Here is a 58,471-nt window from a genome sequence, read left to right on the forward strand (position 1 = left end):
GAAAACTGCTGCTACTGCTGCTTCTTACTGCTCATGAAATAGCACCCTTACGCTTGGGGATTCTGATTAATTGACCAATTAGAGCATGCTACATCCAGCTTCTTGCTGCACGTGATAAAAGCAGCTTACGCTCACTCGGACTGCGTTCGGAAATCAGCTCCCAGTGCTGTTGGTAGTTTTTGATCTCTTTTGTCCAGCTGAGTTCGCGACTAACTCTGCTTCTGTCCTAGGGAGTTTTTAGTAGTACTAGCTATTTTTGGAACGCATGCTCGATTTTATAGTGATTTTTAACAGCTGCACATGTCGTCGGACGAGCGCCATCGGATAAAATCAGAAGATCGACACAAAAATCCAGCGCGAGGATGTAGTTAGACGCACAGGCAATAATTTCAGTCGCCAAGTACCAATTAGAATTTACGATATAATGGACGATTTGCATTCAATTGCATGTCTCAGATAATCCGGCAAAAGAGAAATAATTATAGAATTAAATATTCATGTTTTCTTATCTTAAATAGGTAGCTGGAACTCAGATAAAATGTTTCTCTGAAGAATCGTTGTCGAGCGTTTACGTTTTCGAACTTCTAGAATATGAAAAAAAGGTTCTTCGAAGAATTCTGATCTGCATGTCCCTCTGTTGGTCTATCAGACAAACTCTCGCTATGATCTCGAAAACGGCTCAATGAAAAAATTGGAAATTCTCTCACAGGATTTACAATGAAATGTTGGGTATGAAAAATTGGTATGTCCCAGTCACTTGAACTTCCTGTTTTACCGGAAGTAAATCGATTTTCAATCTAACTGACAAACAAAGAGGGTGAAGCATTTAAATTGGCAGATGCAAATAATTTGAAAATAATTGATTTCTGAGAAAAATGTTTCACACAAAAGTTTTATCATCCTGAAGCGGAATCTGGAGGCTATCATTTTTTTCACATTGGTGGAGGAATACCCTTATTCTTTTTACAGATTCGTCTTTAATGTGAAAAAAGTTGTCATTTTTGTTTTTAGCGGTTTTTTGTTCCGTCCAGTTGTTTACGAGTTATTGAACATTCTCAACATTTACGAATATGTCAATCGTCACAAATGAATATCTTTCGCATAAACCACTTGGAAAACGTAATAAATATAATGATTTCACAACACTCTGTTCAAGCAATAATCAGTGTCCCACATGTTCGGAATGATATCCTTCAAGATCGATACACGACTTCGTAGATCAACAATTACCACACTTCTTGAAGATTTACCATCAGAAAAAAAGATAAACATGTTGTTCCAGCATGATGGTTATCCACTGTACACTGGACTAGTACACTGGCCAGCTCCATTATCTTATTTGACCACACCAGAGTTTTTGTTGTGAGGATATCTCGAAAGAAAAGGTTATAAATAACCGTATCGAGAAGTGTACCGAACTCGAAGGACATCATTTCAAACATGTGTACACTAATTATTGCCTGGACAGAGTCGTGTGGAATCATTCTGTTTATCAATTTTTTCAAATAGTTTGTGCAAGATATTTATTTGAGCCATATTGGTAAATTTTGAGAATGCTCAATTACTCACAAACATTCGAGCAAAAAATTAAAATAAAAATGATTCCAACAAAATTGCGTATTTTCTCTAATAAAATACGAATCTGTGAAAAAAATAGAGGTACCTATTTCAAAAAACAAAGTTTACCTTCGTGTGATTATGAAGTCCTCTATTGACTTGGAAAAAATTATAGACATTAGATCCCATATCGAAGATCATCAAACTTTGGTTTGGAACATTTTTCTCGACAATACTTAATTTTCAAGATATTTGCGTTTACCTCCTTAAATGCCTCATCCTTATACATACTATATATTTATATATTAGTATATACGTTTTTCTCAATAAACGATGTTTTTCCTAGTTCACATATTTATTTTGTTACATCCACCAGACCTTAAGTTCTTCCACACTTTTACAGCTACCTTATACTCTGCATCCTCGTCTTGTCATTACCTTGCTGCCTTGGTTACCATTCCATATCAGCAGAATGCTCTCTCTACTCCTACACTGCAACTAGCCAGTTTCTTGCATCCTTCCACCCATACATTCACTCTCAAGTCAACTTCAGCGAGGATCTAAATTCTGCTCTGCTTTTTTCTGCTCCACATCTTTATGCACTCGTAATTTGTAAGTAGAGAAAATACAAATTCTAATTGCACTTGTAATTTGTAATTAAGGCAAAAACCGATAATTACATTTGTAATTTGTAATTAGAAAAAACACCGAGTCTAATGATTACATTTGTAATCAGAAGAAAAACTAATAACATAAAAGATACTAATATGACTCGGAATTTATAATGACAAGTAGTATCAATACTAATTATATTCGTAATTTGTAAGTAAAATGTTTCTTATTAGAAATTACAATTGTAATTAGTATTTTTTATTCTTCTAAATACAAATTGAAATTGTAATTAAGAATATTTTAATTGCAAATTACGAATTACATTTGTAATTTAAAGTACATTAGTAATTTACAATTAGAACGTAATTAATTCAAAAAACTCCCAAGACTGGGACGAAGTTGAAAACTAAGGAAACGTGAAAAATAAAAGGAATACAAATGGAAAACGGGTTGACATATAAAATTTATTTATAAAATATAAATTGATTTCATACAAACTTGTGTAACTCTGTAGGAGAGTCCGTTATTTCTAATGATCGTCAAAAATGGATAAAGTTGAAACAATGTTTTTGAATTATAATTATACAAAGATTTATCACATTAAAACTAAAACAAAATAGTTCGATTCATACGACATAAATAATACGCATCGGCAAACTACTTTTGTTGTAACGAACTAATAGAAGCTGAGTAAACGAATTTCTTTTCTGTTTGAATACGTCAATTGAGTGACAGTAATAAAATGTCAATATGAGTAAGCGTAACTATGAAATCAAAGAAAATGAAGAAGAAAATAATATGCATTTGACTATGAACATATTTAAGAATGAAAAATACCTGCGACAATAAAAATAACTGTCATCGTTTACGTAAAGCACCAAAACTTCGTTTCGTTTGCTCTAATATCAACTTAACTTATATCTATATGCTTAAATATCACGGATGTTTCGTCATTTGGTTAGATTCATTTACAGTGCCTTATAAAATGCTTATACATTGATGTATTTAATATTTAATTGCCGAACGTGCTACCGCGACCTAGATGAAATAATTTTTCTTATATGATTGAATGGTGACAACATAGTTTTAGTACAGCAAATTCAAATGCCAAAGCGTACTCACCACGGCCAATTGGCGGAAACTTTTCGGTAGAAGCCTTCCTCAAATTGATTCCTCTGCCACCTAAACCAAGAATGACAGTAAAATAAGACTACTTTATTAGAACCTCGAGAAATGGGATTTTCCCGAAATGTATTTGAGACAGTTGATGTGCAAAGTCAATAGACATTTACCAATCGCTGGGAAGTTCATTTGATCCATACTCGGTACTTTCTCGGTGTCACTTATGCTCATGGCGAAACCTATTGAGATAGAAAATATTCATGTATGAAATATGTGCAGAATTGATGAAGTGAGGATTTCACGTCAATGACACATCCAATATAAAGGGGGTAAAATACTTGATTTTATCCGTGAGTAAGGGCATGCAGGATCCATTTTTGACTTTCTCACTGGCAGGAAATTTAATTTATATCATTCAAGAGAAAAAAACCTACGAAATGGTTTCTATCCAGTAATAAATTGAACTCAAAAGATTTTCAATTAAAAGTTTCTTACTTGGTCCATATGGTAACCGAAGCGGTCTTTCCACCTTCTTCTGCTGAAAGAAATTACAATTTAACAAATTTAATAATAAAAACAGAAACATTGAAATAAGAATAATTTCGGCATTCATAACTCACCGCTAAAGTAGAAGTAGATTGAATACTAGTGCTTGGTGCATTCGGATCACATTTGTTATCTGGTACATTGGAATTTAGCAATTTGCTATGATCTATAATTTTTAATGGTTGAAAATTTTGTCGCCGTTCTTGGTCTTCCTTGTAAGTACGCGCAGAGGTTTTCACCCTATGTTCTTCAGTCACCTGAAGAAAAAAACACATTAATGTATTATTTACAATAACAAACCAGCAGCAAAAGACATCTGATTTGAAAAGGCTAGTCCTAGAATTTTGCGCTGTTTTCGTTACTCATCCTTTGATCGAGAGTTTCATTTTCGCAAATAACTCAGGGATGGCTTGACGAATTTTGATTGGAATTTAGTTAGCTCTATGTTGAGAAAACTGCATCAAATGAGAGCAAACTCGTTAAAAAACCGTTTATTTATTTTTAAGATATCATCGCATGAAAAATTAACACACCAACACACACACACACCCTGATAGGTCTTGAAAATGACTGGAGGTGATTCTCTAGACCATAGAACGTAACTCTAGTGAAAATTCAAATTTTCCAATTCAAAATGATCAAAATGTCTGCCCTTCTCTGGAGACAGTACTGTTGTGAATGTCTCATGACCTGTACGAAACACTCTAATCACAGAACTCAAATATAATCAATCCGCACATATAATACATGCTTTTTTCCCAACACCGCTGAAAGAAAGTTTGATTTCAGAAGCAACGATGGTGTCACTGACAGCACGTAAAATTAGTGTCAGGTAACTTATGCTCAATGACACGGTGTATAAAATTCAGTAATTCGTAAGTGAACATACCTAAGAAAGCCTTGGTAAATAAAATTTAGCATTTCAATTGTACGCATGCACCAAGGTTGTTTTGGTGCACTATACGTATGCGCCACAGGCTTCGAAAATTAAACTTCCCAAGCAAGTGTCGGAAACCTTAAATTTTGAAACATTTGTAGTATAAAAATAATTCACTGCTTTATTACAAGTAAATTTCCAATTACCCCTGTCATAGATCTGATTCGATTTACACTTTCAGCCATCAAATTATCCATGTCACTTTCCCGCTTTTCCTTCAAATCTCTTATACGATCCATGTCAGTATTCAGTGGACAATGGGCTCCGGGCTTCATTTCAATGCCCACATCCAAGCAACAAAAATCACATATGGTATATGCCCACCGAATCACAATAGATAAGCTACAGTGCATTGTTGCTCCATCTATATTTTGATGATACTGGAAACGAAGCGTTTCGCATTAGTATATAAGTGACCAATCGAGAAATTGAAATATGGTATGCTTTTTGCCCTTTATTGCCTGAATCAAAAGCATTATTAATTCTATCATAACTGTTTCTGGAGATCGTGATATAAGTTACTTTTCTGTAAAGTTAACAATGATGCTGTATTAGGGGAACCTCATACTTTCTAAACTTCAGAAGTATATTTCTTCTTAATAATTATAATAGCTTCAGTTTCGAAAAAGTACCCGCTTCCAACGACGTGAAACTAGTAGGTAGTACTAATCCTTGCTAGATATATGTTGTCACGTTAAGGCAAGGTCTTTAGATCAAGTCAATAACTAGAAGAAATTATTTTCACTTGGATAAAGATCTTCAAGTTATTCAATTTTTGCAAGTTATTTCCTTCAATAAATAAAAAAAAACAAAAAAAAACAATTGCACAGGTTGAAGATTGAAGATGTATGTTAATTGTACACTCATTTGTTTTGGGTATGTTTACTGCATACTGCACTTACATCACATGCGATACCTGACACATAGTCAAAAATATCCCTGTGTATTTGGTCCTCTGCTATTGTAAGCGCTGGAAAACCGACAGTATCAATCTTTGATGCAGCAGTGTTGCGAATGTGATAAAAAAGTGTTTCCAATGAATAAACTCGGAACATGTCGGCTGTTTGGCCTGCAATAAGATATCAATCGATAAAAAATCAAATCAGTACTCAATAAGAATTGTATTTACTGCCACCCCACCAGTAAATTAAATTGTGTACAATGGATTGTGAATAATAACATTTAACAGTCAAGTAATAACATTTCCTGTCAGCTTCATGTCTTGACCTCGGTTGTACTTCGAAATAATGAATGATGAAAAATTGAATACTTTAATATCTTTCAAGTATTACGTCAATGTCAAAGAATGCTGGCAACCATAAAAGTATCAGATCTAGTAATCAAAGAATATATTCACCGACAGTCTTAGCCATTCGGCTCAATAGTCCGGGCACAATTTCCATTACGCCTCTTGTAGTATACAGTGGTGGTAATTCATCACCAACTGTTTCAGGTTTCAGTAAGTTTCTCAATCGCTGATACATGATGCTAAAGTTTTTTTCACCACCAGGCGGGTTGGGACTAATCTTATGAGTAGCCTCTGAGTGTTGTAAGGCATCAGATGCGTATCCCATTGGAACGTCCAAGTCAATGATTTCGTGGTAAGGTTTGGCAACACCATCCTTAAGCGAGAACTCAGCGACAGCGAACTCAATGGGATAAAAATCACCCTCTCCATTTGGAAGGAGCTTTCGACAAAGCCAGTTCACATGAATGAAGTAAAACTTCTTGCTGATCAACTCTATGAAAAAGAAAAATTGGTCTCACTGACAAACTATTGGGAGTTTAAAGTTTTAGTGATTGTTATCCTTGTTAAATAGCAATACCCTATTTTTTTTTCATTTTTCCATATAAGCACGTGTACTCCAAGCGGCCATTTTAACGCCACACAAGTAGCGCCACTCTACCCGCAGTGATAGTTTTCATTGCCAATAATAATAAGATTTAATGAGGTTGAATTTTGTGGCGTTAACCGTTGAGTTCATTGTAATGTAAATTATCAATGTGGTCTGGAAATAGGTGTGCACTTGAGCGATTGATCTAACAAGGCATTTTTGACAAGATTGAAGTTAGTAACGTTATCGTAACGAAACATTGGGGAAAAAATCACTATTCTTTAAATTATACAATTATTTTTAAGGAACTGAGATTTCTAAATATGAGTGTGTCTTTTTTTATTACATTTTACTGAATTTCAGACAATTCCAAAATCGTGAAGTAACGGTTTTTCCTCAGCATGAATATTCCCTCATTATTACACAACTTTACAATTATCTGAAATTTTTTAAACCGCAGTAAGGCAAAACATACTCATATTTGCAAACTCAACTGCATCAAAATCAATCTAAAATTGCACAATTACGGTTTTTCAATTCAATTGAGGGCTAAACCACTGTCAAAATTGTTTACACCACGTCTCCATTTCTTCAGTCTCCATATTTTATCAAAATTTTCATATGTCTGCATTATTTATAAAAATCCCTAGAAATCTTCAAAAATATCTGAGAATCCGTCAAAATGATCTGCAATTTTGTCCCATTATCTCCGAATATCTGCTAATATTAACTGCTCATTGTACATTAAACTTCCATTACGATGCCGCCCTAGAATTCAATGTTTCGATACGTTACCATTCCCAACTTTGATTCCAAGACTATTTATCCTACACAGTGATTCTATATGCATGGTAAATTTTGGAGTTTCATTTTGCTATGGGACAAATTCCTTTTGACAGGAAAATATTGCAATGTCACACAAACATATTAAAATATTACACAATAGCAAACAAGATTTAATGATCTAACATAAAGTGATAATACAGTCCTATTGAATCGGACAGTGTGTAAATATTACATGTTAACAAAGTTCAATACTATATTATAATCCATACAAGGATGATGTGCCAACTTTGCATGGAGTAGCAAACAGCTGACTTATCAAGGCATATGTTCGAGTAGTCAGCCAGCATACCATAAATATGGAAGTACAAAATTCAGAAACTCTTTCAGAATACTAAGCAAGAAACACAGTAAGATAATTATAGATAGGCAGAGTTACGTATCGCAAGAGAAAGTCATAATGCGCATGCTCCAGTCTGATGTGATGGACATATAGACTGAGTCTGAAAGCAACTAGTGTCTTCGATTCCATAATAGACTCGGGAAGATTATTTCAAAATGAGTTTTGATAGGTAGTAATTCAAAAGAAAAGGATTTGCTGCTTTGGTGCGCCAGAAGCCAACCGAGTGATTGGCAATGAATCAGCTATTTTCGACTGAAAAAGTACAGTAACATAGGTATGAGAGTCTGTACATACATAACATGGAATAAAGCAGGAATTATACCGTGAGTTTTTCTAACAGCAAAAAAAGAAGGTCGTCCCAAACGTTATAAAAACAAATAATATTCGACGTCAAAACGAATAATATTTGATGTTTGGGATGACCATGGTAGGATATGATGCTCAACTTGAACATGAGCTGTAAACTCTGATTGCCCGAATCAGACACACGCATAGTTTTGCTGTTAGAAAAACTCATGGTATACAGCTATCTGTTTGACAAAGTGATCCAACTCAATTTGAGTTGATACGGCGCTAATATGTATCTAGCACATGCATTCTGTAGTCGCTGCAGTCACACATTACGAACACTAGGTATGTCATAAACCACAGCTCCATAGAAGTCAATGCTAGGAAGAACGAGTGCAGTGATTAGCCAATTTGGAAGGATAAGAGCAAAGTTTTATGAATTTTTCGACAAGGTGATATAACGTCCTATTAATTTTGTGATAGACGTTGATGATGTAGTTATTCCAAGAGATTAGAGGTCTGTAATAGACCAAAATTACAAGTGCTGTTCGAGTATGGGATGGCATTCCCATACACCGCAGTGTGCGAGTTGCTCATAAGGTTCACATGTAAAGCTACCTAGAGCTATCGGAAAATAGGGTTTCAGTTTTTCAAAAATTTATTTGTAACCAGTCGCTCTTGGCCCATTCACATATGATGTGGATATCCTTGGCAACAGATCTAAGCCCTTCTAGTTTATCATTCGGGGAAGGGGAAGAGGTATTATATCTATAGAATTAGATGGTATGCCTAAAGTAGATGCCTGCATTATTGAATCAAGTTTGGAAACTAGTTAATAAAAATGGAGAACAGCAGAAAACCTAGAACAGAATGCTCTGGAACCCTGGGTTTCACATACTGAGATGACGATAGCAACCCAACACATCCGGTCCCTTAAGTTGTGGAATAATTTAGCATGACAGACTATATCAAACACCTCACTCAAATCAAAAAGCATGACTAAAGAGATCTTATGATCATCCAGAGCATACTTCAGGTCCTCACACAATCTAAGCATGGTCATTTGCATTCTGTGGCTGAGACAAAACTTGGAATGAAAGGAGTCTAGCCAGCCCGAGAATACCATGTAATTAGTGAACTACCGATATGTGATTTACTCAATGTCCTTGGACAGCCTTCAGAGGTTAAAAATAAGTCAGAAAATGCTAAGAACTACAGCATGTAACCAAATAAGTGGTTGAAAACCTCTAGCATCGATACTGACAAAACTGGTATCACAACTTTGATGTAGCTGCTTGGCATCAGCTCTTCTAAGAGTTTTGTTTTATTTTTTTGAAAATTAGTAAATGCTTCTCAAAACTCGAAAATAATACATATAGTTGAAACAAACGTATTTTTTAGTAAAAACAGGATCAAGCGAACTATTCCACAATACAGAGACTGCAGTCCCTAAGTCAGGTGTGATGAAATAGCATGGTTAATTATTCAAACTTACCATCTATGTGACCCGTCATGTTGACTGTCATTTTAATGTAGTCATTCATATTGTCTTCGAACTCCTGTTTCCTTTTGGCTTCCTTTTCTATGAGTGTGATTGGCACCCCCTGCGAAGTGTATTTCATACCACTGATACCGCTTTTTACCTTAGCATTTTTGGCACGAGCCTCATAAGGCCCTTTTTGTTGATCCGTCATTTTCTGCAATACAAGCCACAATTTATTCAACTGTAATCTGTTATATGCTTTTATGATCGAGCATAAAAATTTATGAATTTCAGAAGCCGACATTTAGACGACTATGAAAAAGTTAAAGGTGGAAAATGTGAAAAAGATGTCTGTACCTGCCACTCCGGGCTGCAAACTGTGGCGATTTCTTGGAGGCCACCGGGAAATTTTTTCCCTTGAGCCTCTTGCGTCTTCCTGAAGTCTTGCATGAAGAAGTAAAACGCGTTATGTTGCTGTTTTTTCGGCATGGTTGATCGGGTCACAAGATTTATTATTTCTCTTCTTCTTGCGGAGATAGATTTTCTACTTGTATCAAATACGATACAAACGAAGTTAACTACTGATTTGTGTTGTATAGAGATCAGTGAAGTTAACGCAGAGCTCAAGGATTAACAGCAGTTAAGATTTCTGTCTTCGTATGACAAATTTGAATCTCTGCAAGTCTATGGTCGTTAGGATTTCTGTCTTCGTATCAGGGAGACTAGAGTAAAGGAGTGGACATAGCGTGCTTCAGAAATGTACACGAAATCCCGGCCTAAAACGGCGGCGCTGCGATCAAAAAGATCGTAATCATATATATATATATATTTAGATCAGACACACTGTTACTACTTATTTCCTAACCTCAATGTGGCAAATTCGTGCAGTGTTTATGTTTACATGTGTAAAGCTTTTTGTTATTAATGTGCAGTGTTAATTAATTTAGTATGTTTATTAAAATGGGTGTATCAAATTTCGTTGAATAAAAATAAGCTGAAACATTAGGATAAACATCGATGTAATGCTCCCAGACAAGAAACGAAAAGAACATACGAACACACAAAAATAGTCTCCTTAACCTCCAATATACTATCATTTAGGTATGTCACTTTTCATTCTACCGCGGATCGGTCACTTTCATCGTGTGGACTAATTTTATTACTATATTTACAATCTTTTCGACCCATGCGATGCTAGTGGCAGAGCGGAGAACTAATTAAAGGACGGGTTTTTGAGGACGCCGTTACTACTTATTTTCGTCCACTCCATAGACTTATAAAGATAGACTGAGCGCTCTTATGAGCCGCTTGAAGCAAACATTTAAAGGACAAAAATATGCCGGGAGTACTGCTTTCTCTCTCTGACGATATTTGTGGCGGGGATCGAGGCGGTAGAGGAGAATGAGGCGAAATTATGCGCCTATATCTATGGCTGTTCCACTTCTGCTCCGTTGTCTCCCATGACGCCGATTGAAAAGAGAGAGCAGACTGCCCTTATATCTCTGTCCTTTATATGTAATTGTCAATGCCTCTTATAGGAGCGCTCAGTCTATCTTTATAAGTCTATGGTCCACTTCTGTACTCTAGTCTCCCTGTTTAGTATGACAGATTCGAATCTGCAAGTCTATGGTCGAAGGTCGGCAAGCCTGGCCTGCGAAATATGGTCGCGTTTTGAATCCGTTAATACCGATTCTCTACAGATCCACATACGTTAGCCCCTCGTCACATCTGAATAAGTTGATTTTTGTAAATCGGTTTTTGGTCGTTTGTTGCGTTTGATAGTGAGTTTCCGACGTTTGATAGTTATCAGTAGTCATTATTGATAAAACAAAATCTGCAAAATCAAATGACGTTGAGGTGTGACGTCAGAGCGGCAATTGCCCAAATTTCTAGAAGTTAGTCACCGGAAATCGTTGGTGAAAATATAGTGAGACACACAATCGGTAGTTTCGGGTCGTTAAATACCGATTAAGCATTAAAATCCACTGGACAACTTGTTTCAATCGCCTACTTCAGGTAAACCGGGTTTTATTCCTAATAAGTGATTAATAATGATGTGTACTTACTACTAGAATGTAGAACTCCGTTGAGATATTGCTCTGTTTACTGAAGAGACTAATAAGAAAATGGTAACGGGAAATTTGATTTTAGATTAGGGATTACTTTTTCACGTATTATGAAATTATTACAAAAAGAAGGATAATTAAATAGATGATTCAGTTAGATTAGTATATATTTGATGTCTTATACATTATATGTTCATCGCTAATTTCGCCAAATCTTGGGTGTTGATCTCGATGTTTCTATATAAGAAATACATCTTTTTTCATTATTCGGAATTCTATGCCGCACAGATGTTACGTCGGAACAATTTAAAACACAGCACTTTGCTTCTCTAGGTATATTTGCTTACAAACACTTCAAATCAATTTTTATATCAGAACTATCAGAGCGAACGCCTTCAATCAATAGTGCCTGGTCTACACATACGCTTTAAGTGGGGGTCTTAAAGTGCGCTTCCATTAAAGCTAATGTGTAGCCGAGTTTATATGTGGTTTATATGAACTTTAAGCGCCTCCTACTTGAAGATTTTCTGAATCCCACTTTAAGCTCAATTTCCAGCGAGAAGTAGTGCCAACCGTACCGACATGACAGATATATTGAAATCTCGCGTGGTTTGAACCCGTTCTTTGTTCTTTGTGCTTTGTTCTTTTCTTCGGTCGGCATTTTGCCGTAACCAAGTTTGGTAAATATTTATTACTTGAACAATTATTGATATGAAAATATAATCTATGTTGAAGTATCACCAGGGTGTGTAACAAAAAAATGCTTTTCGAATTACAGATGAGAGATATGTTGATTATAAGCTGTTCGAAAAATGGAAAATAAAAGATAAATAGGTGATTATTAATTAATGAATAAAATTACGGAGAACATTGCATTATATTGTTTCATATATTGTATTACTGAGGTTATAAACACTAACTGACAGTTCTTAAATTCTTCTCGTTACTCCGTTTGATGGGTACAAGGCTTTCTGACCTTCAAGTGCCACACAGTTCTCATTTTAAACCCAACACAGTTGCAGGCTTACCAACTCGAAATAAATTTTTCTCATTAAAGTACTGTGTGCAGAGCTGTGTGTAGCTGAATACAAGGTCCCTGAAGGTCCCTAGATTAGACAGGTCAGGACACGCGTGCACAAAAAAATTAGTCAGAATGCGCCAAAAGTTTCGTATGACAATGGATGCTTTCCATTTAGAGCACAATATAACACGGTGTAAACATTTCTGGTCTATTCCTTTGTCTGGATTGGTCGCTTACAATAGAAATTTACACACTGTGTTACACTGTGCTCTAAATGGAAAGCACCCGGTGTGCTTCTGATTCCTGACCTGTCACAATGATTAACCTCAAAATATATACGTGCTTCTATTTATTTCGTGAACGTCAGGACACTAAGGGCGCAACTCGTTAATGCTTAACCTCAAAAAATTGAGCAAGATTGGTCAAAACTGGTTAATGCGGTAATGTAAGTTTGATATTTTTTGGGCGAACGCGCATAGAACATTTTTGCCCACGTTATAGTGAGAAAAACTGGAACACGCGTGTCTTGACCTGTCTAATCTACGGACCTTGTGTGTGCCAGCATAACTGTATAGTGTAAAAAATTAGCCGTCAATTCATTGTCTCCAAGTGTACATCCACGTGTGAAGTTTCAAGTGCGTTGCGATCACTGGTTGCGATATTCGCTCCGTACACTGAAAACGTTGAATATGCAACGAGAGTGCCTATATTCCAGACGGTGCTCAATACTGCGAATCGGGCCCTGGACTAAATTCTCACATTTTGTAGTGATTTTTAGTATAATAAAGCCAACCTTCTTTTGGATTTCAACTTGATTTACTAACACCCCCCGCACATAGCTTCTTTTCTTCGCCGATGCCGCCACGACTCTTTTTTTCCCCCACGAGCCTGCCGGTTCGGGCCTACCCGTGTATTCCGAAATATAGTTGCAGTACTGCAAGTACTAGCAACCGCGTTCCGAAATCGCGCGAAAGCTTACTGCCGTCGATGCTGCCACCAGTTAGTGACGTCATGAATTTACTGACTTAAGTCGACTCGTGTCGCTCTTTCTGGTGTATTCCCTTGCCCAGATTGGCTGGTTACACCAGAAATAGCGACACTAGTCGATTTGAGTCAGTAAATGGAAAGCACCCACTACGGTCTAGGACGTGAGGCAGTTGCAGTACCTGAGAGATGACCGCGTCCTCGGTGTAGCGTCCCGATTCTACTGCGACTGGCAACTCGTAGTAAAAGCGGAACGCAGTTCGCAGTTGACTGCGTGACGTCACGGTCGGCAGTACTGGAAGTATATTTCGGAATACACCCGAAGGAACTTCGCTGTTGCTATCTCTTTTTAATCAGTTCTTCAACTCGATACATACATCGACTGCGCACTTCATCCCTATGGGCATGATCAGTAATGGGCATACGATACGCCCCACTCACCCCACTCCAACCGTTTTAGGTTTAACTTCTCTCTCATTCTCTCTCGCTCGGCGTGTGTAATGGGAGCTTTCCAGCAAGGAGGTGTGACACTGTGTTACACGGTCGAACACTGTGTTACACGGTCGAACACTGTGCCTTGGTGCTTGTTGGAACGGTTTGAGGTTCTTAATTCAGTCATTAGAGTCCGCTCATGCATTATACGAAAAATCTAGGATCATTGAGCGCTCCAGGAAAAAAAAAACATTTGTGAAACGCGTGTAGATTATCATTACATTTAATAAATAAATATAAACAATACCATGCGTCGAACATAAAATCTCTAACTAAAAAATTGGCAGCAATGAATCCGACACAATGTCCAACCATGCTCCGCAACTGTGTCCGACTGTGGGTATGTTCCGATATACACTGCGAGCACTGTAAGGTGTGTCGTCAATTTAGTATACTGCGAAGCCGTTCCTTTATAGTTAGCTATACTGGTTACTGCTTAAAACGGAACGCAGTACAGTATACTGTGATCGACATTTTTTGGCGTTACTTTCATTTCATACATAATATTTGTTTCACATTGCAATAAACACAATTTATTCAAATTTTCCATTTTTGTTTTTAACGGCCGGTATTTTTAAATGACAATATTCAATAATAATAATTATCAATAGTGGAAGCTGTTAAATTTCTGAACGCTGTTGATCACGTGATCAAAGCACTGAGAGCACCTTACCTCGAAACCTCCAGTGTTCGCAGTAGAAATATGGTGGTTATTCATGACGTCATATATTTCCCTAGGGTACTGCGGCCGTATACTGCAGTCCATATCGGAACGAATTTTTCTACAGTGAGAGCACTGTGCAGTGCTCGCAGTGCATATCGGAACATACCCACAGGGTATGTGTCGTTCTGTGTCGTTGTTCGAAAGCACCATGTTCGACACAGTGCCGCTCTGTGTCGCTCTGTGTCGTTGCTGGAAAGCTCCCATAGTATTGAGCGAATATCTGACCCAGCGGGTTGCCACTTTCTGCCTCCTCCACTTTCTTATTTGAGCATCCGAAAGATAGCAATACCAAAATAATAACGAAAAATTTTTAATTTTAATCGAGTGGTAAGGCTGGTAACACTTCAAATAATAACAATAATAAACCAAAACACTAGTGATTTTTATATAACCTTAAAAAAATCATAACAAAAATCTAGTATAAAATTTAAAGTATCTACAAATACTTGAGGATTTTATTTCTAACGTCATTTGAGTTGGTATTAAAAGTTTTCGGAATGATCAAATAAGGTCCCCATACCCTAGCATTGAGTGGCAACCCGCTGATCTGACCGTTAGTTAACGTAGCTGAAAACGCCTCAGATCACCATCGGAACGTACCCCTATTCAGATTGATTTAATAATATAGATTCACGGGAAAATGGGTAAAAGTGGTCACAAAGGGCATGGTAGATACTGGTTATCCGTGAAACCACCGAGTCGAAAACGCAAATTCCGCGAACGCAGAAATAGATTGAAGGCACATGCAGTAGCACTATCAACGGTATGCCAAGACAATGTGCATCTTGTGAATAAGCAGGTCGCAAATGAGTGTAACATATCAGGTACGGCGCCTCAAAGTTCCGAGTCTGCCGATTTAAAATTTCAATTAGATTTATATGATCAAAATATCATGGATAATCAATTGAAGGATGTTGTCGCTGGAGAAATAGTCGTGAATCGCATAGATGACGCCTACATGGTAGTCATGGAAGAAGAACCTCAGGAACAGGCGACTCATCAACGTGAGAAAACTTCAAGGAAATGTACGCACGGTGCTGAAATGCAACAGGGAACGGATGAAACTGGAGACATTCGATCAAGACTATACGACAATAATATATGGCAGGTAGATAACAGTTGTGATGGGAGTTTCACAGATTTTATAGTTAAACCGGCACATGTAGACGAAGCTGATATCCAAGATCCAGGTACTCGACACACTATTGATTTAAAATACATGCTCTCTGAGTTGCACAGGGAATTTGACTATCATAATTCAATTTACAATTGCAACTTTGATTCTCTACACTATGTATTGACAAAGCATGTAGGTCTGACGACAAAGTTTCTTTTTGAATGTAGAATGTGTTCGACACGAGCATACATTTCAGCGGAGCCCGTCGAAGCAAAAAACCTTTCGATTAGTGAGAGTATAGTAGCTACAACAAATTCTACCGGGATAGAATATTCTCAACTAATAGAGATTCTTAATTCGACAAATGTTCAGTTCATGACCGAATGGCAGACTCAGGATACAGAAGCTTCAAATTTCGAAAAAGCTGCTGAAGCAGAAATGAAAGTAGCTGGCAAGGAAGAAAAAAGGCTCGCAATTCTGCGTGGTGATGTGACAAATGGAGTGCCGTACATCCCAGTTGTAGCAAATGGAACTTGGATAAAAAGGCCACATAGATCTGGAAAACATGATTCGCTGTCTGGTCTTAGTGTTATTGTCGGCTTCCATACTCAAAAAGTTCTATTTGCAGCAGTTCGAAACAAGTACTGCACAGTTTGTAATGTGGCTGAAAGAAAGAATGAGATTCCCAAAGAACACCAATGCTTCAAAAATGAAGAGAGTAATCAGAGCTTTTCCAATATAGAAAGCAGTGCAATCGCTGAAGGATTTATACGAAGTTTGGAAATGCACGGACTAGTATATTCTGCACTGATAGTGGATGACGACAGCAGCGTCTACAAAAAAATTCTGGAGTGCAACCCATATGATGACTATTACGTGAAGAAAATTGAGTGCACGACCCATCTGTTACAAAATCTTACCAACAAGATCAAAGAAATTGCTAAAACTAAATTGAAATCCGATTCAAAAACAAAAATGAAGGAATCGTCAGAAGCTAAGAAAGCTATCGGAGAATGGCGAAAAGTTATCCAAGGTAGTACACTAAGAATTTGCACGGCTGTGGTAAAGGCAAGCCAGTACCATATGACTCATGATATCTCGTTGTCTGACAAAGTAGAACGTCTGAGAAAAGATATGGTCAATATTCCAAATCATGTGTTTGGTGAACACACGCGATGCGCTGGATTAGGATACTTCTGTGATGGTATTCCGAAAGAAGGCGAAAAAAATAATGTGCCAGTTTTGACTGAAATAGGATTGTTCGATAGGATTTTTGAAGCGATTACACACCTGAATTGGCATGCCGAGAGTTTGCTATACAACGTCACCAGAAGCACTATGCAAAGCTAGAATGCTATCGTCAGCTGGTTTATTACAGAAAAGTGTATTAATTTAGGAAGAAGATATTCTCACAATGCTCAATGCACTGTACAATTCAACTCACAGAAATCGTACTAAAATTTGAAAAAACTGAACCATCTTGTTTCATTTACTGCAGCTAAAGCTCAAATGAAAAAATGTAAAACAGCTGGAAGAGAAAGACATGAGAAAAAAAAACCCAAACAGAAGTACATGTCAGCAGAGTCCTTTGGGCTAAAGTTTCGTTCGGGCCAAGACTATGGTCGAAATTCTAAGCCGCCCCTCGTGTTTCTGTTGCAGATTTCAAAGTGCAAATTAGGTTGCATTATAAAAAATTAACAGACCAGCAGGCAGAGCAAGACTTCATCAAAGTTTTGACAAGAGGCTAAATTAACAGTGGCAAATGAAAATCTTTGAGGAGAAAACTACTCATAGCATCGAATTCTGTAAAGGTGTGCTGCATGAAACCGACTACACTTTCCACGAACACAGTGAGTATTGTGTATCTGCAAGAAAGACTTTTTCCTGCTCGGCAGTATGCGAAACAGAGCGAGGTAAAAGTACAACAACAATTTGAAGAAACTCAAGAAGTTGCAGTCATCCCTTGCGTCCTCTTCATTGATTCGGAAAATGCATATTTGGGTGTGTCATCAGATGGCTTGCTGAACGATGATGGCATTGTTGAGATCAAATGCTCCTTCAGTTCCAAAGATGTTACTCCGGACTAGGTCATCGAACAAAAACATGGAACTGGTCACAGAATTTTTGACAAGAAAAATTCTGACAGGATAAATGAGACTCGTTCTTACATTTGCCAGATCCAAGATATAAAGTCAACATTGTGCTGTCCACTTGTCAACTCCGAAAGGTAAGATGGCTGTTAAAGTTCACAGAAACAGCCAATTTTGGCATAGCAAAATGTTACCTGACTAGTAAAATTTTATGAGTCTTGCATGCTCCCAGAATTGATAGATGGTAGATATCTTAAAAATACGGAACTTAGAAAACTTCAGTATATAACACCGGCACACAAAAAACAAAGTGGTCTGTACGTTTGACCAGACCCATCTAGGATTATGTATTTCGATGCGCTGAATAAGTAAGAGATGCTAGCCCCCCTTTTCAAAATTTTGAAATTTCGAGAGTTGCTCTGGTTTGCTCCGATGTTGCTCTACATTGCTCCAGAAATGTATTTCGGCAAACCCAAAATTGAACAAATAAACATAAAAAAACTATTTTTCACACCAGCCCCCCGTTTTTGAAAAAGTGATTTTTTCGCGGTTGCTTTAAGTTGCTCTAGTGGTTCCGAACATTGCTCCAGAACCACAATGCCGTCAAATGAATAGTGCTCAAACGAAAACCAAAAGTCGACGGGGAGCTTAGCCCCCAATTTTTTTACATAAAAATTTCTAAAAATAATTTTGGATAGGTGAAAACTTGCTCTGCATTGCTCCAAAGCCGTAGGATTCTGAATCGAAAATTCGTCCCGGAAATGAGGGAAAAACCTTTTATACTGGAAAATTTGTTTTTGAGAAAAATAATCTTGCGATCCGGGAATCGTTCCCGGGTCCACGGAAGCCTACCCGGGGACCAGAGTTGTGAATTACACATAACACTGCCTGATGTGAAATGGATGAGTGCTACATTACAAATACAAAACGCAATGTGTAATAGATGAATGCTCGATTACAAATAAAAAAGTAATGTTTAATGAATGCGTTATTCATTACAAATAAATAAAGTAATGCATAATGCATAATGGACGTGTGATCCAGTACAAATTTAAAAAAGTAATTTATAATCTATGAGTGATCCATTACAAGTTACAAATGAGAAAAAAGTAATTTGTAATTATGCCTGCCTACAGCAGTTAGGAAATGGATGTAGTAAATTTTTTTAATAAAACACCATTGCAGAAATTGATATCGAAAATATTACAGTATCAGCATTTATAAAAATGCACTAGCACTATAAAAATGTTATGCGCTATGTAACATTATACTATAGCATGTAATAGCCATGTTTTCTCGGACGTCTAATAAAGATTTGTTTTTAATTTTCCAGGTGAGGTACCTTGATTTTCAAAAGACTGCTGTGCTAGGTATAGACAGAACATGATTAAGATCTGCAAAAAGCACAAAATGAATCCAGCAAAATGCATAAAATTGTACGAAGTGAATACGGCAGCAACTTTGAGGCAGTCCAGAATGTGTACAGTGAGTTGAGATTCGTGACCAAGAGGTTTTAACGATAAAGCATTCGTCGGGGAAGGCCAAGAAAGAAAAAAAATGCCTGGTTTGCATTTACCGTGTTGGTCCGAATATAAGTCGACGCCCAATTTTTCACCTCTGATTCCGGATTGTTTTTGGATTCAAATATAAGTCGAACTTCAGAAACAAATTAGGTACATATTATCACAGATGGATATTTATTTATAATATTGCAGTTTTAAAAAAATATATTTCATACATTTAACTTGGAGCAAACAAAGTTGGACAATTAAATAATTCAGGTATATTTTAATCAGCAGAATCTCCATCGGTGCCCTCTCCAGCTATTGACTCTTCGGTAGAGCTCTCCTCAGTTGTTGACTCTTCGTTTTCTAGGATGGGATCATCTTCATTTTCTCATAGCACGTCATCTTCCATTCCATTTATTTCATTGCTTATGCAACATTTTTTGAAGCCTGCGACATTCGTTTGACTTTTAATGGATTGCCAGGTGGTTTTGATCCATTGTAACAAAAGAGAAACGAATGGTTTCTTTATTTTTCCACTCCAGCATCCAATTGGTATAACAACTCCTCAAGTTGTCTTTGAACGACTTGTTCACCACTATGTCCAGGACTTGCAACTGAGAGGTCATGCCTCTTCATCTACTTCGGGAAATATCCCTACTTCTTAGTCCTTTGAAAGCTTTGGCGTGTGGAACAAGCATTCTTTAGCTTCGGTTTCATTTTTCGCCAATTACGTACATTTTTTTCTAAGATCCTGAATTTTTCCGCGGCCATACAATTATTAGTATTTTCCGCTTCCCGGACTACCATCAATTGAAAATTGGCGTCAAAAGACTTTCGAATTCCTTTATTAACTTGATATTTGCGCATCCGTAAATTCCACTGTATCTGCACTTACGATATCCATTTCTAATTATTCAATGATTTTTACGTCTTCTAATTTGCAATAATTGTTTTCACCTAACCGATGCCAAGCCGAAAAAATTGAAGTTCAAATCTTCGATATCTCGCAAATAACACACGCGGCCGCAGCGTAAAATTTTATTGGTCGAATTTTACGATCAAACTGTCGATAAGGTAAGTTAGCCAATCGGTAATATAGATTCCTGTAAAAAAATTTTAAATGCGTATATAGGTCAAGGACGATTATGGCGGGTGATCTCAGCGACATAAAACCTCGGCTTACATTCGAAACAATATGGTAACTATGATAGGACAACGATCGTAAAATTTATTTCTAATCATGTCATGAAAAAGACGGTGATATCTATAAGAAATGTAGTGGAATAAAAAAATTGACAATTACCCTATTTCTGTTCTACTTCCAAATATTAATCGATCTATTAGCTAATCCTATTCTTTTTGCAGACCATCGTAAGACTGCGTTTTTATGTCGAATGGTAACATATCTCTATGTGAGCAAATATTACTATGAATGATCAACAAGTTTGTGTTGACTCATTCTTTTATACTAATCCTGCTGGTAGATATGAAGTAGTTTTCTGTTCCGGAATATACCACAGAAGTAAAAGCACAAAACAAGATCGGTATTTTCTACTAAAGTACTGATGTTCTGCACATGTTCTCGTGAAAACAAAATTTCAGAATTTTGGGACCCCACGGGCACCATAATGATTTGGCAGATGTGTACGCTCCTGGTGGAGGAAGTTTCTATGCTGACCACCAGTCAACTCTGCTGTCGATTAACAAACAATGACGGCCACTGTGATTGACTCCGTAGGTTGATTCTCGTGGAATCAATATTTCATCTAAACAAAACTAATAAAAATGAAATCAGATTTACGCCGGGCTTGGAGCATTCAAACACAACAGTTTTGATCTGATGGCAAATGTTTTTATACTAGATAGTCATCACGTATTATGGTGCTGCCCCATGTAGGGTGGAATCGTTGGAATGTAGAATGACGGAACGGAATGCAGACGAAATCTAGCGAATTTCCGAGTCCGTTCTAAGTCTTGAGAAACCCTGGGGACCTATTCTTGAACTCGTGATAATTCTCACATGCTATAATTATCGCGCAGACCAAATCGCAGACGACTCGAATTAGGTAATCTCCAATACCACGCAGTCGCATACGTCTTGTTACATGCGATAATTTCCGAGTTTTGCAACAGCAAGTAAGACAAGCATTGCTGAGCTTACAAGAGAAATTCAGAAAGAATCATATCGATGAGTGTTCTTCGGTTCTTCCAAACATTGCATCGAGAAGAAACGTGAAGTGTCCCAAGCATCGTAAGCATCATAAGCATCATCCAGAAAGCATTAAAAAAAATTAAGTTTTAATAAATTAATGTTTGGTCCATGATAAATTTTTTCTGGAGAAATACATAATTATTGAATGGTACGTTTTTTGGTCTTCACGAAATAGTAAATACATTGTACAATAGAAGATAATTCAAATTATCGAAATTTATCGTATGCGATTTGCAGTATCGTTCGGTCTGATCGAGTCGTTAGATAGATTCTGACACGTTTGATATCTAGGAATTTTACGGCCCACAATGTTGGATGAGCACTGCATGGAGACTAGAGTCAGGTCCACGAAACTCCGAGATTTAATAGTGCACGGTTTTATCACCAGCGTCGCTCCGGACGTTCTGATCCTAGAAATATAGTGATACAGTGATCAAAATTATAATAATTATAATAAACGTAAATATGTGCGGCATCATCGGTCCAGAGTGACGACAGCGCCGCTGTAGCGGAACCCTCATTTCTCATGATTTCGTGGACGCATCTTCAATACAGAGATTGGACTCCTGTACTCTAGTCTCCATGGAGCACTGTTTGCACCACCGGCCGCGCGCTCAGAGCCCAAGTAGAAAATAAAAAGGAATGCGGCGGGCTGCTGGCAATGCAAATAGTGCTCATCCAACACCGTGGCCGGTGACCACGGTGTAAAAATAAGAGGTGGTCCTACTTCTCTATACTAGTCTATACTCCCTGTGTTGAGCTCTGTGATTATTATGTCTTAGTACGGCGGAAATCCGCCAGGGACTTTATGCGTCGGTGAGGATGAGGTAAACAATAATGGTGGCGATCTAGTAGACGGTATTCACGAAAGTTTGAAGCAGGGAGACTAGACTGGGTGCTTTCCATTTGCTGACTCAAATCGACTTGTGTCGCTATTTCTGGTGTAACCGGCCAATCTGGGCAAAGAAATACATCAGAAATAGCGACACAAGTCGACTTGAGTCAGTAAATGCAAAGCACCCAGTAAAGGAGTGGACACAGCACAGGAGAATAACGTGGCCATGACCTCGCTAACGCAGTCTAAGATGTTTACATACCTGCATGCAGCTCTCTCACTCGCACTCTCAGTGAGAAAGAAGAGGACACGGCTATACTTCAGACAGCGAATGCGCGAGCATGTAGCTATTCCGTTCTGCAGACTTGGTCTTTTTCATGCAGTATAATGAGCCAACTTTTGAACTCAGCCTTGGCTGAGTTCGGTCACCTTAGTATTACTTCGTGGTTTTCTGACACAACACGAGACTAAATGATTTTATTCGTACATTCCGTTAGATTTGGCCGAGGTTATGGACGGTCGTTTTTTAAACACACTTGAACACATTTTTGGTGACTAGATTATGAATGACAAAACCAACTTTAAAATGAGAGCCTTCCGTTTCAGTTGATATTTTTGATTTGGCTGAAACTTGGCTAACTTTTTGAATTCTGTGAAAAAGGATGTTCGATTTTTTCTTAAATTGAGTGTTTCTGAACGTACCTTTTGGAATTTCAATGATAAAATAATGATAGCCTGTTTACTCAAGTTTTTTAATTTGAAAATTGAATTTATTTAATTTAAACTTGAATGGATTGATTTTTTTAAAAATGTTTTCAAAAATACTACCTCTTATGGAACATATTTTAAGCCTGGTCTTCACGTAGGGAGATGATTCCTTTTATTTCTTTTGATTTGAAGCATTGATGAAACCTATTTTTTTTATTTCAAATTTTAAGTATTACTCTTGAATGTCTTAAACAATGTCTCATTGAACACGCAGTAGTAAAAAATTGCAAATCGAATTAATCCAAAATTGTGAAAATGTCAAATAAGTATTTTGAACGAGCTTTTTATTTTTTATCCTTTTTCCTTTTGTGTCATCGTTCGAATATGCTTCATAAATGACTTTCACTTGAGCTTGGAATTTATCTCATTGTAAAAGATCCATCTTTGTTCGAATTCACACAATGAAATTTTTGAGTTCCTGTTATTGTTTCAGCCTTTGAATAGTAAATATTAAGATTATTGGTAACTTTATCATAATCTTTAATTGTTGAGAACTTCACTTTATGATACTTCTGATTGCCTTGGTTTGCAGTTTTTTACTAATAATATATTTAATAAGACATTGTTTAATGCATTGAAAGTAATATTGGAAGTTTAAATGAAAAATGGAACTCATCAATTTTAAAAATTAAAAAACGAAGTATCGTTTTCTCATGATGCCACCAGGCCTCAAATTTTGTGGAGTAATCAGTAATATTTTCGAAAATTAAAGACAAGCAATTCATTGACACAATCAACTTTAAAAAAAGATTGTAATCTTAAAGTAAAGAAACTTCAGTAAGAATGCTTTTGATGATTTTCTGCGTCGCATCTTTATAAAAGTACGTTCAGCAACACACAATATGAAAAAAAAGTTCAAATTGATGTATTTTTCAAAAAATTGAAAAAATCTAGGAACTTTTTTTCACTAAATACAACAAGGTACGTTTGAGCCAAATCAAATATTTCAACCTTATTAGTAGGTTGAGTTGGCATACAATGCCTCATAAAGGCGTCCAGTCGGCTGGGTGGATCCCGGGTAATTCTATTGTTCTGCACTTATCGACGCATTTTATGGGATTCCAATGTTAAATCGGCTCAGTCGGCACACCAAGAATACAGCGATCCCCTCCATCCCCCGCCGTGCAGTTCCGCTTACCGTGCCTTTACCTGGGGAGCAAAGTCCATAAGGTTAGCAATATTTACACATCTTTAGTTGTGCTTTTTGCAACACCGTGCTTTAGAGCAATCTAATGGCTAACCATGATCGTTGTATGGCAATAAAGCATCATGATAACTGTCTGCTAGCTGTCCTAAACGCCATAATCGAAAAAATCCTGCAAGGAGCGTCGGCAAGTTTATCCTGTGAGTTTATCCATGGATCCGTGGATTTATTTGTTGCTGTTACAGTTCTATCAGAACAGTTACTCAATGACTCTACCCACTAGCGCTAAGGTACCGCGGCGTTGATGTATGAAGGTATTATAAAAGCTGTGACAGGTCCTACAGACTGCGTCCGATCGTGGACTAGTGCCATAGGTATTTTTGATGTAATGTAGTGCTTGTGCCAGGCAGCGATGCTATGGTAGGGCGACATTTTCCTATTCCAAAAGTAATTCATTTATCATTAAATAAAGTTGACAAAAATTATATAGTCATGACGCTTCGTTAAGCCGTATTATGTTCACGAAGCGATCCTGTAAATGCAGAGCTGCTAGACACCGGATGATAATGGAGTGTGACGTGTGACGGTATTTTATTCTCAATGAAATCTAATCATTCATTAACTATTTAAACTGACAATTATTTATATAATTGCAAAACAACGAAATCATATGAGTTTCAATGTACCATAACTGACAAACTTCACCAGCCGATCTGCCATTTGAAAAATTGAAACTGCATTCTTTTGTCTCTGTCTAGTTAAACATACCTTCTATATTCGACCTACATGAATCGTATCCCAAGATTTGGTCAACTTTCGCACAATAATTAGTTATTATTAATCCCATCCTACTGGTAACAACATTTTTTTCTACTGTATACGGCTTTCTTCTTTTCCTTTTACCTAATCTATTGCCTTTGTCAGTAAGAGTAGATCGTAGTTTTGGTAACATGTGTAAAACTATTACTACAATAACTCTTCACCTGATGTGTGAAGTAAAAATTGAGGAAATGGATAAAGATGATAAGAATTCATGTACACATTCATGCCTTACGGAAGCTACAAAGTAACTTATTTTAAACTGTTTCAAGTTTGATAAACCATTGTTTCTTTACTTAATATTGAAGAGAGAAAGTACCGATCTTCTGATCACTAAATTGATTTCTTTTATTTACATGCTTGTAATCTTTCCAAATAGGTCGCAGATGTGTTGAGGAGTGTATGAAAATTGATTGACCCCAAAATGGCAGCGATGTTAACATGGCTATGTACCTGTTGCTTGCGATTCAAGTTCAGCCAGGAGGAAATAGAGCAGCGATTCAAGAGTCAGGAAATAGATCAAGAGTTGGAAAAAGAACGTCAGGAGAAAAGACGTGAAGTAAAATTACTGCTACTTGGAGCTGGGGAAAGTGGAAAATCTACGTTTCTTAAGCAAATGAGAATAATTCATGGAGTTAAGTTCGAGCCGGAACTTATCAAGGAATATCAGCATGTTATCTATCAGAATATCATCAAAGGAATGAAAGTGCTCGTTGATGCTCGTGACAAGCTTAACATCCCTTGGGAAAATCCTAAGAATTATGATATTGGTTATCAGTTGCTTAAGTTTGAAAATACTACAATCTTAGATACTAAATTATTTCTACACTACGTTTCATCCCTGCAAAGTCTGTGGAATGATGCTTCAATTAAGCAAGCCTTCGATCGAAGACGAGAATTCCAGCTGGTAAAACTTTGTTCTAGAATTAAAGATGATTTTCTTTATATGCTAAATTTCAACCGCAAGTGTAAAGTTATGCCTATTGTAAACAAACAATCATCTTCTGTTATCATATACTTCTACAGAAATTATAAATTTCAAACTGAATTTGATTACTGTATGAAGCATCACTGAAATATGCGCACTGTACAGTAGTAATATTATTAATGTATCAATTCTTCTTAAATGCTTCCAGAGTGACTCTGTGCAATATTTTCTTGACGACTTGGAAAGGATTGCTCGTGTGGTAAGCATGCATCATAATAAATTTAATTAAGGTACTCTCAAGTTTCAAGGTGAAATATTATTCGTAGACCAGATTTCTCGTTCGGTATTTATAAAGAAATCTTATGGCGATTGGGCTTCGTAAACTGAAATATTGATATGTTTTCCGTATTTTTATTTTATTTACTTGCTTATTTTTATTTACAGGATTATATACCGACGCAACAAGATATTCTGCACTGTCGAAAAGCTACAAAGGGTATTTCTGAGTGTGTTATAACAATAAAGAATAAAGCGTTCCTGTTCGTTGATGTCGGTGGACAGCGATCACAGCGACAAAAATGGTTCCAGTGTTTCGATTGTGTCACATCAATCCTATTCCTTGTATCTTCCTCTGAGTTTGACCAAGTATTACTGGAAGATAGGTAAGTTTTCAACGGAAAGAGTCAATCATGATCATAACTATCTGTTTTACACGTTAAACCAGGATTGATACAGAAGTTCGACGATTCTGAATTAGAACTTTACAGAGATTTCAAAAATGCGACAGTCATTAGAATTCAGTGCAGTCTTACAGGATTACAAATATTAATTATTGGTTGTTTGACTCGGTGTGTAAAAGATTTTCTTAAATTTAGTTACACAAATGGAAATAAACTGATGGAACGTATAAAACAATTCTTTCCAGGCGAACGAACAGATTGGAAGAATCAAAGAATATTTTTGATACGATTGTGAACAATATCCTATTTGAAAAAATATCAATAATTTTGTTTTTGAACAAAACGGATTTACTTGCCAAAAAAGTGCGATCAACCGACACGGACGTCCGTTGGTACTTCCCGGAATTTATTGGAGATTCACATTCCATGAAGGATGTACAGAAATTCATCTTGAATATGTTCATATCGGTCAGGAGAGAACATAAAGCATCGTTATTCCATCATTTCACCACAGCTGTAGACACTGAAAATATAAAAGTTGTTTTTAACGCTGTCAAAGACACAATACTGATTCGAAACTTGCAGTCGCTTATGCTACAGTAAGCTTCTTTGGAGTTTTGGAATCTCACTGTGATTAGTTCGAACCAGATCTGAAACCTTTGAGGACTGGTGGCTATCAAAATAGGTAAACAAAATATGGAAAAGATAAGGCACTATATGAAAGTTTGGAGTTTATTAGTTGAGCATTGTAACGAATTGGTAAAATTTTCATGAACTCTATACTAATATTAATCAAATTAATTGACTACAACATAGATACTATTTAGTTGTGATATTTCCGTTCTCCGGGAAACGGTTGATTTTGCAATTTCACATTCTATTTCAGAAATCATCAAAACTTTGTAACACTCTTTACAATTTTGTATTTTCATAAAATTTTTCGAATTTCCCAACTTTAAAGTGGCACTTTGATTTGTATTTTACATTTACATTATGTTGAAATATGATAGTAGCTTCTTACGCATACGTCAAGTTTGGCTTTGTTGAGTTATTTTTACAACACTCTTTGTTAAATAACGAATATGTTTTATGGGATAGTACACACCGGGCCTTTCTGCAATATTTTTAAAATCTGTGCTACAAAATAACAAGTTTTAAAGGTCCCAGACACTACTTTTGTCAACTATTATATTTATCTTCTACTATCATAGGAAAAACAAGAACAATTGCGTATACATGTCGCATCATCTATCGCTATCATCTCCTAGTGCTAAACGAGAAACTGCCTGATACAGCTGATACTGATATAATAACCAAAATGAAAAATTTATATAAACATATACACGTATTATAAGATATTCTTCCATCCCATTTTGATACACATATTGATCAATGGTCTTTGTAAAAAGTCTAAGCTACATACAACATAGCGTGTATATAGTAATATTTATCGTTATCAAATAATTTCAGTCGCAACGCATTCACATAAGTATATTTATATAGGAAATATTAAATTACAAACAATTGTAACTTAGAGTTTTGTATATTGTACAGATGTTTAAAAGAATTCCCTTTAGGTCACTGTTATTATTATTAATATTATTATTTTTATTGATATTATTATTATTATTATTATTACTACTACTATGGTATACGTAAAAAAAAGTGCTGATCAAATAGCTGATTTTCGTGAAGAAGTAGGTAATTTATTTTTAGGTAAGATTAGAGATTTCAATGACTAAGAAGCAAGCTAAGGAACAATGAAACCAAATATTAGGTCCATGCCATAAAAACCAAATGAAACTAACCAGTTTGTGTTCAAATTGCTATGATCGTAATTTGTTGTTGATAATCCCGATTATATTAATTAATTTATTCATTTGCATTCAACCTTTTTTCGTTTCGTTTTCCAAAACTTCACTTTTAAATTTTGCCATAATATAGTATTTCGAATATAATCAAGAATAAATTGATTTTTCTTCAGAATCCCATCATCAAACTGTGCGAATTTTACAGTGCAAACCAGTGCTTCTATTTTTTTAATCAATGTTTTATTTATTCTTTTACTATTTCTATTACAGGGCGTGTTTTTTCATCACTGTCACAGGGTGTTTGAAAATACCAGCCTTCTATCGGACATTATTCGAACATTTGTATACCATATTTTTTACTTGCAAATTTATTCAATGATCCAGTTGCCAAATGAATTTATTACATTGAAAGCTTTTTTGCAAATCAGGTATAAAAGCTCAATACTAATAAGCTTTCGAGAAAAATTCTTTACACATTACCGAAATTCCATTATAATTCGAAAATCTTGACTGTACAAGAAGAAAAAAAAATTTCCTCATTATTGTCGATTATCTCTATTGGCTGGTATCCGAAAGGTAGTCATTTTCCACATGATTTCTAATAGTAACTCATATGATTCAACTTGAAATTGTTATTAATTGACACAACTGATTAACAATAAAGTTTATCATCATTTTCGTGACGTGTATCATGATCGCATGGGTATTACTTTGTGTGGTAATGTGTGATCAAAAATTATTAGGTTCTACATTCCTATGGAGCCGATGTGGCCCGGTTTCAACGAAGTTGAGTGTTGTATTTCTTAATGTTTTGACTATTGTATATAAAGTTTTACATGACAAGCGTGATATTATACATGACTTATGTGACTGGCATTATCGACTATTTTCGCGCGTTGCACACGACATGGTAACGGATAAAGAAATTTGTATTAAAATATTTTGAAACACTACATACATATATACGTACAATATATATATATAATTATTTAATATTCATCAAACTTGTGCTAGGCTAATCAACCTATTTATATACATTATTTATATATATATTATATCTATATATATATATATACATATACACACACACACACACACAAACATATGTATAACTTATACGTATACAATGATATGTGTATAGTTAGAAGTGTACCATGTAAACAAAGTACGCATTTAGAAACTTTTGTACGAGTATAGAATAAGGATATCTAACAAACCTTACGTCTACACAAATCAGGATCATAAGAATTGTATATTGTTGTATTGTATATAAGTAAATAAACTGTTGTATAATATAAGCTATATTTGCAACAAAGGAGTATAAACGTTTTGCGAAACGTGTTGGTATATTGTTTAATTGTAAAATTTTCCACTCTCTATAAATCAAAGGAAGATATTAATTTATGCAACATAGAAAATCACCCGAATCGATTTAGTTGGATGAAAAATTGTTGCTTCAATCGTTATTTTGTGAAAATGAATTTACGGTAGTTAACATAATAAGTTCTGTCTGGTCAGATGAACCAAACGAGTTACTTGAACTATGCGGTCGATTTGATTGAAAATTTGGTACGTCCGAACAATAATTCGTTCGTGTCAACTCAATGATCCGGATAAAGAATGCAAGCAATCGCTTTAACTAAATATTTTTTTGTCTTCAAAGAATTCATTATTCCGCCAAATCAAATTTGATCCCCTTGAATTGACCCCTACATGTGATTTAGTAAACAAATTAATTTCGTTAAACCAAGTGATTTTTATTCGTTCCGTTGAAATTTATACAGTGTTTAATACGTACGGTTGAATAAACTAATGTGCCTTTTGTCAGGAAATTTTGACGGATGAAAGAAACAAATCAAGTTGCTTGGACCAAACAAATCTATATCTTGTAGGTACCACTTGTTTCGTTGATCCAAGTCAGCGAATATAATTCGACTAACTGCAAATACTTTTGATTATTCAAATGTATGTATCAGTCGAAACAGCAACAAAATTGTTTACACACAAATAGTTCAATGAATTTATCGACATTAATCTACAATCACGAATAGGCGAATAAATTTAGCTACTTTTGAACATTTTGTTGGTCAAAAAAAAACCCACAAAACTTCAACGCGTAAAACAGCCGGAAAAACAACGGTAATGAAATAGGAAGGTTTCAGTGTGTTGGAGCAATGACATGAACGAAAGATTCACGTCGAATAAATATTTTGTTGATTGCGAGCATTTCATTCGTTAATTGAAGTATTTCATTGGCTGTTTCACTGCTTTGAAATTGTTAAAATACTGTTGAAATTTTTACACTTCCGTACAAAATCTCTTCTCGTCACCTGGCAATAGTTTCGTATCACTGAGACAAATATATCTCGTCAACTAACTGATTGTGAGCAAAAGTCAAACCGAAGTCTGTTCTATAGTTTGGCAGTTCGAATCTCGAGCAAAATCATGCGGCGGCGTCGTATCAGAAACTAAAATACGTTTTTTCCGACTTGCGAATAATTGTAGTTAATTGCGGTACTAAAAATTCTACCAATTGCCTTAATTAGCCTAAAAATTTCAATTTTATTTTTGATCAGAACTGTTCCATGATTGAAATTCTACACTGAACTGAATGTTTATAGTTGCTTGTACCTAGCTGTGATTTTTCCAACTAATCTAAATGTGCAATTCCGTTAACTAAGATTTTTTTACACCAGATGAGTATGATCTTGTATTGATCAAACATTCGTTGAATCAAAAAGTACGATATTCTGATTAACAAAATGATTTTCATTTTAACTATATAGTACAGATTGTTCGAATTGATATTTCGTTGACTGCACATCCTCGTATTTGTGTTAAATTATAAATTAGTCAACAGAAGTATTTTTACGTTAGTTCGTGTAGCTTATAAATTGTTCTGATAGTCAAATATTCGTTTTGCCGCCCGTGTACTCCGCATTTATTACTTAATTGAAACAGTTTTTTTTTTTTTTGTTTTCATTCAACGACTTTTTCTTCTCAGTGTATTGATTGACTGATGCAGAAATTACGCGATTCGACCTCGATCCATATACTTTTTGACAAAACAAACCACAATCGAATGAAAGCTTCGTTGTCGAGATAAAAGTGCTAAACACGGCGTAGGTTCTAAAATACACCCACCTGTTCATCTGTCTTCTCGTATAGTATATTCCGTAAGGGGAATTAGGTCACTGAGCAACATAGATTTCTCATTTTCTCGCGTAATTCTTTATAATAATACCAACAATTCAATCACAAGATCAAGATTCAACAGTCAATATTGTTTTTTAAAAATAAATTATGATATTATTTTATCCACAACTTTGCACTAACGATAAATTTATGACAGAAAATTTTTTATTTGAATTCTTATTCCATAAATGCACCCCTGGTGCAAAAACTACGCGCTCGGTACAACAGAGTAGAAACTACCGACAAAAATTTACTTTACAAATATCTCTTATTATAGGCATAGCCGCTGGTATAGGTACAAAAATGAACCAAAGTATAGTGTACATGACACACAATATTGTTCCGGTACACCTTGATTGCAATACCAGTAGCTCATCAAAAAATATATCTACCAAAAATATTAAAAACAATCCTTATTGCCAAGTACAACGTAACTTTTTCGCGAAAATAGCTTATGTGTAAACGTAAAAATAAATAATTTGGGACGGAAGAAAACATTCAGAGTATAGAAGTAGTTCGCGGGCAGTTTTAGAAAATGTATAAACTACAAGATGAATAAATGCATCTTTAAAAAACGCTTCAAATCACTTATTGATCAGCCATCATGTCATTTTTGACGTATTTTGTAAAAATATTTTCATAATCATATACATGCATTAAGAATCACATCAAACACCTTAAATTATTTCACTGACAAGTAATTGTGAAAACCTTAACGTTGGAACTTGCACGCCAGGGAATGCAAGTAATTTTGCAACAATCAAATGTAAAGAAAACTGTCACCTCAAAAAACAAAACGCAATTGACGATAGTGATACCCCCTATTTTTTGTGGCTTTTGAGCCCCGGTACAAATTCTTTTGATATATCTCGAACAAATTCGTCAGTATTTTGCCATAATTAAGGAAAAAGAACTTTTCCTGGGCACGACGGATGCCTTCTAAAAATGTGACATATTTTTTTTTTTAATAACTTTGCACCCTTTAATTTTACCTACATTGAATACATCTTTCATTATCTATCAATACATATATATGACAAAAATAATTATCTTCCGGAGCAAATGGCCTTTATCTAAAATATAATTTTTTAAAAATCTTTAGAAAAATGTCATTCATCTTAAATGAATGTTGCATACATTCAACACATATTAAACAAACCTCTAATAATATCTCAGTATAAAAAAAATAAAAGTTCTCTTTCGTCAATATTTTGGGGGGTCCGTCGTGCCCCGGTCTCCCCTATACTAATATTTACGTATACGTACAGATAAAACGTAACATCCGCGCTAGAATTTCAATGCTTTGTTTACCATGTTACGGGGTGGATAATTGAGATCACGACGAGCGGCTATGTCGATGACCGCATCACACTCAGCCGTAATGTTATTACCGCTTATTTTGGATTCGTAACCCGTTGACTACGGTCACGTAGGAAGGATCAGGGGAAATGAGAGGAACTTGTATCGAGGAGTTGAATGTTCAAGTATAGTATGTAATTGATTTATTGTCACAGGTACGGAGAGTACAGTGAGACGATTTGAGGAAGGGAAAAGGGAACAGAGATGAGTTTGGATGTTGGCCGAATGGAATATGACTTAAGAGTTGGCACATGAGAAGAAGCATGCAAGGGACTGGCTAGTTACAGTTTACTAGTAGAAGAAGCATTCTGCTGATGCGGTATGGAAACCGAGGCAGCGAGGTGATGATAAGAAGTGGATCAGGATATAAGGTAGCTGTAAGAGTGTGGGAAAAGAATCTAAGGTCTGGAGGATGTAACAACCGTACCAAAGTATTTTTTAATTGAGAAAACCTCATATAATTCCTAATTCAATTTTTATAATTAAAAAATGAAGAATATGTTATGGGATAGAGGGGGGCTGGTTCGACGATTTTCAAACCACCTCTATGCTCACCTAAGATGTTATTTTCGTGAATTCGGGTGCGGTCTCGTCGCAGTCCGCGATCCGGGAATGATGGAATGAGTGATAACGAGTGGAGAAGTTATACATTTGGTTGCTTGAATGCTTTGTTAGAACTGGGAATAGGCGTAATTGTGTAACTAGGCGAAGTGAGGCAGGAATAGGTGAAATAAATATTTAGAATGCAACGTGACGTTGGTTACTTGAATTGAGGTGCTGTACGCTGACGATTTTTTAGACTATAGTCAATTGAATAATAGAATTGAATTTAGTAGACTGGTCGTAGGTGCTGAAGTTAACGGGAGAAAACCCTTTACAATGTTCAAAAAATCGATTTGTTTTCACACATTTCGAAAGTATAATATATTGAGAGTATACTAGAAAGTCGAACAATCCGAATATGAAATACTAACGAAGTGTAGGACCTGCACCTGCATTCTTGTCTAAAAATCGTTGAAATCTCAGCCTACATTTCTGTTGGGGTATTTAATGAAGGCTACAGTGCCATTTTGAAAATAATAAATGCATTAGATATAAATTTTTAGATTAATTATTCCAAAGTCTTTGCCGAAAACACCGATGAGGCGCGGATAGCGAGGCAGAACCGAAGGAGTCTTTTTGAGAAAAAAGTAGCTCGCACAGCTCGAAAACAACAACTCGAAGATAATCAGCTCTCTGAGGAAGCTGAAGGTTTATCATATGCGCCTGGAATCGCTGATTGATCGGTAAGGCACTAAAACTAATAGTTTTATCGTATTGAAACTTTAAACGCGATTGTGTCAATCTAATGATACGTGTCAATCTAACAAGTCATTATCCCCGCGGTATTTTAAAGTTACATTCGACGGCCATGGGTTATGTTATGTTTATTGAGATTGAGTTTGTTTCGTGCTCGGCCGACTGTAGCGCTGTAGATTTCTCAGTGTTGCGAACATAACTGTCTAGTGTAAAAATTGGCTGTCACAGATTCATTGTCCCCAAGTGTACATACTGTTTAGACATATAAGGACCAGAGATGAGTAGGGAGATCTCCAACGCTCGGCTTTTCGTGATACCAGCTAGGTTGGAGCGTCGACGTGACACCTAGGCGGCCACGCACCGAAGGTGGCCCATTTCCGACCTGACACCTAGGCGACCATGCACCGAAGGTGGCCCACAATCGTGCATATATAGATATACTCGGTCGCTCGAGCAAGCGGTTGCCAATCGCATCCTTGTCCCCGCTCGCACAAATCTTTCCAGGAATGCAAGAATTGGGATTTTTTTGTTTCAATTATGAATGTCAGCGAATAAAAGTATCTGCAGATTTGATAAATTTTGGATTCAATTAGCGGACGCTGAACCAAAATAATTAACCATTCCCAGCTCGAATACTTTTTTTTTTTTTTTAATAAATATTATTTTTTTATTGATATGAAAATATGTGACGCCTGGTGTTCTCGAATATTTGTACACGCAGTCTATGGAAAAATATACGAAGCCAGCTCGATAACATTTATGCAAAATGTGCAATGGGCAAGTGGTTGGAGGAATTTTTTTTTTCTCGAACTGCATCTTCCAGAGAACCATCAGCGAATTCCAAGCAAGCTCCATAAACATACCGAGCAAACGCGCGATCACGGACGTAGCTGTGGTGTGGTTGAGTGGATACCACATGAGGATGAATTTTCAATCACAGGTTTTTGCGCGAAGTTTTCCTGTATTTAAGTTAATTACTGCTGCCTTTGCTATAATACTGCATTCAAGTCTTAAACAAAACACTAAAAAATAAGTTGACCACTTAATGTAAAACAAAATGTTAGATTGAGCTTAAAATTTAAGCCGGAGTTACATAAACTAAGATAATTACAAGTGCAATATTGTAAATATTGAGCATTTATTGTTCATCTAAATAAATATGGTTTCCTCCTCAAAAAAAAAAAAAAAACCATGAGGATGGAGTGATGCGGGACACGGGTTCGATCGCAGTTCACTCTTTTTTTTTTTTATTTTTAAATTCAATCCCGGCTTTTTATTTGTATTTTCGGAGAGAAAAAACAAATCAAAGAAAGAAAATTTCGAGAGCCGGTCGATTTTTTCCTTCTTTCCTTTTGCTTTTTTTTTACTGAACCCACCTTTTTTGTAGTGGGGGTAACCCAGAAGAGAACAAATAATTGAAACAATAAAATTCCGAGAGCGAATCGATTTGTTCCCCGTTTTTGGCGCCTCTTTTTTGATAAGGAAAAGTTTTGACAGTCATGTAAAATAGAGATTACTAAACACAAATGTATTGTTTTTTAATAACACCGGCCCACAAAAAAAAAGTGGTCTGTACTTTTGACCGGACCTACCTATCTTTATGTATTTTGACGCGCTCAATCAGAATCTGAAGTCAGTTTTGCCCGTACACCCTCAAAATTTTAAGTAAATTGCAAAAAACCATAAAAATCGCCAAAAAATAGCATTTTTGGTAAGAAAAAAATTTATGGAAGTATAGACCAAGTATGATTTTTATGCATTTTGGTCCGCTAAACCTAAATCTGAAGTTTATTCAACCATAAAGGCTGACGCCGACTAGACCGCGGCGGACGGCGGCGGACGGCGGCGAAATTTTCGCTCATACAGTTATCCATATAGGTGTTCACACTAGACGGCGGCGGACCGCGGCGGACCGCGGCGGACCGCGGCAATTTTTCGCGAGTTCCAGGTTGGGAATATTTCGGCGGTGCGCCGCGCATCGCCGCGCATCGCCGTCGTCTAGTGTGAACACCCGACCGATGCCGAAATTCATCCCAAGTATAAAAATAGGGAAACCTGCGTTACTTTGATGTAAATGGTTATGGTTTACAAGGATTCTTTTCATTCTCTCCGCTGTTCTTGCGAAAAATAAATGTATTCATTTTTACATCTTAAATAAATCCTACGGATATTAAATAAATGTTACGCAAGTAATTACTTCATTTTTAAAGAAATTTAAGTAAATGTGAGTTTTAGAACAACAAGTTATGATCAACGGATTATTTTATGTAAAAAATTTATTTTTTTCTCATTGTTCGGGTATGATGCTGATTTCATGAAGACTGTTTTTTATTTTGCGTATTAATTTTTATGCATAAGAAATGAGAGAGTATATTTTGAGCTAAAATTTATTTCATTTTTACTATACATATATTATATGTATAATAGGGTGTTTCAAAATAAAAAAATTTACGATTTTCCAACGAGCCACACCCGAAATAGTTTAGGTAGAAACAAAAATTCTGGCGAAAGATGAGCATTGTCGGTTGATTTTTAATCCTTTTTTCCTTTTTATCGAATATATGATGGACAATTGTTAGTAATTTTATTTCGTGTTAAACACTTCTTCATCCATAATGAGTATTCAAGAAGTAGTGGCAAATATGCATGATTATTTATTGTGTGCCCATGACGACTGAGACAAATCGTGGTCATCAGATAATTGATAAATATCTCTTTTTCGTAGAAACAGTATCGGCGGGTGGTCGCGCGACTATAGTGGGCGCATCTCACGGTAACTGCGCCGCGGTCCGCCGCGGTCCGCCGCGGTCCGCCGCGGTGCAGTGGGTGTCAGCCTTAACTTTTGAAATGTCCTACCATTTCCGAACACCTCCAACCATCCTATTTACCTATATTACTAGATTAGCTATTATATGAAAAGAGAAGAATTATTCACTTCGAAATGGGATTCTATTCGACGCGCGCTCGATGTATTCCATAACATTAGTATTCATAATTATTTCAACAACTTTTCATTTGCTCTCTCGATCTTGAATTTTCGTAGGCATATAACCAAAACGCTGTTCTAGCTAGTCGAGAGTGAAGTATCTACGTTGGGTAGAGAAGCAAAATTGTTTTTCGAAAAGTATTCGGATGGAAAAAAATTCAGAGTAACTGTAGTACATCACGGATGCGCTAATTTTGAACGAGATGAAATGGATGCTTCGTATATGAGATAGTGTTTAACGCTGCGTAGTGATTTAAAGACCTAAAAAGGTGATAGGAAGAGAAAGAACGAAGCTTCTTAACACTTCGAGTGTATTTTAACACACATTTGAAAGATTTGAAAGAGCAAAATTTTTCATCATCCAACTGTCGCAGAACGGCAGCGTTATCGGCTGACCCGTTAAGTAAAGGATATATCTTCAGTCAACGGCTGACCATCGAAGGGCCTGGCCGCTTGAGTCTGGAATCGGCAGTACAGATAAGGTGTGTATTTCTTGTATGAAATGTGAACACTAGAATCATTATACATCATATCATATCATCATATATCATACATCGTACATCGTACATCATACATCATACATCATACATCGTACATCATACATCATACATCATACATCATACGTCATCATACCTAGTATTACAGTTCGAAACCAAAGTTTGAATTTTCGGATGTTCGGAAAGTGACGTCACCAATCTAAAATCGGCTAGCCGAGTTCCTCAGTCTGGTAAGAACCGCGCAGTAGAGCGGACGGTTGAGAGTCGCGCTCCGCAAACTTCGAGTACCGGGTTCTCAACCTCCCGGATCCCGCGCTTCGGGTCCGCTACGTATTTCGAGTACCGGGTTCTCAACCTCCCGGATCCCGCGCTTCGGGTCCGCTACGCGGTGAAACTCGACTTCCAGGGTAAGCGCTCCGTGGTTCCTGGTTCATGTTTACAATAAATTATTTCAATTCGTTTTTCGCGCAAGCTGAAATTCAGTAGCTGTCAGTCCGCTAATAAAATTTCTTGACTTCCAGGATAAGCGCTCCGTGGTTCCTGGTTCATGTTTACAATAAATTATTTCAATTCGTTTTTCGCGCACGCCCAAATTCAGTAGCTGTCGGTGCGCTAATAAAATTTCTCGACTTCCAGGATAAGCGCTCCGTGGTTCCTGGTTCATGTTTACAATAAATTATTTCAATTCGTTTTTCGCGCAAGCTGAAATTCAGTAGCTGTCAGTCCGCTAATAAAATTTCTCGACTTCCAGGATAAGCGCTCCGTGGTTCCTGGTTCATGTTTACAATAAATTATTTCAATTCGTTTTTCGCGCAAGCTGAAATTCATTAGCTGTCAGTCCGCTAAGAAAATTTCTCGACTTCCAGGATAACCGCTCCGTGGTTCCTGGTTCATGTTTACAATAAATTATTTCAATTCGTTTTTCGCGCAAGCTGAAATTCAGTAGCTGTCAGTCCGCTAATAAAATTTCTTGACTTCCAGGATAAGCGCTCCGTGGTTCCTGGTTCATGTTTACAATGAATTATTTCAATTCGTTTTTCGCGCACGCCCAAATTCAGTAGCTGTCGGTGCGCTAATAAAATTTCTCGACTTCCAGGATAAGCGCTCCGTGGTTCCTGGTTCATGTTTACAATAAATTATTTCAATTCGTTTTTCGCGCAAGCTGAAATTCAGTAGCTGTCAGTCCGCTAATAAAATTTCTCGACTTCCAGGATAAGCGCTCCGTGGTTCCTGGTTCATGTTTACAATAAATTATTTCAATTCGTTTTTCGCGCAAGCTGAAATTCATTAGCTGTCAGTCCGCTAAGAAAATTTCTCGACTTCCAGGATAACCGCTCCGTGGTTCCTGGTTCATGTTTACAATAAATTATTTCAATTCGTTTTTCGCGCAAGCTGAAATTCAGTAGCTGTCAGTCCGCTAATAAAATTTCTTGACTTCCAGGATAAGCGCTCCGTGGTTCCTGGTTCATGTTTACAATAAATTATTTCAATTCGTTTTTCGCGCACGCCCAAATTCAGTAGCTGTCGGTGCGCTAATAAAATTTCTCGACTTCCAGGATAACCGCTCCGTGGTTCCTGGTTCATGTTTACAATAAATTATTTCAATTCGTTTTTCGCGCACGCCCATATTCAGTAGCTGTCGGTGCGCTAATGAAATTTCTCGACTTCCAGGATAAGCGCTCCGTGGTTCCTGGTTCATGTTTACAATAAATTATTTCAATTCGTTTTTCGCGCAAGCTGAAATTCAGTAGCTGTCAGTCCGCTAATAAAATTTCTTGACTTCCAGGATAAGCGCTCCGTGGTTCATGGTTCATGTTTACAATAAATTATTTCAATTCGTTTTTCGCGCACGCCCAAATTCAGTAGCTGTCGGTGCGCTAATAAAATTTCTATAACTTTACAATCTTCTCATAATCTTTTTGGTAAAATATGTCGTTAAAAAAATTATATCAAACCTTACACATTATCTTTGATTTGTTCTCATGCTGAAAATGTTTATTAGTATTCGAGGTATAACTCGAGGTGGTTGGCGGTGGTCGTTGGGGGAGGTTAGGGGTGGTTGCGGGTAATCAAGGTGATTCCGGAGGAGGGGGACGAGGATTTGTGCTCGGTGAGTTTAACGTTTTTATAATATTCGATGGCAATTGTAATTATATTTCATCTAATCTTTTTCAAACTTGTCATCTTTACAATAAATTATTTCAATTCATTCTTCGCGCAAGCACAAATTCAGTAGCTACAAATGCGGTAGTTAAATTTATTCTACTATCAATTAATTAATTAATTATATTAATTCTTACACAATATTTTTGATGTGTTCTTATACTGAAAATCTTTATTATTATGGCAGATATACCTGTGGTGGATATCGGTGGTTGTTGTAGGTGATTGGCGGTGGTTGAAGGTGTTCGGAGTTGGACGAGGAGGAGGACGGGGAGGACGAGGATTTGTGCTCAGTGAGTAAAACACTTTTATAATATTTGATGGCAATTGTAATTATATTTTATCTAAAATATTTCAAACTAGTCATGGTTACATAAAATTATTTCAATTCATTTTTCGCGCAAGCACATATTCAGTAGCTATGAATAAGCTTATACAATTTATTATATTATCAATTAATTAATTAATATTCTTATAATATTCAACGGCAATTGTAATCATATTTCATCTGAAATATTACAAACTTGTCACGTTTACAATAAATTATTTCAATACATTTCTCGTGCAAGCACATACGAGTATTCAGTAGCTATGATTAATCTTATACAATTTATTATATTATTAATTAATTAATTAATTATATTAATCCTTATACAATATTTTTGATGTGTTCTCATACTGAAAATATTCATTACTATTCCAGGTATAACCCGAGGTGGTTGGCGGTGGTTGAAGGTGTTCGGAGTTGGACGAGGAGGAGGACGGGGAGGACGAGGATTTGTGCTCGGTGAGTAAAACACTTTTATAATATTTGATGACAATTGTAATTATATTTTATCTAAAATATTTCAAACTAGTCATGGTTACATAAAATTATTTCAATTCATTTTTCGCGCAAGCACATATTCAGTAGCTATGAATAAGCTTATACAATTTATTATATTATCAATTAATTAATTAATATTCTTATAATATTTAACGGCAATTGTAATCATATTTCATCTGAAATATTACAAAACTTGTCACGTTTACAATAAATTATTTCAATACATTTCTCGTGCAAGCACATATTCAGTAGCTATGATTAATCTTATACAATTTATTATATTATTAATTACTTAATTAATTATATTAATCCTTATACAATATTTTTGATGTGTTCTCATACTGAAAATATTCATTACTATTCCAGGTATAACCCGAGGTGGTTGGCGGTGGTTGGAGGTGGTCGGAGGTGGACGAGGAGGAGGACGAGGAGGAGGCGGGGTGGGTCGTGGGAGAGGACCTCTCCTCTCCTCAGAGGAGCGGAGGGGGAGGGGCAGGGAAGTGGGTGAGGTGGGCGGGGAGGGGGAAGGGACGGGAAGGTAAGGGAAGGGGCGGGGTCGGGAGGGTGGCGGTGCGGGGGGAGGGAGGGGGGTGGGAGGGAGGGAGGGAGGGAGGTCGGGCGTGTGGGTGGGTGGGAGGGAGGGAGGGAGGGAGGTCGCAGCGGGGGGGGGGGGGGGGGGGGTGTACTGCTCTATTGACTCTAACGGGCTCGCATCGACATCCGGTCTCCACTCTCTCCCTCCCACCTGCCCTCCCTCCCTCCCTCCCCCCGCCCTGCCGCCGCCCCGCCGCCCCCCTTCCCTTCCCTTCCCTTCCCTTCCCCCTCCCCGCCCACCTCTCCCACTTCCCTGCCCCTCCCCCTCCCCTCCTCTGAGGAGAGGAGAGGTCCTCTCCCACGACCCACCCCGCCTCCTCCTCGTCCACCTCGTGCTCCTCCTCGTCCAGCTCGTCCTCCTCCTCGTCCACCTCCGACCACCTCGGGTGATACCTGGAATAGTAATGAATATTTTTAGTATAGGAACACATCAAAAATATTGTGTAAGGATTAATGTAATTAATCAATTAATTAATAATATAATAAATTGTACAAGATTATTCATAGCTACTGAATATGTGCTTGCACGAAAAATGAATTGAAATAATTTATTGTAAACGTGACAAGTTTGTAATATTTCAGATGAGATAGAATTACAATTGCCATCAAATATTATGAAAGTGTTTTACTCACCCAGCACAAATCCTCGCCCTCCTCGTCCTCCTCCTCGTCCACCTCCGACCACCTTCAACCACCTCAGGTTATACCTTGAATAGTAATAAATATTTTCAGTATAAGAACACATCGAAAATTTTGTGTAAGGATTAATATAATTGAGTTATTGATTAAATAATTAATTAATAATATAATAAATTGTATAAGATTATTCATAGCTACTAAACATGTGCTTGTACGAAAAATGAATTGAAATAATTTATTGTGAACGTGACAAGTTTGTGATATTCCAGATGAAATATAATTACAATTGCCATTAAATATTATAGGAATATTAATCAATTAATTAATAATATAATAAATTGTATAAGCTTATTCATAGCTACTGAATTTGTGCTTGCGCAAAAAATGAATTGAAATAATTCAATGTAAACATGAGAAGTTTGAAAAATTTCAGATAAAATATAATTACAATTGCCATGAAATATTATAAAAGTGTTTTACTCACCGAGCACAAATCCTCGTCCCCCTCCTCCTAAATCACCGAGATTACCCGCAACCACCCCTAACTACCTCCAACGAAAACCGCCAACCACCTCGAGTTATACCTCGAATACTAATAAATATTTTCAGCGTGAGAACAAATCAAAAATAATGTGTAAGGTTAGATATAATTTTTTTAACGACATATTTTACCAGAAAGATTATGAGAAGATTGTAAAGTTATAGAAATTTTATTGGCGCACCGACAGCTACTGGATTTGGGCGTGCGCGAAAAACGAATTGAAATAATTTATTGTAAACATGAACCAGGAGCGCTTACCCTGGAAGTCGAGAAATTTTATTAGCGGACTGACAGCTACTGAATTTCAGCTTGCGCGAAAAACGAATTGAAATAATTTATTGTAAACATGAACCAGGAACCACGGAGCGCTTATCCGGGAAGTCGAGAAATTTCATTAGCGGACTGACAGCTAATGAATTTCAGCTTGCGCGAAAAACGAATTGAAATAATTTATTGTAAACATGAACCAGGAACCACGGAGCGCTTATCCTGGAAGTCGAGAAATTTTATTAGCGCACCGACAGCTACTGAATTTGGGCGTGCGCGAAAAACGAATTGAAATAATTTATTGTAAACATGAACCAGGAACCACGGAGCGCTTATCCTGGAAGTCGAGAAATTTTATTAGCGGACTGACAGCTACTGGATTTCAGCTTGCGCGAAAAACAAATTGAAATAATTTATTGTAAACATGAACCAGGAACCACGGAGCGCTTATCCAGGAAGTCGAGAAATTTTATTAGCGCACCGACAGCTACTGAATTTGGGCGTGCGCGAAAAACGAATTGAAATAATTCATTGTAAACATGAACCAGGAACCACGGAGCGCTTATCCTGGAAGTCGAGAAATTTTATTAGCGGACTGACAGCTACTGAATATGGGCTTCCGCGAAAAACGAATTGAAATAATTTATTGTAAACATGAACCAGGAACCACGGAGCGGTTATCCTGGAAGTCGAGAAATTTTATTAGCGGACTGACAGCTACTGAATTTCAGCTTGCGCGAAAAACGAATTGAAATAATTTATTGTAAACATGAACCAGGAACCACGGAGCGCTTATCCTGGAAGTCGAGAAATTTTATTAGCGCACCGACAGCTACTGAATTTGGGCGTGCGCGAAAAACGAATTGAAATAATTCATTGTAAACATGAACCAGGAACCACGGAGCGCTTATCCTGGAAGTCAAGAAATTTTATTAGCGGACTGACAGCTACTGAATTTCAGCTTGCGCGAAAAACGAATTGAAATAATTTATTGTAAACATGAACCAGGAACCACGGAGCGGTTATCCTGGAAGTCGAGAAATTTTCTTAGCGGACTGACAGCTAATGAATTTCAGCTTGCGCGAAAAACGAATTGAAATAATTTATTGTAAACATGAACCAGGAACCACGGAGCGCTTATCCTGGAAGTCGAGAAATTTTATTAGCGGACTGACAGCTACTGAATTTCAGCTTGCGCGAAAAACGAATTGAAATAATTTATTGTAAACATGAACCAGGAACCACGGAGCGCTTATCCTGGAAGTCGAGAAATTTTATTAGCGCACCGACAGCTACTGAATTTCAGCTTGCGCGAAAAACGAATTGAAATAATTTATTGTAAACATGAACCAGGAACCACGGAGCGCTTATCCTGGAAGTCGAGAAATTTCATTAGCGGACTGACAGCTAATGAATTTCAGCTTGCGCGAAAAACGAATTGAAATAATTTATTGTAAACATGAACCAGGAACCACGGAGCGCTTATCCTGGAAGTCGAGAAATTTTATTAGCGCACCGACAGCTACTGAATATGGGCGTGCGCGAAAAACGAATTGAAATAATTTATTGTAAACATGAACCAGGAACCACGGAGCGGTTATCCTGGAAGTCGAGAAATTTTATTAGCGCACCGACAGCTACTGAATTTGGGCGTGCGCGAAAAACGAATTGAAATAATTTATTGTAAACATGAACCAGGAACCACGGAGCGGTTATCCTGGAAGTCGAGAAATTTTCTTAGCGGACTGACAGCTACTGAATTTCAGCTTGCGCGAAAAACGAATTGAAATAATTTATTGTAAACATGAACCAGGAACCACGGAGCGGTTATCCTGGAAGTCGAGAAATTTTCTTAGCGGACTGACAGCTAATGAATTTCAGCTTGCGCGAAAAACGAATTGAAATAATTTATTGTAAACATGAACCAGGAACCACGGAGCGCTTATCCTGGAAGTCGAGAAATTTTATTAGCGGACTGACAGCTACTGAATTTCAGCTTGCGCGAAAAACGAATTGAAATAATTTATTGTAAACATGAACCAGGAACCACGGAGCGGTTATCCTGGAAGTCGAGAAATTTTCTTAGCGGACTGACAGCTAATGAATTTCAGCTTGCGCGAAAAACGAATTGAAATAATTTATTGTAAACATGAACCAGGAACCACGGAGCGCTTATCCTGGAAGTCGAGAAATTTTATTAGCGGACTGACAGCTACTGAATTTCAGCTTGCGCGAAAAACGAATTGAAATAATTTATTGTAAACATGAACCAGGAACCACGGAGCGCTTATCCTGGAAGTCGAGAAATTTTATTAGCGCACCGACAGCTACTGAATTTGGGCGTGCGCGAAAAACGAATTGAAATAATTTATTGTAAACATGAACCAGGAACCACGGAGCGCTTATCCTGGAAGTCAAGAAATTTTATTAGCGGACTGACAGCTACTGAATTTCAGCTTGCGCGAAAAACGAATTGAAATAATTTATTGTAAACATGAACCAGGAACCACGGAGCGCTTACCCTGGAAGTCGAGTTTCACCGCGTAGCGGACCCGAAGCGCGGGATCCGGGAGGTTGAGAACCCGGTACTCGAAATACGTAGCGGACCCGAAGCGCGGGATCCGGGAGGTTGAGAACCCGGTACTCGAAGTTTGCGGAGCGCGACTCTCAACCGTCCGCTCTACTGCGCGGTTCTTACCAGACTGAGGAACTCGGCTAGCCGATTTTAGATTGGTGACGTCACTTTCCGAACATCCGAAAATTCAAACTTTGGTTTCGAACTGTAATACTAGGTATGATGACGTATGATGTATGATGTATGATGTATGATGTACGATGTATGATGTATGATGTATGATGTACGATGTACGATGTATGATATATGATGATATGATATGATGTATAATGATTCTAGTGTTCACATTTCATACAAGAAATACACACCTTATCTGTACTGCCGATTCCAGACTCAAGCGGCCAGGCCCTTCGATGGTCAGCCGTTGACTGAAGATATATCCTTTACTTAACGGGTCAGCCGATAACGCTGCCGTTCTGCGACAGTTGGATGATGAAAAATTTTGCTCTTTCAAATCTTTCAAATGTGTGTTAAAATACACTCGAAGTGTTAAGAAGCTTCGTTCTTTCTCTTCCTATCACCTTTTTAGGTCTTTAAATCACTACGCAGCGTTAAACACTATCTCATATACGAAGCATCCATTTCATCTCGTTCAAAATTAGCGCATCCGTGATGTACTACAGTTACTCTGAATTTTTTTCCATCCGAATACTTTTCGAAAAACAATTTTGCTTCTCTACCCAACGTAGATACTTCACTCTCGACTAGCTAGAACAGCGTTTTGGTTATATGCCTACGAAAATTCAAGATCGAGAGAGCAAATGAAAAGTTGTTGAAATAATTATGAATACTAATGTTATGGAATACATCGAGCGCGCGTCGAATAGAATCCCATTTCGAAGTGAATAATTCTTCTCTTTTCATATAATAGCTAATCTAGTAATATAGGTAAATAGGATGGTTGGAGGTGTTCGGAAATGGTAGGACATTTCAAAAGTTAAGGCTGACACCCACTGCACCGCGGCGGACCGCGGCGGACCGCGGCGGACCGCGGCGCAGTTACCGTGAGATGCGCCCACTATAGTCGCGCGACCACCCGCCGATACTGTTTCTACGAAAAAGAGATATTTATCAATTATCTGATGACCACGATTTGTCTCAGTCGTCATGGGCACACAATAAATAATCATGCATATTTGCCACTACTTCTTGAATACTCATTATGGATGAAGAAGTGTTTAACACGAAATAAAATTACTAACAATTGTCCATCATATATTCGATAAAAAGGAAAAAAGGATTAAAAATCAACCGACAATGCTCATCTTTCGCCAGAATTTTTGTTTCTACCTAAACTATTTCGGGTGTGGCTCGTTGGAAAATCGTAAATTTTTTTATTTTGAAACACCCTATTATACATATAATATATGTATAGTAAAAATGAAATAAATTTTAGCTCAAAATATACTCTCTCATTTCTTATGCATAAAAATTAATACGCAAAATAAAAAACAGTCTTCATGAAATCAGCATCATACCCGAACAATGAGAAAAAAATAAATTTTTTACATAAAATAATCCGTTGATCATAACTTGTTGTTCTAAAACTCACATTTACTTAAATTTCTTTAAAAATGAAGTAATTACTTGCGTAACATTTATTTAATATCCGTAGGATTTATTTAAGATGTAAAAATGAATACATTTATTTTTCGCAAGAACAGCGGAGAGAATGAAAAGAATCCTTGTAAACCATAACCATTTACATCAAAGTAACGCAGGTTTCCCTATTTTTATACTTGGGATGAATTTCGGCATCGGTCGGGTGTTCACACTAGACGACGGCGATGCGCGGCGATGCGCGGCGCACCGCCGAAATATTCCCAACCTGGAACTCGCGAAAAATTGCCGCGGTCCGCCGCGGTCCGCCGCGGTCCGCCGCCGTCTAGTGTGAACACCTATATGGATAACTGTATGAGCGAAAATTTCGCCGCCGTCCGCCGCCGTCCGCCGCGGTCTAGTCGGCGTCAGCCTTTATGGTTGAATAAACTTCAGATTTAGGTTTAGCGGACCAAAATGCATAAAAATCATACTTGGTCTATACTTCCATAAATTTTTTTCTTACCAAAAATGCTATTTTTTGGCGATTTTTATGGTTTTTTGCAATTTACTTAAAATTTTGAGGGTGTACGGGCAAAACTGACTTCAGATTCTGATTGAGCGCGTCAAAATACATAAAGATAGGTAGGTCCGGTCAAAAGTACAGACCACTTTTTTTTTGTGGGCCGGTGTTATTAAAAAACAATACATTTGTGTTTAGTAATCTCTATTTTACATGACTGTCAAAACTTTTCCTTATCAAAAAAGAGGCGCCAAAAACGGGGAACAAATCGATTCGCTCTCGGAATTTTATTGTTTCAATTATTTGTTCTCTTCTGGGTTACCCCCACTACAAAAAAGGTGGGTTCAGTAAAAAAAAAGCAAAAGGAAAGAAGGAAAAAATCGACCGGCTCTCGAAATTTTCTTTCTTTGATTTGTTTTTTCTCTCCGAAAATACAAAAAAAAAGCCGGGATTGAATTTAAAAATAAAAAAAAAAAAGAGTGAACTGCGATCGAACCCGTGTCCCGCATCACTCCATCCTCATGGTTTTTTTTTTTTTTTTGAGGAGGAAACCATATTTATTTAGATGAACAATAAATGCTCAATATTTACAATATTGCACTTGTAATTATCTTAGTTTATGTAACTCCGGCTTAAATTTTAAGCTCAATCTAACATTTTGTTTTACATTAAGTGGTCAACTTATTTTTTAGTGTTTTGTTTAAGACTTGAATGCAGTATTATAGCAAAGGCAGCAGTAATTAACTTAAATACAGGAAAACTTCGCGCAAAAACCTGTGATTGAAAATTCATCCTCATGTGGTATCCACTCAACCACACCACAGCTACGTCCGTGATCGCGCGTTTGCTCGGTATGTTTATGGAGCTTGCTTGGAATTCGCTGATGGTTCTCTGGAAGATGCAGTTCGAGAAAAAAAAAATTCCTCCAACCACTTGCCCATTGCACATTTTGCATAAATGTTATCGAGCTGGCTTCGTATATTTTTCCATAGACTGCGTGTACAAATATTCGAGAACACCAGGCGTCACATATTTTCATATCAATAAAAAAATAATATTTATTAAAAAAAAAAAAAAAGTATTCGAGCTGGGAATGGTTAATTATTTTGGTTCAGCGTCCGCTAATTGAATCCAAAATTTATCAAATCTGCAGATACTTTTATTCGCTGACATTCATAATTGAAACAAAAAAATCCCAATTCTTGCATTCCTGGAAAGATTTGTGCGAGCGGGGACAAGGATGCGATTGGCAACCGCTTGCTCGAGCGACCGAGTATATCTATATATGCACGATTGTGGGCCACCTTCGGTGCATGGTCGCCTAGGTGTCAGGTCGGAAATGGGCCACCTTCGGTGCGTGGCCGCCTAGGTGTCACGTCGACGCTCCAACCTAGCTGGTATCACGAAAAGCCGAGCGTTGGAGATCTCCCTACTCATCTCTGGTACTGTCAGTCAATTTTCGAACACGGCCATACTAGTCTGTCTAATCGTAAGGCCTGAACCAGCCCCCTGACACTCACCACTGCTCGTCTACTAAAAAATTGTACGCGTCTTGGCCCCGTTTTTTTAGTTCCTCCACCTGGCGCTAGTAGACTTCTGACACGCTCGCTGCCCTCGGTGAACGCGCGCAAGCTCGACAGGTAACTACTAGCGCCATCAGTGGTGGAAATTGGCGGCAGAATCGAGGGACGTTTTGCGAACCACTTTTGGAAGCGTGTGTCAGGGGGCTGGCCTGAATCAGAGAACGAAGAACGGTCAAGTGCACGTAGATCTAACTTATGAATTAATATTAAAAAATTTGATGAAAACATGCGCAAGGACAACGAAATGAATTATTGATAGTTCAGAATATCTGCGTAAAAAATGCGCGGCTTATTACAAGTGTAAGGAGTGTGTTGCGATAATATCCGAGGGTTATAACCTCAAAGCGACCACAATATCACCAAACTTAACCTTATGTACCCTAATTAACTTTGCACGATCAGACCTATTGAAAGTTGTATTATCATTGCTTTTTAAAATCGCATAAAATAGTTGTAGATGACTTACTTTTAAATTGTACCGATGAATCACGACCCTTGTGTTATCTGTTTCAAACATTGTTCTTCAACTGCTATATTTTGTAAACAAGTACCAGCAATCTGTCCCGGATGTAATGCTACTATATTTGAATACTTATTGGAACCGTTCCGTCTACCGAATCCCTTTGCCAACGCCAGGGAATATCCAGTGACGGTTGTACTAAGACCATCACTAGGCGATTTCTTGAACGATTACACGATCACCGATGATTTGCATATTGGTGTGGTAGATTCTAAAGGAAATATATTCGAGTATGATAAACCTGGAGTGATAAAGAACGACTTTTCTAACTGGTTAAGCTGTTTGGCGTTTGACATTGTACCTGATTCCTGGACGGATCATTGGGACACAACAATACAAAAAATATCAAATGACGAAAAATGGTCTCGCCAAGATTATAACCAAGATTCTTTCAACTGCTTCAATTATGTACTTGAATTTTTAACTCAATTGAAGTATAGTGGTGCGTTATTTGCTAGTAAGGAAGAATTTTGTGAACGCTTTGTTATTCCTAAAATTCAGGATGCTCTGAAGTTTGTCACCCTTTACAGACAGCTCAAATATGTGGATCATTTTTGCTGAAATACTATAGATTTGCTTGTGTGAGTTATCTCTAATATAAATCCTCGACCTTTGTTAGAACTAATATATAACTCAGTGATCACTTCCAGATAATTAAAAAAAAGATTTCTCTCCTGTTTGTAGTGCTATCATAGCTTGATTGACATACTGTCTTTAATTTTGATCAAAAATTAAATTTATGCTAAGAGAAATTGTGAACAATGGTTATCTCTCAACTAAGAAACTGTGTATTCAAATTTAAACATATACAACTCTATCGGCGGTGTATTGGAACAGTAGTTAGTGATAGTAACTATGAAAAGTTTGACGTCATCGTCGTTGGAGGTGGGCATGCTGGGACAGAGGCATGTGCTGCGGCAGCTAGAATGGGGGCCAAGACTTTGCTCGTTACTCACAAGAAAAGCACTGTCGGTATGTTGGCATAAAAGTCAAGAACCCGTTACCAAACTACAAGAATCCCAAAAATAATCTAATTCAAATTTAGACAACATAACATATTTGATAAATCTCAGTTCAACACATTGATATAATTTAACACAAAATCATTAATTTTAAATTTTACCATGACTTTGAAAACAAGTTATATTTTGCTTTATGATGGTATACTTAATTTCAGCCAATCTTATTAAAGTCGTGAAGTCACGATTTTTTTTAAAATCAACATTATTACAAATAGTGTTACAATTACAACTTTAACCTCATGATTCTAATTAGTGTTTTCTTAGTACAGGCGAAATGTCTTGTAATCCATCATTTGGCGGAATTGGAAAGGGTCATCTGATGCGAGAAGTTGATGCGTTAGATGGAGTTTGCTGTCGAATTTGTGATAAATCAGGAATACATTACAAAATACTGAATCGAAGGAAAGGACCAGCAGTGTGGGGTCTTAGGGCCCAAATAGATAGAGTATTATACAAAAAGCATCTGCAGGCTGAATTATTTTCTGCAAAAAATTTACACATATCTGAATCTCCAGTTGAAGATCTCATACTACAAGGAGATTCACCTAAGTGCTGTGGCGTTATACTCAGTAAGTGTGATTCTTTTGAATATACCTCCAGTGGAACTACCATTTGAATCACCATGTTGAATGATCAATTTTATTTTCACAGAAGATGGAACCAAGGTGTTTGGAAAGTCTGTTGTCATCACAACGGGAACTTTTTTAAAGGGCCAGATTAACATTGGTTTGGAAAAGAGACCTGCTGGGCGATTAGACGATGAGCCTAGCATTGGCTTGGCTAATACACTTGAAGACCTTGGATTTAGAATGGGAAGGTTAAAAACTGGTATGTAAGCTAATGTTCAAACTCATTTTCCTTATACCTAGCAAGTACTAAAAACGACTTGACACAAATTTTGAGCTGCTATGTATCACCAATGTTGTCCTTTGCCAGTCATATTAAAGAGATCATAAATCTGTCAAATATTATTTCCCGATTCAAGGATTTGTAACCTATTGAATTCACTGTTGTATATTATAGTGTGTAAGGTTCTATATGTCTGCATATTTCTTAGACCTAGGCTTACGAGTGATTCAAAACATTGAGTAGATCATAAATCATTTAAAAAATCCTGCTTTGTTCAAGCACTAAAACTGCAAAAATGTAAACAATTACAGTCCGACCTCTGAATAGTACCCCTCTCTCAATAGTTCCGCTTCTCCAGTTTTCTTTGCAAACTGTTCCTCCTACTACTCAGCGAACTAGCCGTGAGCTCGAATTTCGTATACCTACTTCTCAATAGTTTCGTCAGTCAAAACTTTTTTTCATTGGTATTTCGAAGCATTAGAGCGATTAGAATTATTGAGAGATGAGTGTAAAGCCTCACTGACCAGTGCAGTGGTACATAGTGGGGGAACACCGATTCATGGAAAAACTCTTCCCTTTTCATCCCTGCTTGAGACTATTGAGAGGTCAGAGTGTACCGCCTGATAAATCTCAAAACGTGAATGTATAAAGCGTCAGGTATATTTAGCCAATGCATTATTTAGATATCTTCATTCTCATTTTCTCAAAAAATGCAAGTACAGGTTTATCTTGTTGCTCAGGTACCCCTCCAAGAATCGTGAAGTCTACTATCGACTTTACACAATGCCAATACCACCCTCCAGATAATCGGCCGGAGCCGTTTTCATTCATGAATGAAACTGTGTGGATAAAGCCGGAAGATCAGCTGCCTTGTTATCTGACATTTACCGGAGAAGCAGTGGCTAAAATAGTTAGAGATAATCTACATTGCAATAGACACGTCACTGAAGAAGTAACAGGTCCTAGATATTGTCCAAGCATTGAGAGCAAAATTCTTAAATTTGCATCTATGAAGCACCAAATTTGGCTTGAGCCGGAGGGACTTGACTCACCGTTGATGTATCCAAGCGGTCTATCTTGTACTTTACCGGCAGACAAGCAAGTCGACCTTGTCAGATGTATGATTGGTCTAGAAAATGCTGAAGTAGGTAAGATTTATTTCATGAATAAGTTTCATGATATATCAAGGAAGTTACACAAATATATATTTAGACATCCCTATAAAATCAATATGTAGTGAATAAAACGCAGAAAATTGCTTGAAATAAACTGTCATAATTATGTAAATGATACATCAAGAACCAAGGTGTATAATTTGTCATTCTTAATTGAACATAAATACTTTTCTACAGCACAACCAGGATACGGTGTTGAGTATGATTACATAGATCCAAGAGAGTTGACTTATAAGTTGGAGACTAAAAGAGTTGAAGGACTCTATCTAGCTGGTCAAATAAACGGAACTACTGGTTACGAAGAGGCTGCAGCTCAGGGAATAGTTGCTGGAGTAAACGCAGCTGCCAAGGTAGCAGAAGAAATAGGATTATTTCATAAACAATTAATATCTTCCATTTAATGATTACTAATTTGTTGATTTCGACAACATTCACAGGTACTGAACAAACCACCGCTTATTATCAGCCGAACTGAGGGCTACATTGGGGTTCTAATAGACGATCTTACCACTCAAGGAACATCAGAACCTTATAGGATGTTCACCAGCAGAGCAGAATTCCGTTTGAGTTTACGACCAGACAATGCAGATCAGAGGCTAACCGAGAAAGGTTATATCTCAGGATGCGTATCAAGGGAAAGGTTAACGAGGATGCAGAATATTCGAAGAAAGCTAAGAGAAGCTGAAGATCTGCTGAAGTCTGTTCAACTGTCAATTGAACAGTGGCAAAAGAAATTGGGAATTGAAATGAGCAAAACTTTTTCATGCAGAACGGCATTTAATATGTTGAGCATAACGAACTATGGCCTTACCCTTGATGATTTACGGAAATGTTTGCCCGATCAATTAGCTGGACTGGATAACGATCCTATACTACATAATAGACTAAAGGTATAACTGTCAGAGATTTATGTTTGGATTTTAAGGTAGTGTAACAGTCCAGATGGAATCAGAAGGGCTTTACATCCAAAATATGGATCCAATTGAATTTTCTTCACACATTCGTATTCATTTGGTCCAGTGGAAGAGTGCTCGGTTCAAAACATGGTGAAAATCAGTGAACAATTATTCTATCTCGACACATTAATTACTTACAAAAACTGAAGCTGCATCCATGCATCTTGTGTCTCACTCAGCCCATCGGTGGCTTTGGTTTATGTACGCAAACAGAGTGTTGAAATACAACAGTCGTTCACCGATTTTTACTATTTTTGGAGCTGCGCACTCTTCTGCTACACTACGTGAATACATGTGTAGAGGGAAAATTCGATTGACCCATATTTTAGTGTAATGCTGACCCTTTTAAATCTCGACCAGACTGATACGCCGCGTTAGCAACAAAAATGCGTCTGAATAAGGAATTTATCAATTTTGAAACTACAACTAATGTAGAATATAGTATAAAAAATATTTAACTAGTTTTGAGATGTCCAGTTTGGTATCAACAATTGTAAAAAAATTCGTATATGTGTCAGCATACTCATCACTTACCAAAGTCATAAATTCACCAAAATTTGATGCATCACGTAGTTTTTATTTGATCGTTGAAAATAAATGTTTCACTCTTGTAAATTTGTTAATACAGTTCAAGTTTACTTACTAAACCACTAGTAATTTCATTTTCAGTGATATTTTTCATCGACGGACGTCATTAGACATGATTAGACATATTAGCCTGAAAATCCATAAAAATTATAAATATTAAAAAGTCCTGTAAGACTTACATGTATACGATCGCAACCATTATGCAAAATCTTATAATTGGTTTTAGATCCAAGCAATATATGCGATGGCAGTGGAAGATCAAATGCGTGACGTTAACGAAGTAAGGAAGCATGAGGAAATGCTTATTCCCCCAGCGATTGACTATTCAGTGTTAGTACATAGCATAGATATTGTGTTCATATCATAATTTCCGAAGTCTTGAAAAATGTAATGATTAATTTTATCCGTTGTTTTTGATCTATCTTTTATTTTATTCATACAGGTCTGCCTTGAGTTTCTCGTATGAAGAGAGGGAGAAGCTGATGATAGCTCAACCTCAAACTGTGAGCTTTCTTGATTCTTACACGAAACCTTAATTCTGTTGCACCTACATGTAGTACAGTCAAATTCATATTCTCAACTATGACGATTTTACCTATAAAGCACATTGACCTTTTGAGCAATCGATACGAAAAATTCAATTGACTGTAAAAACCCAAGTATCGGTAAATCTAAGCAGCCATTTTATTCTCAATCGTTAATTTTCAATTGATTTTTTGATGAAGAGTTCATAAGTACCTTATTTCGTGGATATGCGGCACATGTCACTTCTTGTCATAGTAGCTTGGCGCGCTTTTTAAAAAAGATAAAAACTTCCAAAAATAAACTTTTTTTGTTCCATATTCTTTTTACATTGTTTACTAAAAAATTAATTATAAAATAACAATTGATGTTAATCCATTTGCATTGTGAGCCTAGAACAAATACTAACTTTGCTTCCCTGCTATTTATGATCTATTACCAATCATTTTAAAGACAACTTGATATCTAGAAATGCCAAACGGCGTTTTGAAAATAAAATAGCTGCTTAGATTTAATCGATACTTGGATTTTCGCTATGGCTTGATTTTTCTTTATTGCTTGTACCAAGAGTGGGCTCTGTACACTGGTTAGTATAGAGATTAGTGGCTCTGTAGGTGACATTTACCGAGCTCGCACCATATTCGCCTAATTTAACTACTCTTAGACTTACCCATAAATTAATTCGTCGAAATTCCCGTTTCAGATAGCCGCAGCCAGTAGAATACCTGGAGTTACACCATCGGCAATACTGCGACTGTTGCATTACGTGAAACAGAAACCTGACATTGGGTCGATGCAGAGGTAACAACATGCATTGATAGAATGAAAATAAAGCGATACTATTTCTATTCCTTTCGTTTAAAAAAATCTTAATAATTGGTCACAGACGAATTTATCAAATTCTTGGTTAAGAAATTATTGTTTTGCTAAAAACAAAGTTCTGTTCAAATACATTAATTCTGTCTGTAAATTGATCTTCCTGGCATTTTACAATTACGAAATCTATTTCTATTTTGAAACATGACCATAAAATCTGACATTAAAAAAGACACGTGATGCAGCTGTATAAGCACAATTTCCTCCTCATTGATTGATTAGATGATCGTCTTGCGCCCCCTGCACATGAATATTTTTATTGCTTCATTTTCCTGACAGCGCTGCAGCGCTTTGACGAACTGCAAGGTAACTGGAAAGGAGGGTTACGTTAACTTCGTTTTATCAACAAATACAATCACATACACTGTGTACTAGTTTAGTAGGTGTATTGTATCTAACAACAAGCTATATGCGTAATAAGATATTGTAAATTGTGAGATATTATTGGAGAAGGATATAAAATTCTGAAGAAAAACTTTTAATCGCCATTTATTCAATTAAACGTATATACCGTAACATGTAAATACTGTTTATAATACATCATAGGAATGGTGTGAACAAATCGATATATTATTCGTGGTTCATGAACCGATTACGCCAAGTGGTACACGCGTTATATACCACTGTACTTTCCACAAGATTGTGATCAGATTACAGGGTGCGTTTGCTGGAATTCGACAATTATTTATACTCGACTGTTTCAATTATCCTGATGTGCTACAGATTTAAGGTATGGACTTACGTGTGTGTATATTATTATCCTACGTAACGGTTTACAAATTTTTCTTTTGATTTATAAATATGTTTCGTTTACATGTTAGTACTATTCTTTGTCCATAGTTGTGTATTAATTTTATTATCTATAACCACTGGTTAATGGTGTATATATACTGTATGTTAGGGATAGTGTGTATTATTATTACTACATTTTTTTCATATAAAAGCAATTTTTAAACAATTTCAATCATGTGACATAAAATTTACTCGACAATAATGTTTACATTTATAATACGCTTAAAAATAATAGCGCAGTGTACTTTGACCAGACGTAAGTATAACAAATTAATTTTCTGAGAATTGATACCTCTTTACTCGAAAGCTTATCATACTATGTATATGTATGTATAATGTTCGCAACATTTATTAACACCTAGTGCTGCCTTCTTTATTTTCATGTTCGTTTCCATATGTGATTAAATGACCAAAGAAAATTCATACGTGGTATGCTTCAGGGTTTACAAGATTACTGTAACACATGCTATCTTGATTTTTCCCTCCTTTGGCTAATCATTCTTATTTGCACTTGGAACTATGTAGGGTTGTAACGTTGTGAAAAATTTATTTCAGAAGCTTATCCTATACATACATCTTATCATCAATGTTGTTTCAAATATCGACCGGCATAAAATACTGGCAAGCCACCGTACATTTAATAGATAGAATGACTAATCCTAAGTGAACTGTATTGTGTACATAGGCAGAAAAGAATTTGGAAAAAAAAATAATAAAAAAGGAAAAAACTATACCGGAGACTATGAAAATAAATTATGTAATAAAAATAAGGTTGACAGTAAATTTAATGCTCATATTTTAGTAATTAAGATCGTTTGTTTACACTTTTTCTTTCACAATTATCAGCAGTTGTTCACATTCGATTTCACGCAACGATCATATTTTATTAAGATCCAATTTAGCGGCATAAAATACCTATGCAACGCATGTGTCAGTACCGACCAACGGTAACAGCGAAAGCAAGAATTATATCATCTTGGTCGGTACTGACTTATGGCTGTAAGCCGGTCGGTAATACACAATTTTCTCTTGCTTAATTAAGCTACAAATCGACATTTTCGGAGCTTGTAACACCAGATAGGGGATATTTTTTTATCACTATGCCGTTTTAATTAAACTCTTTGATACCGTCGTATTGTCAGACTTTAACTAGAATTTTGAGAGATGAACCTAAAACATCGGTTTCTCGAGAATCCACCTTACAATTACAAGATTTTGTAGTTTGTTATTACTTAGACACATTCTGTCGGATGATAAGCATCTCCATGTAAGTAATGCAATGAAATTCCTACACATCATAAGATTTTCTTGGAAGATTGTGAAAAGTTCAAGTCATTTGTGCGATATCGAAAATTTGTACGCACTTTTATAAGTGATGATTCAATCATCGAACTCAACTGAATAATTTTACGTCAGAAAATGTCTAACTTTCAAAGATACTGATGCAGTCGAAAAGACTAGCGAATCGCCGTATAAAATAGAAAAATTGTGCCATCGAAAAATTTCTGTAAAACAGCACTGTAAAGTTCCGAAAAAATGTCCAGTTGAGTGGATAAACTGATAAATAGTAGTATTATGCCTACGTAACGTATAGTTATAGATAAACTAACAGGTTGCAAAAATTTTTGATAAACTCCTGGCAAGTTCTGGTAAATAAGTTTGTTCGTTGGTTCACTTTATGAAAATGTAAGCCGATGTATTATAGCTAGCCTCTTCGACAAGATGTATTTACAATGTTAAACCTAATATTAATCTGCCAG

The 58,471-nt window shown here is 36.7% G+C and overlaps 5 protein-coding genes and 1 long non-coding RNA gene across 17 annotated transcripts; 5 read left to right on the plus strand and 1 right to left on the minus strand.

The window, feature by feature from the left end:
- Positions 1–662: 662 nt before the first annotated feature.
- On the plus strand, positions 663–10,084 carry LOC124305134 (uncharacterized). Its single transcript, XR_006908329.1, has 3 exons — positions 663–2,169; positions 4,627–4,669; positions 9,861–10,084. It is a non-coding gene; the product is annotated as an uncharacterized LOC124305134 (long non-coding RNA).
- On the minus strand, positions 2,609–10,059 carry LOC124305133 (protein maelstrom homolog). Of its 2 annotated transcripts, none has more exons than XM_046764211.1 (10): positions 9,924–10,059; positions 9,579–9,780; positions 6,132–6,515; positions 5,677–5,843; positions 4,921–5,154; positions 3,912–4,094; positions 3,787–3,826; positions 3,462–3,530; positions 3,292–3,351; positions 2,609–3,207 (listed from the first exon to the last, which is right to left on the minus strand). In XM_046764211.1, exons 1-10 carry the CDS (start codon positions 10,053–10,055, stop codon positions 3,182–3,184), a joined length of 1,497 nt encoding a protein of 498 aa, XP_046620167.1. In that variant the 5' UTR covers positions 10,056–10,059; the 3' UTR covers positions 2,609–3,181. The 2 variants fall into 2 exon arrangements, with proteins under 2 accessions (XP_046620167.1, XP_046620166.1); XM_046764210.1 differs by having other exon boundaries at positions 3,787–3,829.
- Positions 10,085–14,969: 4,885 nt separating the features above from the next.
- On the plus strand, positions 14,970–20,870 carry LOC124306359 (uncharacterized). 6 transcript variants are annotated; one of them, XM_046766970.1, is made up of 4 exons: positions 14,970–15,079; positions 15,411–18,197; positions 19,394–19,733; positions 19,857–20,870. In XM_046766970.1, exon 2 carries the CDS (start codon positions 15,494–15,496, stop codon positions 17,318–17,320), a length of 1,827 nt encoding a protein of 608 aa, XP_046622926.1. In that variant the 5' UTR covers positions 14,970–15,079; positions 15,411–15,493; the 3' UTR covers positions 17,321–18,197; positions 19,394–19,733; positions 19,857–20,870. The 6 variants fall into 6 exon arrangements, with proteins under 6 accessions (XP_046622926.1, XP_046622929.1, XP_046622928.1 ...); XM_046766973.1 differs by having other exon boundaries at positions 19,860–20,870; XM_046766972.1 differs by having other exon boundaries at positions 15,411–17,820; positions 17,984–18,197; positions 19,394–20,870.
- A 3,961-nt stretch (positions 20,871–24,831) lies between these two features.
- On the plus strand, positions 24,832–30,081 carry LOC124306360 (guanine nucleotide-binding protein subunit alpha homolog). 4 transcript variants are annotated; one of them, XM_046766977.1, is made up of 5 exons: positions 24,832–24,974; positions 25,726–26,253; positions 26,483–26,533; positions 26,719–26,936; positions 27,200–30,081. In XM_046766977.1, the coding sequence occupies exons 2-5, from the start codon at positions 25,771–25,773 to the stop codon at positions 27,555–27,557; spliced, it is 1,110 nt and encodes a 369-aa protein (XP_046622933.1). In that variant the 5' UTR covers positions 24,832–24,974; positions 25,726–25,770; the 3' UTR covers positions 27,558–30,081. The 4 variants fall into 4 exon arrangements, with proteins under 4 accessions (XP_046622933.1, XP_046622932.1, XP_046622934.1 ...); XM_046766976.1 differs by having other exon boundaries at positions 24,840–25,113; XM_046766978.1 differs by having other exon boundaries at positions 24,845–24,947.
- A 19,458-nt stretch (positions 30,082–49,539) lies between these two features.
- Positions 49,540–57,407, plus strand: LOC124306358 (protein MTO1 homolog, mitochondrial). 3 transcript variants are annotated; one of them, XM_046766966.1, is made up of 11 exons: positions 49,540–49,711; positions 50,616–50,903; positions 51,223–51,522; positions 51,605–51,781; positions 52,543–52,950; positions 53,155–53,327; positions 53,415–53,867; positions 54,748–54,851; positions 54,964–55,024; positions 55,747–55,844; positions 56,199–57,407. In XM_046766966.1, the coding sequence occupies exons 2-11, from the start codon at positions 50,693–50,695 to the stop codon at positions 56,212–56,214; spliced, it is 2,001 nt and encodes a 666-aa protein (XP_046622922.1). In that variant the 5' UTR covers positions 49,540–49,711; positions 50,616–50,692; the 3' UTR covers positions 56,215–57,407. The 3 variants fall into 3 exon arrangements, with proteins under 3 accessions (XP_046622922.1, XP_046622923.1, XP_046622924.1); XM_046766967.1 differs by lacking the exon at positions 49,540–49,711 and having other exon boundaries at positions 50,672–50,903; positions 56,142–57,407; XM_046766968.1 differs by lacking the exon at positions 49,540–49,711 and having other exon boundaries at positions 50,762–50,903; positions 51,218–51,522.
- On the plus strand, positions 49,705–50,492 carry LOC124306361 (MKRN2 opposite strand protein). Its single transcript, XM_046766980.1, has one exon. It carries the CDS (start codon positions 49,893–49,895, stop codon positions 50,490–50,492), a length of 600 nt encoding a protein of 199 aa, XP_046622936.1. The 5' UTR covers positions 49,705–49,892.
- Positions 57,408–58,471: the final 1,064 nt, after the last annotated feature.

This window comes from Neodiprion virginianus, chromosome 5, assembly GCF_021901495.1.
Source record: "Neodiprion virginianus isolate iyNeoVirg1 chromosome 5, iyNeoVirg1.1, whole genome shotgun sequence".
Taxonomy (NCBI): Eukaryota; Metazoa; Arthropoda; class Insecta; order Hymenoptera; family Diprionidae; genus Neodiprion; species Neodiprion virginianus.

Bases quoted from the DNA above. Each gene is read 5' to 3' on its own strand.
- LOC124305133 (XM_046764210.1), bottom strand. From the start codon at position 10,055: ATGCCGAAAAAACAGCAACATAACGCGTTTTACTTCTTCATGCAAGAC. The intron at 4,095-4,920 runs GTAATTGGAAAT...TTTTTTCTTCAG, and splicing joins GAATCAGATCTATGACAGGG to GTGACTGAAGAACATAGGGT. The intron at 3,208-3,291 runs GTGAGTACGCTT...TATTTCATCTAG, and splicing joins GTTTCCGCCAATTGGCCGTG to GTCGCGGTAGCACGTTCGGC.
- LOC124306359 (XM_046766969.1), top strand. From the start codon at position 15,494: ATGGGTAAAAGTGGTCACAAAGGGCATGGTAGATACTGGTTATCCGTG.
- LOC124306360 (XM_046766977.1), top strand. From the start codon at position 25,771: ATGGCAGCGATGTTAACATGGCTATGTACCTGTTGCTTGCGATTCAAG. The intron at 26,254-26,482 runs GTAAAACTTTGT...AAATGCTTCCAG, and splicing joins GAAGACGAGAATTCCAGCTG to AGTGACTCTGTGCAATATTT. The intron at 26,534-26,718 runs GTAAGCATGCAT...TTTTATTTACAG, and splicing joins TGGAAAGGATTGCTCGTGTG to GATTATATACCGACGCAACA.
- LOC124306361 (XM_046766980.1), top strand. From the start codon at position 49,893: ATGAATCACGACCCTTGTGTTATCTGTTTCAAACATTGTTCTTCAACT.
- LOC124306358 (XM_046766966.1), top strand. From the start codon at position 50,693: ATGGTTATCTCTCAACTAAGAAACTGTGTATTCAAATTTAAACATATA. The intron at 51,782-52,542 runs GTATGTAAGCTA...CTTGTTGCTCAG, and splicing joins AATGGGAAGGTTAAAAACTG to GTACCCCTCCAAGAATCGTG. The intron at 53,328-53,414 runs GTAGCAGAAGAA...CAACATTCACAG, and splicing joins GAGTAAACGCAGCTGCCAAG to GTACTGAACAAACCACCGCT.